At 40.1% G+C, this 72,089-nt stretch overlaps 2 long non-coding RNA genes across 2 annotated transcripts; one reads left to right on the top strand and one right to left on the bottom strand.

Moving 5' to 3' along the window:
- Nucleotides 1-20,096: 20,096 nt before the first annotated feature.
- Nucleotides 20,097-21,228, bottom strand: LOC131024523 (uncharacterized). The gene is made up of 2 exons (XR_009101888.1): nt 20,976-21,228; nt 20,097-20,374 (listed from the first exon to the last, which is right to left on the bottom strand). It is a non-coding gene; the product is annotated as an uncharacterized LOC131024523 (long non-coding RNA).
- Nucleotides 21,229-63,976: 42,748 nt separating this feature from the next.
- LOC131024524 (uncharacterized) lies at nt 63,977-65,511 on the top strand. Its single transcript, XR_009101889.1, has 2 exons — nt 63,977-64,987; nt 65,104-65,511. It is a non-coding gene; the product is annotated as an uncharacterized LOC131024524 (long non-coding RNA).
- Nucleotides 65,512-72,089: the final 6,578 nt, after the last annotated feature.

Raw genomic sequence — 72,089 nt, forward strand, 5'->3', positions numbered from 1 at the left:
CATGGTCTCGGGGTTTGGGAACCGACAATTTTGTGGAAGAAAGGCTCGACAGATGTATGGCAACTTCGAGTTGGAAGAACCTCTTTCCGAAGGTGGCTCTCACTCCTCTCACGGTTCCCATGTCCGATCACATTCCCATCCTTTAAGGTGTAAAGGTTCTCCACCCTCCTTCACTACTCGGCGCTTTAATTTTGAGAATAAATGGTGTCTTGAGCCGAATCTTCCAAAAGTGGTTCGTGATTGTTGGACGGACCTTTATGGGATTAATGTCACGGATCGACTCATGGCCAATTCTGAATCAATATCCATCTAGGCAGCCCACCTCCGAAGGCATGAGAGGACCACAAAATCAAAGCTTCAAAACTAGATTTCTTCTCTTCAAGGGCGGCATGACTCTCGCTCTATTCAGAAGTTGAAAAAGACCCAGCTGGACTTAGCGGATTGTTCTGTTAAAAGAGAAGGCCCATTGGCGTCAGAGAGCCAAGCAGCATTGGCTTCAAGAGGGCGATTGCAATACAAAATTTTTCCATGCAATGGCTTCCGCTCGGCGCAAAAAGAACACAATTATTCGTCTTCAGCGTGAGGATGGCAACTGGGCGGAGAATGATAATGAGATTAGAATTGTTGCCCGTGAGTACTTTGAAGGTATCTTTGATGAGTCTAATGGTGCTACTAACTATCTCCATGTGCTTGATAGGCTTAACCCTAGCATTTATAGTTCCATGAACGATGAACTTATCAAGCCTTTTCATGCGGAGGAGTTTAAAGTTGCCGTGTCCCAGATGCATCCGGATAAGTCGCCGGGACCGGATGGATTTACTCCAATTTTTTTTTCAGAATTTCTGGAACGTGGTTGGTAAAGATGTCTACCACAACTGCTATTCTTGGCTCGATTCCGTGAGCTTCCCTCCTGATCTTAACCATACCTTGGTCACCCTCATTCCAAAGCTAAACTCTTCATCGTCTATGAAGGAGCTCCACCCTATTGTTCTATGTAATGTCATAGATAAGATTCTTTCCAAAGTATTGTGTAATAGGCTTAAAAAGGTGCTACCCAACCTTATTGATCGTGCTCAGTCAGCCTTCGTGGAAGGTAGGCTGATCCAAGACAACATTTTGATCGCCTTTGAAGCTATCCACTCCATGAAGAGGAAGACGAGGGGAAAACACGACTCTCTTGCGCTTAATATTGACATAAGTGAAGCCTACGACCGGGTCGATTGGAGTTACCTCGATGCTATTCTCCAAAGGATGGGTTTCTGTGATAAATGGAGAGCTTGGATGAATCTTTGCATCCACTCGGTGTCTTATGAGGTACTTGTTAACGGGGAAGCAGTTGGCCCCATTATCCCGGGAAGAGGTCTTCGCCAGGGTGATCCTCTCTCACCCTATCTCTTCACCCTCTGTGCTGAGGGTTTATCAGCCATGGTTCATCATGAAACCAATAGGGGCAATCTCCACGGTCTCCAGATTGGTCGGGGCGGTCCTTCTATCTCCTACTTAATGTTTGTCGATGATTGCCTATTTTTCTGCCGAGCCTCACCGATTGAGTGTGCTGTTCTTAAGCGGGTTCTTGGGGCATATGAGTCCGCTTCCGGTCAAGCTATTAACTTCTAAAAATCTAGGATTTTTTCCAACTCAAACGTATCTGAGAAAGTTAGGGTGGAGATCTCTTCTTCCTTGGGCGTCTCTTCGGCACTCAACACGGGACGGTACCTGGGCCTCCCCTCTTTTGTGGGGCGGAAAAAGAAGGATATTTTCAAGTATCTTAGAGACAGACTATGGAGTCGCATTCAAGGTTGGAATGGAAAAAATCTTTTTAAAGCTGGCAAAGAGATTCTCATAAAAGAGGTTGCCCAAGCCATTCCCTCTTTTTGCATAGCTGTATTATCACTTCCTACTAGTTTGACGGATGAGATAGAACATATGTTGAACGCCTTTTGGTGGGGCAACAAGGGCGGTATGGAAAAAGGCATTAAATGGCTTAAATGGGAAAGGTTGTGCGTCGACAAGAAGCTTGGCGGTTTGGATTTTAGAAGTCTCCAGCTACTCAACATCGCTTTCCTTGGCAAAACAGACTGGAGACTTATTGACGAACCAGACTCTCTCATTTGCAAAGTCCTTAAGGCGAAGTACTTTTCCCGTGGTGATTTCCTTACTGCTAAAGTAGACCATATCCCGAGCTTTTCTTGGAGAAGCATTTGTTCGATGCAAGACATTGTTCGTAGAGGTGTTAGATGGCGGATAGGAGATGAGACTAAGTCCGTGCTTTCGAAGACCATTGGCTCCATAGTCATGACAGTATTTGGATCTTTTCTCCCTGCCCGCCGGAGTTTACTGGTATTAAAGTTCATGATATGCTGATACTGGGAACCAAAAGCTGGGACTTAGATTTTTTGCAGCTGCTCTTTAATGATGATGAAGTTAGTAATATCGCGAGCATTCCTATTCTCCCTAATCCCCGGCCTGATAATCTCGTTTGGCATTTCTCGGAGAATGGAAGGAATTCGGTGAAGACAACTTATAAACTCGCGAGCTTCCTTACGCTTGATGATTCTTACAAGACGGATGGCCAATGGGGGAGTCTCTGGAAGCTCAATGTCCTTCCCAAAGTCAGAAATTTCCTTTGGCGCGCTGCTAAGAACAATCTTCCTACAAAGAAAAGGCTCATTTCTCGGGGCGTTGCGGTTGGTGGGGAGTGTGCTACTTGCAATAGTGGCTTCGAGAACCTTTGGCATACTTTCTTCCATTGCCCATTTGCGGAGAAGTGTTGGAGGATCAGCAATTTGCAGAGTTTTGTGAAAGCTATTATTGAGAGCAGCGAGTCTTTTGAGCAAGCTCTTTTTAAGATAATTGAGAGCTTGAACGGGCAGACCAAGGTACGGACATGCATGGTGCTCTGGCAGATTTAGAGGGATCACAATGGGGTGATATGGAAGAACGTCTACCCTGTTCTATTTCGGTCTGTTTTGCAGGCGGCAGCTGCTCGTACCGAATGGCTGCTTGCGTGGGCTAAACGTCCCTAGCAAGGTCCTCACTCGACTCCCTTGGCGGTCTGTAAAGGTTGGCACCCCATTTACACGGGCTCTATTAAATGTGATGTTGATGCTGCATTTTTCAAAGACGATCAGGCCATGGGTATTGGTTTGGTCATTAGGGATCATGAGGTAAATTTCATCATCGCCAAATCCATGAAGCTGCCTAGTCTTCGAAGTGTGGAGGAGGGAGAGTTAATTGGAATTAAGGAAGCTCTCTCATTGTTAGGTCCGGAGGGTCTCGAATAGGTGTATGGGGGGAGGGGAATACACCTATAGGCTATTTTTGAGAAAATCTCAATACAGAGATCAAAAACGAAACTACAAACACAAACTCAGACACCTGTTTACTGAAAAAAGTTTTGACCAAAACAGGGTTGACGACTGATACTAAAAGACTCTTTAGTAAGGAGTTATCAGTTAAGTCACAGGAACTTAACTGATGCACGTAAGGCTTCAGTCGAGTTTGATAAACAGAGATATTATAAATCTCACTGACTGTCAGAGGATAGATCAGTCAGACTGATAACACACGCAGTGGAAAATTTTTGTTTCGCAATAGCCTTTTGGGTTGAGCACGTTGTTAGTATTAAGTTTTTCTTTGCTATTAATCAGTTTTCAGTTGAAGAGAGGAAGAGGCACAAGTAATAAATTAAATACTGAAAGCTGTAAATAACACAGAGATTTTTACGTGGTTCGGAAAATACTTCCTACATCCATGGTCAGTTGATCAGACCAACAACTTCACTCTACAAGTGCTTACGGGTGCACAGCAAACCGAAACGTGTGCTTGCGGGTACACACAACTGAAACAACTGAAGATCCAATCTTCAGTACCAACACACCTTGTTGGATTTCTCAATCCTAGCATGAACTGACACTAGGACCTCACGGAGTCAGAGTACCTTCCTGAACTCCTTTGCAACTCAAACACTCGATTCTATCGGTCGAAGGGAGGTTTGAAATATTGCCAACTAAACCTCAAAGAACAAGTTCTTTGGAGTTAGTTTGACCTAGGCTTTGGATAAACAAGGTTTGCCTAAGGTCTAAGAGAATTTATGTAATCAGCAGTGACTGATTTTTGGCTTTGGGATTCTCTTCTTCGATTCAAGCTTTGGGAATTTGAGCTTTGGCTGAGAAACAATTTTGGCAGAGCTTCAGCTTATGTTGTTGAATCGGTGAAGATTGAAGTGATCCTCGAGCGCTATTTATAGGAGAAGTTTTGAATAGATCTGTTGGCGGAGAATGTCTTCAAGATTTCTTCCGTTAGAGTGTAATTTGAACTTGGGCTGAGGCTTCAATCTTCGAGGTTCCTTGTTTGGTGAGAACGGCTATGTTGAAGAGCAGGAGATGCGACGTCTCTGATAAAGTAGTCACCAAATATGAATGACCTCTGCAGAGAAAGGACGATCCTGAGATCTCTGCATTTAATGCGGCTGTACTTCTGGAGTACGTGGCTTCCCTTGAACGTTGGAGATTCAGTCCGAGGAAAAATGTTTAACTGATACTTGACTTTAGTATCAGTCCGCTGATTCCACGTGGCACGCATTAAGTAATCAGTTCAAGACTGATTCTTCGACTGCTGCTTCAGTCGGCAACTTCAGTCTTCAGTCTTCAGAACAACAACTAAACTAGAAAAAGAACTCTAACACTTGAGTTCGAGCAGTTCTAGTCTATTACAAATGAAACTTATGGATTTTGGTATCATCAAAACAAGGATTAGGATATTCCATTAAGTTCCCAATAATTTTCCCCTTTTTGATGATGCCAAAACAACACAACAGTTCTAAGCAAGAAAAAGACTACACTCAGAGCACAAGTTCTAAAACAGGGTGAATACTATTCCCCCTTAACAATAGAAACTAAAACTTGTACTTAGAGAAATAACACAACAGTTCAAAAACAGAACAAGGACAAGACAGAAAAACATTAATCAGAGCCTAGACAAAAAGTCATTGTCTTCAGGTTGAGATCAAAAGAAGTTCTTTTCATTAAAAGTAAGACTGATGAGACATCAGTCGAGGTACAGGGCAAGACTTACAAAGGAGTAAAACAACAAAACAAAACACATCGGAAACCCATGGACTCCAGCAGTCTGCTTGTCTGCGCCTTGAACTTCTTGATCTTCATCTTCAGTCTTCATGTTCCTAAGCTTGTTCCACTCACACTTTTTTTCCGTTGACTTGAGGTATTTCTGGCTAATCTTCCTCATTTTGCTTAATCAGCTTCAGTTTTTTGAGAGGATAAGTCTCTAAGTTCTTTCCCCCTTTTTGGCAACATAAAAAATGAAGAATTGACTGAAGGATGAAGCTAGGATCACGCGAGGGGTGAAGGAGTCTCGCAAGAGGATCCAGAGAAAGGTGCTGAAGGTGTGATGGAGGTGGAGAATATGAGAGTTTAGAAGAAGAAAGTGAAAGATGAGGGTGAGGAGTAAGTGGGGGAGGAGACGAAGAAAGGGACAGAGGTTGGTTTGCATGGCTCTCAGAGATGGAAGAGAAAGAGCGGCAATCATGCAAACCGAAGGAGGGCGATGAAAGGGTTCTTGAAAGAGAGAGAGAGGAGAATAGGTTGGGAAGTGTGTGGTAGGGTTGTAATCGAATCGAATCAAAGAGAATATCAACATATTCGATTCGTATTCGTGAAATGAAACTATTATTCGATTCGTGATTCGATTCAAGTTCGAATATTAAATTTGATTCGTTATTCGATTCGTTGATATTTTCGAGTTATTCGATTCGATTCGAGTATTCGATTCGTTTTATAATAGTTCCTTAAATTGTTTTTCCGAATATTCGACTGGTATTCGATATGATTCGATTCAAAAATATTCGATTCGAAAATCTGAAGTGAAAAAAAATATTAAATAATATAATTGCGGCTTAAATTCAAAATATTGTAAAATAAACAATATACATGTAGAAACATACATCATGAAAAGTTTCAAATACATCAAAATAACATGATACTAGAACAAATGTCAAGCATTCAATCTTCCTCCAAGCTTGTAACTTAAGTGGTGTTCAAGCATTCAATCTTCCTCCAAGCTTGTAACTTAACTGGTGTTCAACATGACATAAAAAGGTTCTTCTTCCTCCTAACAAGATGAAGAAAATAAATATTAGAGCTCAATTTTATAAAAATATAAACATATATATGTGTGTGTGTGTGTGTGTGTTTGTGTGAGTGTATGTAAGATAGATAGAAAATTAACTTACATGTGACATAACGGGCTTCTTGATTCCGTGAAGTTGGCGAATCCAATCTGCTCCGCAAACTAAAATCTCTACCATATCAGAACCTAACCTCGAACGGTAAGGATCTAATACTCGTGTTCCGGCACTAAATGTGGCCTCTGATGCAGCCGTACTTATCGGAATAGCCAAAACATCACGAGCTAAAGTGGATAGAATTTTGAACTTCAATTCTTGAGATTTCCACCAAGCTAATGCATCAAACTCAGAAAATCATAAAACGCCACTAATCTACTTAAAGACACTGTTGTAGTTAGCCCTAACCAGCTCAATCAACGCTCAAAACTAAAAAAAATACCTGATTCACTTCGCTAATTTCTCACAGAAAATCAGAAAAAGTCCCAACACAAAAGCAAAGATAGGTTCAACTAAAGTGCACGATCAGATTCAGAAATCCAGCAACTAAAGGCAAATGCAGGAAAATAGAAGCAATACCTCGGCTGTGAGATACTCAAGCACGGCAGCCAAGTAAACAGGCGCGGTGACGCGGTGCAGGCTCTGGAGCAGGCGGCGAGCAGATCTGCGGCCGGCAGGTTGCAGGCGGTCCAGGCGCGGTGCAGGCGGTGCAGCGACGCTGTGCAAGCTCTGGAGCAGGCGGCGAGCAGATCTACGGCCGGAAGGGTGGGGCGGCGCGGTGCAGATGGCGGCGACCGGTGCAGATCAGCAGCAGCAGCGCGCAGAACAGCAGAGGCATCGCGGTGTTGGGGGAGACGGGTGGGGAAGCGGCGAGTCGGCGACGGGTGGATGCAGACTTGGAGATTGGGGGCTTCTTGGCTTCAAGCTGTGCGGCGCAGATTAGGAATGAGGAATTAGGAAATAGGAGGCGTTGATTAGGGTTTAGGTTTTACTTTTTAATATATTAAACAATTTAAATTATATATATATATAATATATATATATATATATATATATATATATATATATATATCGAATCGAATATCTACAAATATCGAATCGAATATCAATATTTCATTTAAGTATTTGAATAATAATCGAATCGAATCGAATATTTGTTATCGAATACGAATCGAATAATTTCAAATACGAATCAGGCAATTTCGAATCGAATCTCGAATCGAGCAAAATTATTCGATTCATTTACAACCCTAGTGTGTGGGAAATGAAGATCGAATCAGTGACAGTCGTGAGGACTAACACTGTCGATATTGCGCCGGCTGACAACGAGCTCCTGCTCATTGTTGTTGCACCATATGGAAGCTTCACAAAAACATGTGAGGCTTGCCTGAGAACCAGGTGAAGTCTGTCTTCTTGAGACAGGTATTTCAAACCGTATGGGCCGGGCATGAGGATGGAAAACACTCGCGTCGCTGGATACAAGTGAGAATGGAGCAAACTTTGATGTCGGAGAGACGTTGAGATCCAGTGGAAGGGTCCGGTGAAGACCAAGTATGTGAGCGTCATTCCCCCACTCCATGACTTTGCAGTCATTGATTTCTCCTTTGTCGGAACAAAATTTTCTCTGCACTTTTTGAAAGATTGAATATTTTTCTCACAGCGAATGCTGTGCAGAGTTGTTAGTTGATGCAGAAAACAAGCGAAGACATCAAGGTATAAATAGACAATTTTACCAAGAGGGAAGATGAAAAAGTTTTACGAAAACTGTGCCTAAAATATTTTTGAAGGAAAATTTTACGTCCGCCGTCACTGCAGAGGACGAGAGCTTCAAAAGGTCAGAAAGATCATTGCATTTTATCAAATCAATGAGATTCTCAAGATTTTCATTTCAGAGGCGAAAGGTTAGAAATGATCAGGACAAGTTAAATCAAATACAGATTTTCCCTTTTTTAAAAGTACTTGTCCTTCTCGGATATTCCATTTTCCAACAATCAGTTAAAGATTTTGAAACAAGCTGATCAGTTAGAGAAAACTTTTGAAAACAGACAAAAGACTCATAACTGATTTTTAAATAGTAATTTGAAGATACTTACTGATCGACTGATCATTGTAGTAAGTCGATACCACTGATCCTGGTTGACTTATCAGGATGAGTTCTCTTCAGATGAAGACTTGTCTTCATTGCTTTCCATGTCAGCAGTTGTGGAGCACCAGTTGGTTGACCACCAGTCATCGTGACTGTTTGAGGAGATCTTCAAACACAACATCACTCTTCTGGGTTGACGAGGCTGATCCTTCCATACAGATCGTTGAACCTTTCTTCAGGAAGAGCTTTGGTCAGCAAGTCTGCTCTCTGAACTGCGGTCGGAATCCATTCAATAGAGATATCCTTATTTTCGACATGATCACGATTGAAGTGATGTCGGATAGCAATATGCTTGACTCTGGTGTGATGAACCGGATTATGTAAGATTGCAATAGCACTGGAGCTGTCGCAATAGATTGGAACTTCCTTCTCTTCGATCCCATAGTCCTTCAGTTGTTGGACTAACCATAGGAGTTGTGAACAGCAGCTTTCCGCAGCAACATATTCAGCTTCAGTTGTGGAGGTGGCGACTGAAGTCTGCTTCTTTGAAAACCATGAGATGAGCTTGTTGCCTAGGAATTGACAAGTTCCCGAAGTTGATTTGCGATCAATTTTGCATCCTGCAAAATCTGAGTCTGAATATCCGGTGAGCTTGAAGTCATCGTCAGCTGGGTACCACAATCATAAGTTGGGTGTGCCTTTGAGATATCGCAAAATTCGTTTTGTAGCATCCATATGAGCTTCCTTTGGATCTGACTGATATTTTGCACGAACCCCGACTGCATACGCGATATCTGGTCTGCTAGCAGTCAAATACAGCAATGATCCAATGATTTCTCTGTATTTGGTTGACGATACAGATTTTCCTTCTGATCCTGGATCAACTTTCTAGTTTGTGTTCATTGGGATCTTGACTGATTTCATGTGCTGAATACCGAACTTGGCGATTAGTTCTCTGGCGTATTTTGACTGATTGATCAGTATTCCTTTGCTGGTCTGCTTGACTTGTAATCCAAGAAAGAAATTCATTTCTCCCATCATGGACATCTCAAACTTGTTAGTCATGATATCAGCAAACTTCTTGCACATACGATCGGATTTGGATCCGAAGATTATGTCATCGACATAAATCTGAACAAGTAGAAGATCTTCTCCTTCCTGGAGAGTGAACAAAGTTCTGTCCACTGATCCTTTCTTGAATCCTTGTTCAACAAGATACTCAGAAAGAGTATCATACCATGCTCTTGGTGCTTGTTCCAAACCATAGAGCGCTTTCTTCAGCTTGTACACCTTTTCTGGTCCTGTGGTGGACGTCGTTTTCCACCAAATAATTCTTGCAGAATTATCAAGAACTACTTAGTATAATGACAAGCAGGGTTGATCCCACAGAGAGCAGATTTTATTAAATACAATTTTATTAAAAGAAAAAGAAAAAACCTAAAAAACCCTTGAAAGCACAGAGAAGCAGACTAAGGGCCGAGCCTCATTAAAACCTTTTCACGGAAAACCCCGTGGGACAAACCGTGAGAAGGAAAAAGAGTACCCGTCTAGAGAGAAAACGAAAAAAGAGGGAAGGGCAGAAGGGAAAGTTTCCAGAACTCCGGCCTAACCATCGTCCCCAAACAATCCCGGCTCTTCCCTCAAGAAAAGCAGCAAGAAAAAGACATAAGGCCGGTAAGACGTCGTCGCCTAAATGCCATAACAAAAAAACCAAGCTATACGGCCGGTTATACGCCGTCGCCGTAAGCTCACTAAAAAACCACCCCCGTTTAAGCATGCTACCCGGCCGGTTATACGCTGTCGCCGAGAGCACGACTAAAAGAACGATCCAGCCTAAGAAAGCTTCCCGGCCGGTTATATGCCATCGCCGGGAGCTCTCGTCCGCGCTCCGAGCCATCAAACCTCTCCACCTGTGCCGCGTCGCTGAGAGCACAACTAAAAGAACAATCTAGCCTAAGAAAGCTTCCCGGCCGGTTATATGCCATCGCCGGGAGCTCTCGTCCGCACTCCGAGCCAGCAAACCTCTCCACCTGTGCCGCTTTACTATCGAGAAGACGCCACTTTCCGAGTCCAGCAACCGAACCCGATAAGTTCTTTCAACCGACCGCTTATTGGTGCCGACATTACCATTATGAACGTATCCCAAATTCCGCCAACTCCTCCGATTCCGGTCCCAATAAGCTGGGTTCAAACTCATCCAAATCGGGGAACCACAAGAATCCGTAGTGACAGCCATGTGTGAGACGACCACCATGCATTCGACCAAAGTCCCAAACCAACTTTTGAACAGACTTGTCCTCCAACAGTTCGACAAAATCATCAGACCACTCCATCTTTTCTGATTTCTCCTCCAACTCATCCAGCCGATTCCATCCAGCCAAATATCCCAAACACCAAAAACCCAACAAAAAACACGACCCACAACCAAGCTCAAACTACCTGCTAGCACGAACATAACTATGGGTAGACATGTCCCGCGACACCGCGAGCTTAATTTCCTCAATCGCGAACGGCCACCATCCCTCCCGACGATCATTATTTGCCATGATATCAGCCGGCTGATTGCCTTCCCTGTAGATGTGCGTAACCATCAGCGAAATATCTCGAAGATGGTGAAGAGCTTGTTTCCAGGAGGCAATAAATCGCCACGGGACAGCCATTGTCCTGGACTCCAGATGACGCACGACATAGGTCGAGTCGGATTCAATCCAAAGATGCAACCATTGCCTACTGTGAGCAATGTTGATGGCCGTGATAATTGCCAACAGCTCCGCTTCAAAAGCAAACCCAACGCCTCCTTTAATATGGAAGCATCCACGCACCACCGCCCAGTTATCCCTGAAAACTCCTCCAGCGGTGATAATTCCCGGCGAGCCAAGCGCAGAACCATCGGTATTAACTTTAATCCAATGGTGAACTGGAGGCCACCAGTGCACTTCAGTCATACGAGGAGGCGGCGCCACCTTGTTATTCACACCGAGGTTTCTTGAGACAATATAATCATTCCAGGAGCTATTAGTATTGCCCAGGTTCATCGACGTGTTGTCAATCTCTTTGAAAAAACTTTTCACAAAAGCCAAAATAGAGCGACCTTCAAAACTGGCGTTCTCGAAGAGGACCGTGTTCCTGCAATCCCAAATTTTCCACATGAGGGAGATAATCCCAGCTTTCCAGAAAGCCCTAAGGCGAGTGCTCAAAGGGACATTCCAAGCCGCAACGAGAAAATCATGAATATCAGTGCACTCCAAAAGATGATCCATCTGAAACCAAGAAAGGAGCTCCTTCCACAAAATCCTAATTTTAGAGCACTCCCACATTAAGTGAGAGATCGATTCAGCCCCCAAGAAGCAAATTAAGCAACCATTCGGAGTCGAAAAACCTTGTCGGATTAAAATATCCAATGTTGGAAGACGACCATGTATAACCCTCCAACAGAGAATGGACCGTCGAACAGGAATAAACGGCTCCCAAATCCATGTTCCCCACTTCACTTTGGGGAAACAGTGGCATATACTAGAGAAAGCAAGAGCAGCAGAGACGTCTCCCTTTATCGAGTTTTTCCAGTAACGGGAATCAGAATCACTACTCATCGGCATAAGCAGAATGTCCGCAACCACTTCGGGAAAACGGTTAACAAAGGAGGCAGAGAAATGCTACACCCCGTCATAGAAATAATCCTGCACCGAGAAGTTAAGGTACTCATGCATATAATGTGGGATTTTGAGCTTTTCAACCAACTTGTATCCAAGCCAATCATCACGCCAGAAAAAAGTATTATCACCGCCACTGACGCAAGAGTAAGTATTCTCCACCAGTTGATTCACCTCATGTTTTACCCCAACCCAAACCGACGAGTTAGCAACCGAAAGCTTAGCATATCCGAATTTCGTGAGATAACGGGTTCTAATAATTTGATGCGCCCAATCCACCCCTTTAATCATCTTCCATGCTAATTTCATCAGATAAGATTTATTCATGAGGGTGAAAGATCGAATTCCCAAACCCCCTTCCTCTTTAGGAGAGCAGGCACGCCCCCAACTAACCACACAAGTAGGTTTTTTATCCACACTTCCAGACCACACAAAGTTCCTGCACTTTCTATCCAGCGAGTGAAGAAGAGATTTCGGCCACTTGTAGACCATCATAGAGTGCACCAGCGAGCTTTGGATGACAGATTTAACCAAACAAAGTCTGCCAGCTATTGAAAGCTGGAGTCCTTTCCAACGAGCAAATTTTTGAACAATACGGTCATATATCGGCAAAAAGAAGGCCTTGCGTCTCCTACCAATAAAGATTGGTACCCCAAGGTAGGTTGTGGGCAGACAACCGATGGAGAAATGCAAAGCACACTGAATTGCACGTCGTCTATCCGTTGGTACTCTCCTGGCGAAGAAGATATTCGATTTCTCAGAGCTACAGATCTGACCCGAGATAGAACCATAATAGTTGATAATCTCTTGTATCTTGCGCGCATTCCGAACTGTAGCCTTGCAAAATAAAATGATATCATCAGCGTAAAATAAGTGAGTAGGGAAATTAGTAGTCCTGCTAAAACTCATTGGGATCAAATGCGAAGAATCCACACAACTCTGAAATATGTTGCTCAACACATCCTCGGCAATTCCAAATAAAATTGGAGATAAAGGGTCTCCTTGCCTGACTCCTCGCGAGCAAGCAAAATAACCACTAAGATTCCCATTATAGAGAATAGAAATCCTTGCCGAGGTAAAGATGATCTGAACCCACCGAATGAAGTCCTCATGATAGCCCGTCGCCCAAAGCACATGTATGATGAAACCCCATCGAATCGTGTCAAAAGCTTTTTTTATATCAATTTTACAAGCCATATTTAAGCCTCTGTTAGTGCGCTGCATACAGTTGAAACCCTCCGAGCTAAGCATAATGCAGTCATAGATGTTACGTCCACTAATAAAACCGAACTGATTCGGCGAAACATGAGCGGCGGCAACCACGTTAAGCCTAGAAGCCAGGATCTTCAATATAATCTTGAAAAAGAAGTTGGAGAGCACAATGGGACGAAGATCAGGTACTGAGTCAACCGTGTCTTTCTTAGGGATGAGAATCATGGTGTTTGAATTGCACCCATTAGGCAAATAGGAATGACGAAAAAACGTCTGAACTGCAATAATCACATCATTCTTAATAATACCCCAACATGTTTGAAAAAACATACCCGAGAACCCATCACGACCAGGAGCACTATTTGCATCCATGCCGAAAACAGTAGCCATAATTTCGCTCTCATCAGGAATACGGACTAAAAGATTATTCTGCTCCTCCGTCACCGCATGCGTCGAGTAAGCTTCAATTTCCACCGAATCCGCCAAAGGACTACCATCATCAGTGAAGAACGTAGCAAAATGATTAACAATGTGTTGCTCGATAGCCCTGGGCTCATAGACATCAACCCCATCAATGGCCAAACGCGCTTTAATTCCACAGAGAGCAGATAAAATCATTCAATTCCCTAAAATCTATAAATTTGGTGATGCCACCACGCTTTAATTTTGAGAAAATTAATTATAACTAAGAAAGCAAATTAAATCCAATAAAATACTCTATAAATAAATCAATAAAGAAGTAACTCGGCTCGAATAAATCCACACTAATTCAAAGCTCTGATCATCGATGCAAATATTAATTAATCCCTATCAACCAACCAGTTATAGGATACCGTGAACGCAACGGACGTACCCCAATTCCTACTTACTGTGTCAATAAACAGCTGGAGACGTCAGATCTGCTTATTTCCCTTATTAAAATATAACCTAGCTGGAGACGCCAGACCTAGATTCAATATTCTGATAGCATTAAGATAAAGGAACCCAGTTTAGACCAATTATCCTAGATACGCTAGTAATAATTAATCCACCAATTTATTCCTACTACGAACACGGTAGCTTTATCACTAATCAGCCCAATTCCAACAATTACGGATTGGAGGTGCTAATTAACTGTAATCCAATTTAATCTAAGTTGATCAGGCTTAAATAAAATCAGAATTATCTTTAAACACAAGGAATTAATCGAAATCTATAGGAACCAATTTTATGCTCAATTAGGTCTCACAGATTAATAAATTAGTGCTTCTTTATTCTCGCTGAATTAAAAGTTTAGCTAATTATAATTAAACTAAAAACAAGCAAATAAATTAAAGCGAACATGAAACAATAAAATAAATTGCAATAAAAATAAATTAATATAGTTGAAAACAAGAAAACTCGGCTGTCCCAATTTCTTGATGCTAGCCGCAAGTCTCAAAACTCCCAAAGCAAGAAAAGTACGTATTTAATTTCTCTAAACTAATAGAATTGTGGAAAACAAAAGTCAACTAATTAAAACTTGATCTCCAAGTGATGCAACGTAAAGAAAAGAAATAAAACCTAACTAACTCCTCAAACCTTGCTGCTATATTTTACTAAGCAAATATATATGTGGGATTCAATCCCTAAAGTGCCGATCACCCCTATGTAATGGGCTTTTTGGCCTTAACAAAAATTAAAGCAAAATACTAACAAGAGTTGTTGGGCTAAATAAATACTAAACAATTAATCTCAAGCTCAATCTCCAAACATCTTCAAAATCCACCAACTTCATCTCAAATTCATGCCTTTCTCGATCTTTCTATTTTCTTTCTCCACACAAGTTCTTTTTAATTTTCCGCTCAATTCCTACATCCAAAAGATCTCAAACCATGTAAAATCACATAAAACCATAGCAAACACACACTAAACTAGGTAACTAAAATATACACCTAGAGGTTGTTCCACGTAGACTTCATCGGTGAGCACTCCATTGAGAAATGCGCACTTCACATCTATTTGGTGTACCTTGAATCCTTTGTGAGCTGCAAAGACTAAGAAGAGCCTGACTGCTTCCAATCTGGCAACTGGGGAAAAAATCTCATCGTAGTCGATTTCTTCTTCTTGACTGTAACCTTTTGCTACTAGCCTTGCTTTGTTTCTCACAACATTTCCTTCTTCGTCTTTCTTGTTTTTGAAAATCCATTTCAAACCAATCACCTTTGCATCGTCTGGTTGATCCACAAGTTCCCAAACTGAATTCCGATTGAATTCATTTAGTTCTTCTTGCATTGCGATGACCCATTGAGTGGACTTCAGAACTTTTTCGACGTCCTTAGGCTCTGTGGATGATAAGAAACAGCTGAAGTTCTTATCTTCGTTGATGCAGTTCTGGTTGATATGAAAGACGAGGTTGCACATTGATCTTCGAGTCTTTACACCATCTGATGGTTCTCCAATGATGTTCTCCTTTGAATGGAGTTCAAACCATCTTCGATACTTCTTGATCTCTTCTGGTGATGGTGCAGGTATCAGAAGATCAGTCAAAGGTTCTTCAGTCAAAATGGTTCTGAATCGTTGAGCATTTTCTTGAGCAGGGGAGTGTTGAACTGGAGTTGCTTCAGCATGTTCAACTTGTTCTTCGGCTACTGGAGTTCCCCATTGACTGATGCCATCTGCAGTGGTTCCAGTCTGAGCTTCAGACCTTTGACTGATCTTCTGATACTGAAGCTTTTCAGTATATTCTTCTTTTCTTGGTCCCCACACCAAGACTGTAGAAGGTTCGGTGTTATTTATTTCTGTTCTGGAAACTTCAGTGTTCTCAACAATTCTTTCAGTTTCTTGTTTCCTGAAATCATCAGTAGACTCATAAAAAACAACATGTGGTGTTTCTTCAACACAAAGAGTTTGAGAATTAAACACTCGATAGGCTTTGCTGGATCGTTCCGTTCCAGAGTATCCAAGAAAGATTTCTGGATCACCCTTGCTATCAAATGTGTTTAATCTCCTCTTATCATTGTTGTGGATGAAACACCTAGAATCGAAAGCATGAAAATATGAGATTGAAGGCTTCCTGTTCTTCCATAGCTTGTATGGAGTTTTCCCATGTCTTTGAGTGAGAAAAGAGCGGTTCTGCGTGTAGCCTGCGTTGTTGACTGCTTCGGCCCAAAACTTCAAAGGGAGTTTTGATTCGGCTAGCATCGTCCTTGCCGCTTCCTTCAAAGACCTGTTTTTTCTTTCTGCTACTCTGTTTTGTTGAGGAGTTCTTGCTGCAAAAGTTTGATGACTGATTCCTTATTCTTCACAATAGTCATGAATGACAGCATTGAGGAATTCAGTCCCTCGATCTGATCTGATGCTAATGATGTTGACTTCCTTTTCAACGCTTAGTCTTCTCAACAGCTTTGGCAATTCCAACAGTGTCTCTCTCTTGGTGTAGAGAAAGATAACTCAAGTATATCGTGAATAATCATCCACGACAACTAAGGTGTACTTCCTACCGTTGTAACTTCTGGGAGAGATTGGGCCAAACAGATCCATGTGAAGTAGTTGAAGAATTCTTCCAGAGGAGTGTCCTGACTTTAACTTGAATGACGTCCTGGTCAGCTTTCCTCTTTGACATGCTTCGCATTCTTGCTTCTTCTAGAACACAATAGAAGGTAAACCTTCTACCAATTGATGCTTAGCAAGCTTGTTGATCGTTTTGAAGTTGAAGTGGTTGAGTCTCCTGTGCCACAGCCAGTTGAGCTCCGAGCTGCTTTTGCTAATGAGACATGTTTCTGGAGGGCTGTCTTCCCATGAGACGACGTAGAGACTTCCTTGTCTGATCCCTCTCATAACCATCTTTCTTTGACTGTTTCTGACAGTGAATTCATCATTTTTGATCTTCACTGCGAAACCGCTGTCACAAAATTGACTCACAGACAACAAATTATGTTTTAATCCAGAAACATAGCTAACATTACTGATACTGGCGTTACCCATGTAGAGCACACCATAGCCTTTTGTTTCTCCGATTGAGTTGTCTCCGAATGCAACTTTTGATCCAGCTTTCTCAACATATTGAGTTATGTTGTGGAATTGTTCGGGAAAACAATCAATGCAGCAAGAACATAAAAGAAAAGAACACTAAGTCGATTTACGTGGTTCGGATTTTTCAATCCTACATCCACGGTGCAGAAACAATCAATTCTATTTCACTATGAACACTCAAGAACTTTACAATTACAATTGAGAACACTCAACACTAGAAGAAGTGTATAGCCTACAAATCTATCAAGATTGCTATAATTGCTCACTCTCAACTAGTTACAGTAATAGAAATTCTTAAGCTTCAACTCAACAACTAATCTAGGTATTTAAACAAAAGAAATAGCAGTTGAGAAGATTTGAGCTACGCGCTGACTTCTGGAATGAAGGAACAGATCCTTTGGAACTGTTGTAACTAACCTAAAACTGAACTCCCTTAACTCTTGCATATTTACAAACTAATCCCTCAGCTATAAACTAAACACCCGTGCGTATTTTACCAGTCAGAGGAATCGAACGCTAGAGCAGAGAAATCAATACGCCAGAGGAATCAATATGCCAGAGCACCGAAATGCTTTACTAGAGAAATCAGGTTCAGAGGAATCAAAACCAGAGTCGTGAACAGCATTGCCAGAGAAATCAAATCCAGAGTAGCGAAATCATCATTCCGCTGGCGACCTATTTCTCTGGCGAGATCATAGAAATCGTATAGACTAATTGTATGTAGATACTTTACTCACAATTCTCCACCTTATCTAATACAATTAGAATACACCGAGCTACCTGCATAAATTAGACAAACACCTTGCTCTCCTCAAGAGAGCTCATACCAATCAACGAACAACACTTTTGGAACTTAACAGTTGGTAATGCTTTAGTAAGCACATCTGCCGCATTATCATCAGTTGAAACTTTCTTGACTACCACATCACCTTTTTCAACTAAATCTATAACAAAATGAAATTTAACATCTATATGCTTAGACCTCTCATGAAAAGATTGATGTTTAACAAGATGAATGGCACTTTGATTATCACAAAGAATAGAGACAACCTGTTGATTAATGCCTAACTCAGATAGCATACCTCTCAGCCATATACCTTCTTTCACTGCTTCTGTAACAGCTATAAATTCAGCTTCTGTAGTGGAAAGAGCTACCACAGATTGTAGTGTTGATTTCCAGCTCACTGCTGTTCCATAAAGTGTAAATACATATCCAGATTGGGACTTCCTTGTATCTGTACTTCCTGCATAACCCGAGTCAGTAAAGCCAACTAAAACTTGTTCTAAATTAGTGGCTCCACCTTGAAACATAATTCCTTTATTAACAGTTGCTTTCAAGTATCTTAATACTCCTTTTAAAGCATCCCAGTGTGCCTTACCAGGATTTGACATGTACCTGCTTACAAGACTTACAACATAAGCCAAATCAGGCCGAGTACAAAGCATAGAATACATAATGCTTCCTACCAAATTTGCATAAGGAATAACACTCATGTCTTTAATTTTTTCAATAGTAACAGGACATTGCTTATTAGACAATTGAATATGTTGAGCTATAGGGACCTGAGCAACTTTTGCTTCGTTCATATTGAATTTTAACAAAACTTTCTTCAAGTAATCAGATTGAACAAGCATAAGTTTCATATTTTTCCTATCTCTCTTGATATCCATACCAAGAATTCTTCTAGCAGTCCCTAGATCTTTCATATCAAACTCAGCACTCAGTGATTGCTTTACTTTATCAATCTCATTACTAGAACTACTAGCAATAAGCATATCATCAACATACAAGAGTAAGTAAACAACCACAGACTCAGCAACTTCTTTCAAGTATACACATCTATCATGTAATGTTCTCTTGAAACCTATACTTATCATGAATTCATCAAACCTTTTATTCCACTGTCTTGGACTTTGCTTCAGTCCATACAAAGACTTTTTCAAGAGACATACCTGACCTTCACAACCAGCTACTTCAAATCCCTCTGGTTGATTCATGTATATAGTTTCCTCTAACTCACCATTTAGAAAAGCTGTTTTAACATCCATCTGTTGCAATTCTAAATCTAGGTGTGTAGTTAGAGCAAGTATAAGTCTAATAGAATAGTGTTTAACAACAGGAGAAAAGATTTCATTAAAATCTATACCTTCTTGCTGAGAGAAACCTCTAGCAACTAACCTTGCTTTATACCTGATTACCTCAATGCCTTTGTGAACCTCCACCTTTTTCTTGTATAACCATCTACATGTTACACATTTCTGGTTCTTAGGTCTGTCCACCAAGATCCAAGTCTTATTTTTCAATAAAGACTCTATTTCCTCCATAGCTTTGATCCATTGCTTGCTTTCAGAACACTGAATTGCTTCTTTATAAGACTTAGGCTCTCTGTAATTTACCTCTTCAGCTGCTGAGAAAGCAAAGCTAACTTGATCTGTTTCAGAGTATCTGGCTGGAGGTTTGATTACTCTTCTAGCTCTGTCTCTGGCTAGATGATACTCACTGAGGTCCTCAGTATTAGCCTTTTGTTGATCATCTTCTTCCTGTTTTATACCTGTCACTTCTGATACTCTAGACACTACATCATTAATAGGATTGTTATCACTAGTTTTATCAGTGTTTACTTCAACTCCTCTACCAGTATACTCAGTAGTAGATTGCTCCTTAAGAGGCATTATGTTTTCTTTAAACACTACATCTCTATTGACTAGGAGTTTTCCCTTTCCAGATTCTATGCACCAGAGCCTATACCCTTTAACCCCTGTTGGATATCCCACCATAACACATGTCAATGCTCGGGGTTCCAACTTATCCTGCCTAACATGCATATATGCTAAGCATCCAAATTTCCTCAAGTTTGAGTAATTAGCAGCCCTACCAGTCCACAGTTCTTCAGGAGTTTTAAAATCAATAGCACTAGAAGGGCATCTTGTCACAGCCCACTATCCCAATGACGGGTTAACCGGGGTTATGACTTGGGGTGAACAATAAGAAATGGAAATGGACAATTACTTAACATTAAAGTATATGGAAATGTCACTCATAGATAAAATGCTAGGATCATATATGATTATTTGGATACTTATAAAACATACACTTAAATGAGAACTGATTATGGTGGGTTACCCAATAACATGTATCACAACTTCATAACATAGAGCTATCCTAATCAAAGTGTTTTGCAGCGGAAAACGTGTGAGATATACATATGAAGATGTATACTCAAGGTTACATTTCTTGAAATGTCAAAGGGACACCCGCTCAACATCATTCCATTCCATCAGTTGCTCAACCTGCACATTTAGAAATACATGCAGGGCTGAGTATAAAAATACTCAGTGGGCACGTATGCCTAGGTATAAAAATACATGCTCAAAGCTGTAAATTGTCATGCCATCATAAACAGTACAGCAAGGGAGTTTTTCGCTAAAAGGCCCAAGCTTACTAAGTTCATTTGTGATTTTTAAAGTTCGTCTGCAGACTAAGTTCTCTTGTAATCTATCATATCTGAAACTTTGTGCCGGAGAGGTGGCCACCTCTCACAGTCACTTGACCGGCCAACCCGCTAGATGACTCACGGTCACTGGTGTACACTAGCCCTGGCAGGATAGCTATCAACTGCTCAAGACCCGAATTCGATTACATAACTGGCAAAGCCACATCAGATAGATATCATACTAAAATTTAAACATTTTATGGCAAGACAACAGTTGTAATATTTTTCAGTTCAAAGATTTTGTAACGAAATAACTTGTTCAGAGGTAGCATTAAACTCGTTTGATAGATATATATAAAACTGAAATTAACAGTTAAATCATCTCATGCATTCATTCGTATAAGAGGCCTACGATACGCAGGGGATCTCTATATACGTATAGTAAAAATAATGCCCACCTGGATAGGCAAAGCCTGAAGATCATACACATAAAAACCTGTCTTGGGAAAGCAGCGCTAGTCCCCCTGGTCACAAAGCCTACAAGAAATTCTATTCTTAATAGGTCTCCTTGAATCTAATCTTAAGTCATGGTGTAGTGCTTAACATTCTATGATTCACTTAGCCGGGTTTTCAAAATTTAATGAATAAATAATTGAAAACATTTCTCTTGAGTTAAGAACACCAACAATATTCTTACTCGTCTTTCTTTAATAATTGGAATTATAAATAAAACCAATTAAATCATAAATACCTTTATTGCAAAAAAAAATGTAATGCAATTTCATGTCATGCTTGACATATAATAAGTAATTACTTAAAATATGCTCATAATAAAAATTTAATATTATTATAAAAATTTACTCTTTGAAAATAATTAATTAAACTTAATAAATCTAATTAATTATAATAGTGTAGCTACTTTAAATAAAATCTGCACAATTCCAATTAAATAAATACTTGGGCAGCCCATGATTTAAAATAATTAGAGGCCCAGCTTAATAAAAGAAAATCGGCCCAAAATATAAAAAAATAACCCAGCCCAACTCAAGCCCACTGAAAATTAAAGCAAATCTCGGCCCACTGAAACAAAGCCCAAATAAGGAGCCCAACATAATTAAATAAAATCAGGCCCAAAATAATGGCCCAACACCCAACCCTTCTCTTCAATTTACCTCAATACTCTCTCTCTCACCACTCTCATCGGCTCCCTCTCTCCTTCTCGCCACTCTCTCTCCCTTCAATTCGCCAAACCCCCAAACCCCCAAATCCACAAATCCTAAATCCCCAAAATCGTCAAAAGCCCTAAGCTCCTGCCTACCCATCCACCGCCTCCTTCCTCCGGCGAAGTCGTCGCCATCAGCGACTGTCGGCGACAACAGCAGCCGCGGCCGACGCCATCGCCACCTCCTCTGTCTCTCTTCCTCTCACTCTGTGTCGGACGGACGACAGCAACCAGCCATCGCCGACCGCCTCTAATCCTCACCTTCAGTCTACCCTCTGACTTCCGGCGACTGCACGGCTGGAAGACCGCCGCCGCCGATCCCCAGCCCTCAATCTCTCTCCTCAGGTCGACGGCAGCAAGGCCGCCGGCCGTCGCCCTTCAGCCCCCTGTTCTCGCAACCCTCTCATCTCTCTGCATACACCGGCGACAGACGACGAGGTCGCCGCCGACAACAACAACCAGTCGCACCGTCGTCACCCTTATCTCCCTGACTCGACTCAGACGCACCGGCATCAACCGGCTCGACACAGCAAGTTCAAAGGCAGGGAAGAAATCAAAGCTTCAAATTCTATTTCTTCTTTCATAAAGATCTTTTCTTTTCTTTTCCTTTCAATGAATCATGCTTTCATTTATAATTATATGCACAGACTATGAATAAACATGTGTACAGATTGTATGCATTTATGTAAATAATTTGTCATGCTTGTGATTTGTTATGAAAATATTGAAATCTTGGTTGGTGTTCTGTACAAACGAGATAGCTGTGTGTGCTTGAAACAGAGGCAAAGAAAATTGAGGTAAACACCTTGTGATGTCTGTGTAGGGGAAGAGTTCTTTGAATGGTGGTCTCTTGTTGTATACTTGAAACTTCATGGATAGGCTGGAACGAGAGAGTAATTTAAAGGATATTTGAGTTGCTAGTGAAAGTGCAAGGGATGGGTTTCCTTCAATTATGCAGAGATATTTGAAGCTGAAATTAGGGGAGTTGGTGGCCGCCAAGCATGGCTAAAGCTTGACTTTTGGAGTTGATTAGATTGACAAGGGATGGTGTAGGTTGAAAAGAGGAAGGTGAGGCGTGAGAGATGTTTGAAAATATTAACCAAAATCCCTATGATTAAGGGATTTCGTATGACTTTGTAGGAGTGGGCGCATGAGGGTGAATAATGTAGCAATTGTAGAGGCATGGTGAAACACAAGCAGCAGCTGCGTGCTGTACTTGGCTGTGGTGCAAAGGAGGAGGTTGGTTTGGGCTTTTGGGCTTTGGTATTTATGGAAAATCATTGCAATAAACAAAAACTAATGCCCAAATAAATATTTGTCAAAGCTCAACACATTTAAATAATTAAAGTCTAACATAAACTTTAATTAAATCGTATACAAATAAATATTAATCATATAGAATAATCACCTATTCATATAATTCAATTTATGCAATGCACAAAAATCAAAAGACTAAATTTTCTAAAAGTTTTTGAAATAAAAATTGTTGGAATTACAATAAATCATTTTTTTTTTTCATTTTTCCGGCGTAAATCATCCTATTCTAAATTAAAAATGAATTCTAAACTTAATATAAATGGACGGGGTGTTACATCCCTCCCACCTTATAAAAATTCCGTCCTCGGAATTGCATATCTGGTATTCTAGCTTGTGATACTAGTCATTCGTTTGCGAACTCCTTCACGCGTTTCTCATACGTGTCCACCATATTTGGAGCACGTCCCGACATTTTGTTGAAAACTCTATCATACTAGTTATCTGCTCTGGTTCTCCACTTGGGATTCCAGAAGTTGCTTTGTTTCTATCGACTGACAGTTAAGAGACAGGTTGGTGCTTAGTGTATCTTTCTAATTGTGAGAATATCACATTCTAGTACTTGAAAACTAATGACAACTAAGAAATTCTAAATTATCACTATACTTATCATGATAAAAGGAATTTTTATTGTGACAACTACATAGTGCGAGTCCATACATTGGGATGACGTTCTATTTAAACATTAAAAAAAAAATCTAAATTGACAATCACCGAGATCATAGTCATGTGGGCTGGCCAGACCCAACAAAACGAATCACTCAGTCAAATGGGAGCTTCGCCCCCAATCATGTCAACTTCTTATTCATGTAAGGCTCTGGTCAAACTTCTAACTTAAAACACTTACTAACATGTACTTCATCATAAGTTACTGATACCCTGAAAGTCCATTCTAATGTCGTTCTAGCAAAGCTATCACGGCTAACATTCTCAAGGCATTCTTAGGTGGTACTCAAACAGTTTGAAAGAGGACCCATCATTCTAATCTTATAGGCATGAACTTAAAACGATAACATAAAACTTTCACATTCATTCATTCATTCATACATACATACATACATTGATTTGTTAAGGGCTCGGGTAGTCCCAAACACGACATTGAGCTTAGTTATATGAGTCAGAGACCCAAAATAACAACATGAAGAATAATTTGCATTCACATAACATCATAAACATAAGGCGCACATTTTCTTGAAAATTTTTCATAACTTTGAATATATATATATATATATATATTCGAAATTATTATCGTACCCTAGTTGCGGCAGTGTGACGGTGAGCTGAGGGCTATTGACATTCTTAGAAGTCTAGAGATACTATTCTAGACTCAACATCAAAAAACTTATGGTTATCAGAAACATGAAAGAAAACTCATGCTCTATCTCATATTCTATCTCTTTACTCAACTCTATATAAACTCTCCACTCATCTCAAATCCTTAAGTTCAAGGATAGGTTTCAAGAAAATCATGGTACTAAGTCTCGATTTATCTCTCATATAAGGCTCGTCTAATCTCATTCAACACATAGACAACACAATCACATAAGGCACATAAGAAAACATAATCAAACATTATCAAAACATGCTCTGTTTTTACACTGACTCAACTTCAAAATCTAACCTGTTCTTACTCCGACACCTCCTGGACTCGAGACTCATACCAAAAGAAAGGTCTTTGAGTCTATTTTCATATAAAAAAAAAATAGAGTAAAAAAAAACTCCAAGTATTGTAGGAGATATGACTGTTTTACTACAGTCTACCATAATCGGCAGTTTTGAGCAATCGAAAACTTGGATTTAAAAAAAAAAAATAGTAAATGTTGTCAAACTGGGCTCAAATTTTGTGGATATCTAGCTAACACAATAAGGTTAATACCATAAAATTTTGGAAAGCTAGATCACACAGGAAGCTACTGAAATGAATGACTCTTTCCCCTGCTCTCTGAAACTCTCAGTAGTAATGTGCAGTTCCGGTTTTGTATTTTATAAAAATAGTAAACGAAGTCCAAATGACTTGAAATTTTACCGATGTTCTCAAGGCTCATGTAGAGACTTGGTATACAATTTTCAAAGCTTTTTGACATTGAAAAACCGTCGATCACAGTAGGTCAGTAGGCCTACGAGATTCACCAAAATCTCATCTCAAACTCTTAAAATACTCAACTCAACATTCCTTCAAGAAAACTCATCAAAGCTCATTTTAAACACATATAACACTCACAAACATTCAAGCACATTAAAATGCTCATCATATTCAAATCTTGACTCTCTTCTTACATCATAACCTCAAATTTCTAGTAAAACGTTTCAATGAACGCATCATTAAAATTCTCTTCTCATTTTCATGCTCAAAATTACTCAAATACTCAAACACGATCTCATTCATCATATAAATCATTATACACATATGGATTCCCTTTTATCATGTACTAAACTCTAATGAAACTTCATGTATCATCATAAAACTCTTAATAAAACATGACAAACTTTCACATAATGATCATAAAGCAATTAGACTTCATTTTATCAATCATCGACTTCTCAAAATATGAAAACTCAAAAACTCATACAAACTAAACTAAGTCAAAAATTTTCTTAGCCAACAAAAGACTTACTCAAACATAATTATACACTAATATCATGCTCAAATACATATATCTTAAGCCAAAATTACTTAAATAACACATAGGCAAAAAGTCCTAATTTTTATTAAACTAAATTCTTTTGAAAATATCACTAATCATGTATAACCTATTGATCAAATCATAGATCTAACATCCGAGGTTACCAATTAGCACAAATCAACATCATAAAACAAGATCACATATAGATACACATGTATGTCATCTTCTTCCTCAAACTAACACTTTTCATTTTTTTTCACCTCTCAACCTCAAGCTTCAATCTCATCCATCATTAATCATCTAGATCATCTCATAAACTCAAATCCATCATCAATACATCAATTGATCCATAGGATCTCAACATCCCAATTTTAGGTAAACTAACCTAATAGAAAAATCTATATCTCATGGCTAATCATCAAGATATTCATATATATTAACTCAATAATCATCAATCATCATATAACTCAAGCCAATTCAAGAAAACAAACAACAAAATTTCGTAGGGTTTCAAGCCCCTAATTTTCGAAAATTTCATAGAAATAAGTTGGGTGATTTTCTTGCTCAATCATAATCATATACTCACATATAACATCATACAATCTAGATCTATAAAAATAAGAATCACTTACCCAAGATTAAACAAAGATCAAAGTTTTCCTTTCTCACTCTTCAAACCAAACCCCACGGTCCTCTTGAAATCTTCAAGAATTGAAAGGTGTTTATTTTGATTTGGTGAAGGATTTGATCTTGATGTGAACTTGGAAGCTTTGTTGATTCATCTATGGTGATCTTTTGGAGCAAAAATCGGAAGAGAGGGATAGAAATTGAGAATGGCCGAATGGTGAAGAAAATGAGGGAAATGAAGTGAATTTATTTTGCTTAGGAAGGATGATTGGAGACCAAACACTATTCACCATTTAATACTTGTCCCCCCCTAAACCTACACATTAATCCCTTCCCTTCATCTTCATACCACACGTCCACTTCAAGTAAGGCTAAGGAAATTAATCACATGCTTATTAGATTAAATTAATCATGTGTGTGTAAGGTTGTGTAGTCTAGAATAAATCATGTGTTAAGCTACATAAAATCATAAAAGACTAATTACTAATTAATGCAATGCTATAACACAAAACTCTTGTGACCAATATTTAAAATAAATATGGCACTAATATTAGTGCACTCACTCAATTATAATATTCCTCATCATAGGAAAAATAATTTGAAAATATTTTGTTTGGAAAAATTTTCATAAACCGGCATTCTTTGATTTCTCGGTAAAAATAAACTGCACTTGCTTTGAAAACTTTAATTAAAATTCCAAGTGCTAAAGTCATCAAATAAAAATCATAATAACTTGCTCACAATGACATACGTAACAAAACTCACATAATCAATCAGTCACGTAATTTCACATAATATCACGTCAAAGCAGTCGGCAAACACAGACAAACTAGACGTCTCTCCGACCGACTTTTTTTTTTTTTTTTTTTTTTTTTTAAAAAAAAAAAAAAGTTTTTCACTCTTTCTTTCTCGACTCTATTTCCAACTCATTATTTCTATTTTCTTAATAGGACAGTCAATCTCTCTGACATCTCAGTATTCTCAATAGTGTTAAGACACTATCTCACAACATAGGGAAAAGTACGGGGTGTTACATGTACTATCAAATTTAGATAAAATTCATGACTTCATGCATAATTTAAAATTCATGTGGCTCATATAAATACACTTAACTCACCAATTAAAACTTATGCACCACATTTATAAAAATTTTCCTTTAACTAAGCACATTAAAACACATATATAACGATTAAATCACATCAGATAAATCAAACCAATTTTTATTATAAATGGATGCCGAATCCTAATTATTAATAATTAAGCCCTTAATCAGGGATTAAAAGTCGGGGTATGACATACTATCCACTTTAAAAGAAGTTTCGTCACGAAATTTGTACCACAGAAAATAATTCTGGTACTTCTCCTTCATGCTAGAATCGAGTTCTCACATCGCCTTTTCTTGATCATAGTGCTTCCAAAGAACTATTACTAAGGGTATCGACTTATTCCTTAGTACTAGAATAGATTCGGGTCTCTCCTCATATCAATTGGATTCCTAATTCCAATTTATATACACGAGATTTACTTGAGAATAAGTTCCCTCGTCCTTTTTCGGTGGTTCATTTTGCTCCTACCTCATTCCTAGGGCTCATCTACGGGGTATTTTTTTTTTCCAAAGACTAAAATAGTCATCAACCCATTTCTTGTTACCTATCACATGAATAACACTTTCCTATGAATTTATCTTAAAACTATCATAGACCAATTAACTTAAGTCCTCGTACTCGAACACTATATTACGGTCTTAGCTTGGACTCTGAATTTCTATCATAATGAGTGGTCGATATCATTTATAGGACAAAAACTAATCTCAACCAATCACAATGAGACACAATAATATGAAGTCATAGTTTGGGTAGTATACTACATCGGTAGACTAACATTTCTTGGTCTTATCAAACAAGGGGATCTATTATGACAACTCACGAGTTGCAAGGCTCAAACTCAACACAATATCAAAGCAAGGTGTTGTAGAAATTGTTCAAGAGAATCAAAAGAATGACCAGAGGGTATGAAATTATTAACTACAAGGTCGAACAAAATGACCTCGAGTAAGAGCCCATCTGGCTTTTCAGCCGAAAGTTGAAACACATGGGTTTTCAACCCAAAAGACGTCTACTGAGATTTGGATCATGTGGACTGGCCAGGTCCAACATCATCACCTCCCCGTCACACGGGAAACATCGTCCCGAACTTGGAGAGCCATGAACATACTATACATAACAAAACATAAGCTCATCATGACAACTAAACTTATCTTAAGGTTACCTATCCTATTGATCTCAAACCCCAAACCTCTCTTAAGACATATACACACAGACATATGTACACAGGCAAAACACACTATTCTTAAAATCTATCATGTAGCAAAAGTCGATTCGATGTTCCGTCGCACGTGAACATTCGAACGTAGAGACTATGCTTCAACCTTTGATGCAACATTTACCTTGAATTCGTCTCGTATTTTCATTCTGTGCTTTTTCTTTATCTCGTACATATCTTTCCATTCCTCTTTGTAGTTCAAAAGAACCATTGTTTTCTTGTGGAAGCTAGAATGCTCTAAGTTCTCTTTCATTCTTCTCAATTATCACTTTGAGAATCTAGATTGTAGAGATATCCTACTAATCTAGTAGTCTATGTTCTTTTAGAATCGTGATCATGCCACTTATAGCAATCTATGTTTTCTGGGGAAGCATGTGTCAATTTTCTATCATTCCTCTTATCATAACGTTATAACTTGCAAAGATATGCCATGCAAGGCAAAACATTCGACATTTCATCATAGTATGCTCTTTACATACAACATATTCATGAAGCATTTTAGAACATTAACATCTTTAAAACGTTGAAACTGCAGTTACCTTCTTTCCTTGATTGAGCACGATGCAATGGAGTGTTGAGCGGTGCCATATGAACCCATGTAAGTCTAAAGAATCAAACTAGACTCGACTCTTTAGAATAAGGTTTCTAGGGCCAGAGCGAACGAACCGCTCTGATACCATTCTGTCACAGCCCACTATCCCAATGACGGGTTAACCGGGGTTATGACTTGGGGTGAACAATAAGAAATGGAAATGGACAATTACTTAACATTAAAGTATATGGAAATGTCACTCATAGATAAAATGCTAGGATCATATGATTATTTGGATACTTATAAAACATACACTTAAATGAGAACTGATTATGGTGGGTTACCCAATAACATGTATCACAACTTCATAACATAGAGCTATCCTAATCAAAGTGTTTTGCAGCGGAAAACGTGTGAGATATACATATGAAGATGTATACTCAAGGTTACATTTCTTGAAATGTCAAAGGGACACCCGCTCAACATCATTCCATTCCATCAGTTGCTCAACCTGCACATTTAGAAATACATGCAGGGCTGAGTATAAAAATACTCAGTGGGCACGTATGCCTAGGTATAAAAATACATGCTCAAAGCTGTAAATTGTCATGCCATCATAAACAGTACAGCAAGGGAGTTTTTCGCTAAAAGGCCCAAGCTTACTAAGTTCATTTGTGATTTTTAAAGTTCGTCTGCAGACTAAGTTCTCTTGTAATCTATCATATCTGAAACTTTGTGCCGGAGAGGTGGCCACCTCTCACAGTCACTTGACCGGCCAACCCGCTAGATGACTCACGGTCACTGGTGTACACTAGCCCTGGCAGGATAGCTATCAACTGCTCAAGACCCGAATTCGATTACATAACTGGCAAAGCCACATCAGATAGATATCATACTAAAATTTAAACATTTTATGGCAAGACAACAGTTGTAATATTTTTCAGTTCAAAGATTTTGTAACGAAATAACTTGTTCAGAGGTAGCATTAAACTCGTTTGATAGATATATATAAAACTGAAATTAACAGTTAAATCATCTCATGCATTCATTCGTATAAGAGGCCTACGATACGCAGGGGATCTCTATATACGTATAGTAAAAATAATGCCCACCTGGATAGGCAAAGCCTGAAGATCATACACATAAAAACCTGTCTTGGGAAAGCAGCGCTAGTCCCCCTGGTCACAAAGCCTACAAGAAATTCTATTCTTAATAGGTCTCCTTGAATCTAATCTTAAGTCATGGTGTAGTGCTTAACATTCTATGATTCACTTAGCCGGGTTTTCAAAATTTAATGAATAAATAATTGAAAACATTTCTCTTGAGTTAAGAACACCAACAATATTCTTACTCGTCTTTCTTTAATAATTGGAATTATAAATAAAACCAATTAAATCATAAATACCTTTATTGCAAAAAAAAATGTAATGCAATTTCATGTCATGCTTGACATATAATAAGTAATTACTTAAAATATGCTCATAATAAAAATTTAATATTATTATAAAAATTTACTCTTTGAAAATAATTAATTAAACTTAATAAATCTAATTAATTATAATAGTGTAGCTACTTTAAATAAAATCTGCACAATTCCAATTAAATAAATACTTGGGCAGCCCATGATTTAAAATAATTAGAGGCCCAGCTTAATAAAAGAAAATCGGCCCAAAATATAAAAAAATAACCCAGCCCAACTCAAGCCCACTGAAAATTAAAGCAAATCTCGGCCCACTGAAACAAAGCCCAAATAAGGAGCCCAACATAATTAAATAAAATCAGGCCCAAAATAATGGCCCAACACCCAACCCTTCTCTTCAATTTACCTCAATACTCTCTCTCTCACCACTCTCATCGGCTCCCTCTCTCCTTCTCGCCACTCTCTCTCCCTTCAATTCGCCAAACCCCCAAACCCCCAAATCCACAAATCCTAAATCCCCAAAATCGTCAAAAGCCCTAAGCTCCTGCCTACCCATCCACCGCCTCCTTCCTCCGGCGAAGTCGTCGCCATCAGCGACTGTCGGCGACAACAGCAGCCGCGGCCGACGCCATCGCCACCTCCTCTGTCTCTCTTCCTCTCACTCTGTGTCGGACGGACGACAGCAACCAGCCATCGCCGACCGCCTCTAATCCTCACCTTCAGTCTACCCTCTGACTTCCGGCGACTGCACGGCTGGAAGACCGCCGCCGCCGATCCCCAGCCCTCAATCTCTCTCCTCAGGTCGACGGCAGCAAGGCCGCCGGCCGTCGCCCTTCAGCCCCCTGTTCTCGCAACCCTCTCATCTCTCTGCATACACCGGCGACAGACGACGAGGTCGCCGCCGACAACAACAACCAGTCGCACCGTCGTCACCCTTATCTCCCTGACTCGACTCAGACGCACCGGCATCAACCGGCTCGACACAGCAAGTTCAAAGGCAGGGAAGAAATCAAAGCTTCAAATTCTATTTCTTCTTTCATAAAGATCTTTTCTTTTCTTTTCCTTTCAATGAATCATGCTTTCATTTATAATTATATGCACAGACTATGAATAAACATGTGTACAGATTGTATGCATTTATGTAAATAATTTGTCATGCTTGTGATTTGTTATGAAAATATTGAAATCTTGGTTGGTGTTCTGTACAAACGAGATAGCTGTGTGTGCTTGAAACAGAGGCAAAGAAAATTGAGGTAAACACCTTGTGATGTCTGTGTAGGGGAAGAGTTCTTTGAATGGTGGTCTCTTGTTGTATACTTGAAACTTCATGGATAGGCTGGAACGAGAGAGTAATTTAAAGGATATTTGAGTTGCTAGTGAAAGTGCAAGGGATGGGTTTCCTTCAATTATGCAGAGATATTTGAAGCTGAAATTAGGGGAGTTGGTGGCCGCCAAGCATGGCTAAAGCTTGACTTTTGGAGTTGATTAGATTGACAAGGGATGGTGTAGGTTGAAAAGAGGAAGGTGAGGCGTGAGAGATGTTTGAAAATATTAACCAAAATCCCTATGATTAAGGGATTTCGTATGACTTTGTAGGAGTGGGCGCATGAGGGTGAATAATGTAGCAATTGTAGAGGCATGGTGAAACACAAGCAGCAGCTGCGTGCTGTACTTGGCTGTGGTGCAAAGGAGGAGGTTGGTTTGGGCTTTTGGGCTTTGGTATTTATGGAAAATCATTGCAATAAACAAAAACTAATGCCCAAATAAATATTTGTCAAAGCTCAACACATTTAAATAATTAAAGTCTAACATAAACTTTAATTAAATCGTATACAAATAAATATTAATCATATAGAATAATCACCTATTCATATAATTCAATTTATGCAATGCACAAAAATCAAAAGACTAAATTTTCTAAAAGTTTTTGAAATAAAAATTGTTGGAATTACAATAAATCATTTTTTTTTTTCATTTTTCCGGCGTAAATCATCCTATTCTAAATTAAAAATGAATTCTAAACTTAATATAAATGGACGGGGTGTTACACATCTATTTATAAGGTAAGCAGCAGTGGTGACTGCTTCTCCCCAAAATTTAGGTGGCAAACCTGAGCTAGCGAGCATACACCTAACTCTCTCAAGGAGAGTTCTATTCATTCTCTCTACAACCCCATTCTGTTGAGGATTTCCAGGTACTGATTTATGTTTTTTTATTCCCCTTTCTTTACAAAATTCTTCAAATTTTCCAGAGGTGAATTCTAAGCCATTATCAGTCCTTAAACATTTCAACTTACATCCCTTTTCATTCTCAACAGCACTACACCACTCAACAAATTTATCAAAGGCATCAGACTTGTGTTTTAAACTGTAAACCCAGACTTTCCTAGAAAAATCATCTATTAGAGACATGAAATATACACCTCCACCTATAGTGGTGGTTTTGGATGGACCCCACAGATCACAATGAACATATTGAAGAGGTGCAGATGAGACATGTTTGCCAACAGGATATGGGAGTTTCTTGTTTTTACTTAATTGACATGCATCACAAGTGTTCAGTTTTTCATCAGCAGATAAACTCAGTATACCCTGTTTCTTTAGTTCAATTAACCCTTTTTCACTAACATGCCCCAGTCTCTCATGCCACAATTCAATATCACAAGTAGAGGCAATTTCAGACTCACCAACAATAGTTTCAGCAACTAAATGATACAAAGTCTGTTTTCTGGTTCCTTTCAACACAACTTTATCTTTCTTTAAAACATATATATCATTAACACATGATTTAAACTCATAGCCTTTCATTTGTAGTGATCCAAGGGATATCAAATTCCTTTTTAGACTAGGAATATATCTAACTTCAGTTAGGAGCCTTACAGAATTATCATGTAGCTTTAACTTGATTGCACCAATGCCTCTGACAGGGCAGACTTGGTTGTTCCCCAAAACTACAGATCCCGGGTCCTTCATCTGCAAATCAACAAACCAATTCAAGTTAGGACACATATGGAAAGAACACCCTGAATCTAATATCCAACTATTCTCAGTTTTAGAAGATGTGATGTTTAAAGCTTCAGCTTCTTGTATATTTTCAGCAAGGTCGGCAATGTCTGATGAGCCTTTTTGAGCTTGTTTTCTTTTCCAGCTGTAGCAGTCTTTCTTGATATGCCCTGGCTTCTTGCAGAAGTGGCACTTCTTGTTTTCCTTCTCATCATCCTCCTTCTTCCCTGATCCTCCCTTCCTTTCTTTGAAAGGCTTCTTGAATTTTCCTTTGTTGGACTTTGCTTTGACATTGAGGCTTTCACTTGCGGTTTCTTGCCTGACATCAGATGCCTTTTGCAACTCCCTAGATTTCAAGGCATTCATGACTTCATCCAGGGAGATAGCAGTCTCCCTCCCATACAGCATGGCATCCCTCATGTTGTCATAGGATTTGGGCAGGGCACTCAGGAGCTGGATTGCCTTGTCTTCATCTTCTAGCTTTACATCAATATCAGCCAAATCATCAATGGCTTTATTGAATTCATCCAGTTGATCAGATAGATTCTTATCCTCTGAAACTCTAAAGGAATACAGCCTCTTCTTCAAGAAGAGCCGATTTGCCAGAGACTTGGTCATGTAAAGACTCTCCAGTTTAGCCCATACTGCAGCTGCAGTGTCTTCTTTTGACACTTCTCTCAGCACTTTATCTCCCAGATGTAGGATGATAGTGCTATGAGCCTTCTTTTGCATTTCAGCGAACTTCGCCTTCCCATCTCCTTCTTTAGGTGCCTTTTCTTGGGTCAGAACATCATCAAGGCCCTGTTGAATGAGAACAGCCCTCATCTTCATTCTCCACAGGGAGAAATCATTCTTCCTTGTGAATTTCTCGGTGTCAAATTTAGCAATCGACATTTGGTAGTGGAAAGAATGGTGATTCCTCCATCGATCAAGAACTCCTCCGATTCAGATTTCCTCCGATTCAAATCTCGAACAGTTGGTGTGCGTCGATTTTCCGTTTCCCACAGACGGCGCCACTTGTTGTGGAATTGTTCGGGAAAACAATCAACGCAGCAAGAACATAAAAGAAAAGAACACGAAGTCGATTTACGTGGTTCGGATTTTTCAATCCTACATCCACGGTGCAGAAACAATCAATTCTATTTCACTATGAACACTCAAGAACTTTACAATTACAATTGAGAACACTCAACACTAGAAGAAGTGTATAGCCTACAAATCTATCAAGATTGCTATAATTGCTTACTCTCAACTAGTTACAGTAATAGAAATTCTTAAGCTTCAACTCAACAACTAATCTAGGTATTTAAACAAAAGAAATAGCAGTTGAGAAGATTTGAGCTACGCGCTGACTTCTGGAATGAAGGAACAGATCCTTTGGAACTGTTGTAACTAACCTAAAACTGAACTCCCTTAACTCTTGCATATTTACAAACTAATCCCTCAGCTATAAACTAAACACTCGTGCGTATTTTACCAGTCAGAGGAATCGAACGCTAGAGCAGAGAAATCAATACGCCAGAGGAATCAATATGCCAGAGCAACGAAATGCTTTACCAGAGAAATCAGGTTCAGAGGAATCAAAACCAGAGTCGTGAACAGCATTGCCAGAGAAATCAAATCCAGAGCAGCGAAATCATCATTCCGCTGGCGAGATCATAGAAATCGTATAGACTAATTGTATGTAGATACTTTACTCACAAGTTAGATATTCTTTGTAGCCCGTCATGTGCTTCGAACAGCCGCTATCCAGGTACCATGTTCTGATTGAGGCTTTAACTTCTTCCTTCTTTTTGTGTTTCTTGTTTTTGACCTGCAAGGAAGAGTTAATTTAGGTACCCAATCAATGTTTGGGTCCTTCATTGTTAGCTCGTGTTCCTTTTGGAACCCATATCTGCTTCAGAACTGGTCTTGGTGCTGATCTCTTGCGCTTTGTCGATTGTCTGACTGAAGTAGTCGGTGCTTCAGTTGGCACATGAGCAATCTTCTGTTGAGCTTTCTTTCTGAGAGCCTCACTCTTGTAGAAGCTTTGTCTAGTGAGTTGTTGAGGTCTTCTTTGCTCTGCAGAGTATCTTGACTGATGTTGTGGAACATGAGTCATATGATGTCCAGTTGCTTGTTGTCGTGATTGGCGTTTGACTCGTCTGGAGTTATCATAGCTTTGTCTCCATGAATGTTGTTCTCTTCGGAACTGAACTGATTTTAGTTTCTGACTGATGTTGTTGTTCTTCCCCCTGGACTGGTGAGGAAGATTCTTCTTGAGTCCTGATGTTCCTTGCCCAATCTTCGACTGAAATCTGCTTTCCAGTCTTCTCAGTAGGATGATCGAGTTGGGGGCCTCCTTTACTCGTCTGTAGCTTTGTGGAGGAGGGACATTCGTTCTTGCCATCAACTTGCGTTTCCAAATTTCATCCATATCATGATCTCTTGATTCTTCTGAGGTGTTATTTTCAGAAGCATCATCCACTTCGTTGACCATGATATTATTTCCTTTATCAGTTGGAGCAACCTTTCCTCCGATGCTTTCAACGAGGCCTTTTGAAGGAAAGTTGGTCATCATGGGAAACTTCATCATGCAGTCCTTAACTGTTTCTTCCAATTTGTGATTGAGCCTCTTGATTTCATGAGAGGCTCTGTCACATTCTGAAGTAGAAACTCTGAGCTTCTCTTTGAAGGAATATTAAACTGAATTAATGCTACGTTTGCCCGATGATCGTTTCTTGGAATATTATTAATTTATCATACAACGATTAATCCCTAACATGCTCCTATGAATTTAACAACTGCACGTTGGAGTTAGAAAATACCTGAAGAATTCCTAAGAATTCGTCAATCCGTCGCTGAACAGGTTAGCCAACTTCAACGCTCTGTTTGACCATTCAAACGACCTCCAATCGTATTTTGTGCAGAAATACGACTTCTTCGTCTTTGAAAGAGCTTTCCCTGGCCGCCTGTTTCACCTCAATCGGACTTCTGTAGAGGAAGTTATGGCTGTTCTTCCGAAACTGCCAGAACTTGATTTCCTGCGAAAATCTAACTCCAGCTCAGACCTTCTGAACTGTATCCCGCTCAGCTTTCACCGTTGGATGGACAACGTTCTATGAAAGTCCCAAGAGAGAATGCTCCACACGATTTCCTGCTCCCCACACAGCTCTCAAAACCCTAATTTTATCAGTATGTTTTCCTGAGAGCTGACAGTTGTATTTATAATAAAATAAATACGTGTAGGCACAGAATTAGTGTAGGAGGCATTTTTCTCTTCTTCTAGGGCTAGGAAACTTTGTGCCAGTCCAGGGGCCAGATACAAGGAATAAAGATGGGCCTCAAATAAATTAATTTATCTATGGTCAGCCCAGACCATAATTAATTTATAAATATCAGTTCATTCCACTAGAGAACCGATATTGACTTACCCCTTTATTGCCGGTGATGAGTCGGGGCTTGTATTTAGACTTATTAAATCCTCGTATTTAAAATATCCGACATCCATTAATTAATTAGAGCTCTGACAGCTTAAACTAATTAATCTCTTTGTAATCCTTAAGCAGTACCACTCAAACCTTATTATTGCGCCTGAACTTAATCAACCTGCAGGGTTTAGCGCAATAAACATTATTGAGCTCCTTAAGGGGATGTCATTATCCTATACCAGATACGAGTACTAATACAGATAATCAGATATCATATATTAACCGCTATCACCCAAGATACAGAGTACTCAAGTTACTATATAACTCTCGCTCATAGTAAGTCAAAGTGATAAACGAATCAACATATATATCTGAAATCTTATTAGTATTAAGATCTTATAAGTTACCGAGATCTTTAATTCTTCACTTAAGTCAGATAGAAGAATATATCTCACTGTGGTCCTATCAATACGTAATGACGTACCAGTATAGATAAGTAGTCAAGACAAACTACTTCCATCTATACCGCAGCCTAAACTAATAACTTGTCCTAGAGTTATTTCGGCTGTGATTATATTATATCTCTTAAGGTTATTCCAATTATATGGTCTTCTGTGATCTACAACACACCATATAATCTACTTATATAGAGATAAAGAACATACATATGCAATCATGAACACAATCAGATAGGAGATTAAAATAGTGAACTTAGGAAACATTGTATACAAGCATAAAACGTTCTTGCTTTCAGTATACAAATCCAACAATCTCCCACTTATACTAAAGCAAACTTTTAGTATACAATGCGTCTATTTACCAATCACCTAACACTTCTCCCACTTATACTTAAAGTTTCCTAAGTGGGTGGCATCAATCGCATTCCCATCTTTCAATGACCATTTGCGATAAGCCTTTTGTGAAAAGATTAGTAGGCTTCTCCAATATGTGAGAATTTATTCTATGAGCACAAAAACCTCGATTTACGAATAATCGTATAACTTGGTACTTACTCTCCATGTGTTTGACCCCTTGTGGTTCTTGGATTCCTTAGAGTTTGCAACTGCACTTGAGGTATCACGAAGTTGATGCTCTCACGCAAACTAGGAACCACCCTTAGTTCCTGGAGGTAGTGGTCAAACCAAAAGGTTTTACCTCCCAAGGAAAACACATAGCTCGAGGTAATTATTCTTTGTTCCGGTCAGCCTGGAAATCCGAAATCGTATAATCCAAAAAGGAACTAAACTGTCTAACTGGTAAACTATCCTTATTCTCTAGTCATGGACTTGAGAATATAATTTACCACAGTTCAGTGTCCTTAGCTAGGACTATACTGATATCTTACAACCATGCTAACTGCATAGCAAATATAAGATCTCGTACATAGCAATCCATACATGAAGCTATCTACTGCGGAAACGTAGAATACTGCCTTCATTTCCTCAACCTTAATAGGCATCTTAAGACATATGTCTTTAGATAAAGGAACGCCATAACTCAAAGGTTGCAATCATTTCTTGGCGGTATGCATACTAAAACGAGTATTCTCAGTATCAATGTAAGACACTCGAGATAAGCCCAACATCATTTTTCTAGTGATCCCTTATAACCTTGATCACAAATATGTATACTGTACCTCCTTAGTCTTTCATCTGAGACTGTTCGGATAACCATTACTTTATGTCTAGACAATAGCTCCATATTGTCGCCAATTAGGAGGATATTATCTACATAAAATGCAAGATAAACCACATCACCGATGACACGAGAGCGATTGACATGAGATGCTTCTCTCCCTCCCTCACGTAAACTTCAGGTTGTTGCACATGGATGTCCTTACCTTTTCCAAGGTAATATATATGACATCCATTTGCCAGACCTCGATGGTTTAAGTGAGCTACTATGGGTAAAATGATCCGAATGTTCTGAGCATGGCACTAGCGAAAATATCATCATAACCTATACCCTTACACTGGGCATAACCTTTCGCCACCAGTCTAGCTTCGAAAGCTACGACCTTGCTCATTCGGGCCTGTCATTATCTTGTATACTCACTTACAACCTAAGGCTTTACTGCCACCTGGTAGCAAGATTTTCTAGTATACACCCATATTTTTAATGGATTGCTCCATTGAGGCGTGCCAGGAATCTACATTCTCGCCTTCCACTAATTCCAATATCTGGGTCGATTCTCTTATATTCACTACCAGGGACTGAATCCAAAGATCTTCCCAAGAACATAAATCGATCGGGTTGTCCCACAACCCTCCCACTACAATGGATCTGTGGTGGCACATGTGTGTCAACAGTGCGTGCAGTGTCTTGTGGTACAAAACTCTTGCACACTTGGCTTGGGTGATGGAATCGCCTGTCTAATGTCTTTAATTTCTTAAAGCACACTATCTGACTTGGATTAGTGATTATTCTCATAGTCCACTTCTAAGAATCGTGTGTCATTGCTAATAACCACCTTCTGATTCTTTAGGACTAATTGCAAAGATACATAACTCATCATCGAACATATTTTTCCAAGAGTGACCTATTTCTTCTCTCCACCACACCATCTTATATAGGGATTACACGGTGTAGTAAACTGGGTTGGAATCCCAAACACTGACAATGAATCAGAAAAGATCATTCCTAACACATTATTGGCCCTTTATCCCCCTTGTCATGAATGACCTGGTCTCCATCTTTTCCTCTATACAGGATTCGTAGGTTCGAAATAGTACAACCTGGATTGAATCCAATGTACTTATTTAGACACGAGCCTTTGGATCCTGTTAAGATAGATGTGACCTAATCTAGGGTATCAATATATGTGTAAGATCCTCATGAGAGATTAGCCTTAACTTTTCTCTTTCTTTTGTTCGATGATGTAAATGTAATATAAAGGTATTTTGGAGACAAGTTATAGTATGAAGAGAGATGTTCAAAAATACCAGAATAGACAACTTTGTCATTTTTTATGATAGAAATACTACTATCAAAAATGACATGTGATCCATCTATTCAAAATTTTGAAACATGATAAGGAACTCTCAAAAACTAAACTATGTCTTTAGAACATAAAGACAAGTCTTCAATTGCAACATCTGCGACTCCAGTCACGTTGCCTACGAAGACAATCATCTCATCACTTCTTAGCTTCCTTGTCAGCCTAAAAGCCATGCAAGGTGCAACAATCATTATCAGTTTCTCTCGTTATCCACTACTCACAACTGAGTAGAAAATGAGCTGACATGTCTCAGTTAATATAGCAAGTGAAGTACCTTAACCCTTTGCCTTGAGTATTGAAAGAAAAAATCTCCAATACTCAATCTTATCACACCACTACTCCCACTATTTCCCTTGTCTTTCTTGCCCCTTGGACCCTTCTTCTTCCCATCATTCGACGAAGAAGATGGCTCTCTTTTGGCAATAACAAGTGCTTGCACATCTCTTTCCCACAACTTTCTTAGCCGTAACTAGAGCATTCAACAACTCAAAAGAAGTATTATCTTTCTTGCTCATAACAGCATTGAGGTGGAAGTTCTTAATTAAAGACTTGGGAAGAGAGTTCAGGATAATATCGACTTTTGCCTCACCGTCGATACTCCTACTGAGCAAGTCAAGTCCGTCAAAATTTGCATGACATGCTCGTGCACTGAGCTGTGCTCACTCATAAAAAATAACAAGATTACTCTTATCAAATTTAAATGAGTAGCTCAGTCCGACTCTCCGAACACTTTCTTGAGATTCAGCATGATGCCAATAGCATCGTCCATGCCCTGATGTTGAAGCTACAAGGTTTGTGACATTATACTCATAATATAGCATATAGCCACATTATTCGTCTTATGCCACCTTTTATGTAATTCCTTTTTCTCATCAGTCAATTCATTGTTCGGACCATAAGAACGTGGAGTAGTAGGCAACACAAAAATTGTGTTTAGTTTGTGATAAAGATAAAAATCCAAAACTGCGTTTCCATTTTATGTATGTGGACCGGTTAAAAGACTTTGTGCAAGAATAAATAAACAGTAGGAGACATAGACATATCTGAAAGTAAACAAAATAAACATGTACGAACATGAAGCACATAATTCGTAACAATAATATTGTAACCTTTTGATAAAACAATATTAGTGAAACCTCCAACTGCCCAAGAAATTTCACGAGTAAGCCACGTTAGGGTGGTCGTTTACACATGAATTCCTCAACCAGACTATTTACCTAGTCGTTTAATTTCCATCCATGTCAACTTGACCTTTTAACAAAGGAAATTAATTGTTGGACTTTAACTAGACCATATCATATTCAAGAAGGGACTCCGTTGGGGAGTTGTACATTGTACTTGAAATGATATCTAACCAGTGACCACAATTTAACCTTGAGTATTAAATTCTTGAAATTGGCATACTCACTAGGACCATACCGCTTGCTTTCAATTTAACCTCTTGGTTATCTTATTTAAAATCCATCCTCTAAAGTACTTATGAAAATCATACGAGTAAGCCACGTTAGGGTGGTCGTTTACCGCATAACTCTCACCACTTAAATGGATTTAAATATTTTTTAATAGAAATCTCAACTTAACAAACTTGTGAAATCAAATATGAAGTAAGCCATGTTAGGGTGGTCGTTTACTCATATTCTCAAACACTTTGTCTTGAGACCGCATGTGGAGGTCTACATAATTTTAAGAATAAAAATTATTTGGTAATAACCACAATCTGACTTTGAAATTAAATTCTCGAATTTGACATACTCACTAGGACCATGCCGCATTCAATTTAATTTCTTAGTTATCTTATTTAAAATCCATCCTCTAAAGTACTTATGAAAATCATACGAGTAAGCCATGTTAGGGTGGTCGTTTACCGCATAACTCCCACTACTTAAATGGATTTAAATATTTTTAATAGAAATCTCAACTTAACAAACTTGTGAAATCAAATATGAAGTAAGCCACGTTAGGGTGGTCGTTTACTCATATTCTCAAACACTTTGTCTTGAGACCGTTTGTGGAAATTTAAATAATTTTTAATCATCTATAAAATTATTAATACAGCTTAGTCTTTTTACTTTCAAAAGGTTTGATCATGCTCAAACACATAATCCTAAACATGCTTCTAGAACGCAACATGTAAAACATGCTCGCAGAATTCTAAAACATGCTTAAGAAAATGATAAACCTACTATCATGCTTGTCTAAGCGCAGTTAATAAAGCATATTAACAAGCAGAGACGAACAAAAGCAGGTAAAGAGCATAAGAGATTAACACCACGGCATGCAAAGAACAGAAATAAATAATAAAGTTCTTCGTGACCCATTCGTGGAATTCAACATTTCTAATCTATTACAAAGAACAGAAAAGAAATAAAAATCAAAAACGTAAACCCGGCCCGAAAAGCTTCAAACAGGCCCGTCTTTGAAACTAGGGTTTGGGCCTCCTAGGGTTTGAAACACGCAGCTAGGGTTTCGAAACCCTAGCTGCCGCCGCCACCTCCCTTGACACCCGCTGCACAGCGCCGCCGCAGCAGCCCGGCGTGCGCCGCATCAGCAGCCCGGTGTGCGGGCAGCTCAGCGGCAGCAGCTTCGGCGCGGCATCCGGCGCACAGCAGCAGCAGCCTCGGCGTCCAGCAACAGCACGGCAGCAACAGCGGCAGTCCCCGGTGCAGGCAGCAGTTTGGCGCGGCAGCAGCAGCCTCGGCTCGGCAGCCTCGGTAGTCCTCGCGCACAGGCAGCAGGTCGGCAGCAGCGGCCGCACAGTGCCTGACCGGGCGCGCAGCGCGCAGCGCACGATGCGCACGCACGCAGCCCTCGGCGCGCGTAGCCCCTGCACACCGCCTCGTCCTACCTCGCCCCGCCTCACCTAGCTTCGTCCCGCCTCGGCAGCAGCACACGGCACGCACCAAGGACGACAACAGCGGCGCCCAAGCATCGCCCGACCGGGTGCGCAGCGCACAGCGCGCAAGCGCGCGCGCGCGCGACCCTCGGCGTGCACAGCCCCCGCCTCGCCCTGGTCTGTCCCGCCTCTCACACGGCACCTGGTGAGTTTCAGCAGCCCTAGGCGCGAGCGCAGCAGCGCACGGGGACGCGCGACAGCGCCGCCCGGAGCGCCTGCGGCGCACGCCGCCTCCTGGCGCAAACTTACCTCCGTGGATCTTAACTCCAATCCGTCCTCCGTTATTCCGGTCTGATCGTCTTCGTCTTTGTCTCATTTTCCACAATTACAGATTACAACCGAAAAACAAAACAATTGAAATTCTAATCTAACCACAGATTTTCTCGTGGTGAAAAACGATTACAACGTCAAAACGACGTATCCCACGAATCAACAGACCATGAAGAACAGCAGCAGTAAAAACAACGCATATTATTAATCGTACATAAATTAATAATAGAGCCAAGAAATTAATCCTGGGCTCTGATACCAATTGAAGGAATATTAAACTGAATTAATGCTCCGTTTGCTTGATGATCGTTTCTTGGATTTCAGCTTCTTGCGCTCAGACTGCGTCAGTTCAGGGCATTCAGTTCGAAAGTGCCCTTTCTTTTTGCATCCAAAGCATTTCACATCTTTCAAGTCGAAAGCGGTTGATTTTCTTTCTCCGCTTCTGTCAGTGGAATATCTGGATTTGCTTTCTCTTTCCTTTCCTTTGTAGTGCTGCTTGTGGAATCTCCTGTACTTGCGGAATTTAGACTCGATTTTGTTGAATCTTTCAGTCAACAAAGCATATTGACTGAAGAAGTCTTCGGGCTTAAGTTCCGCCGGTTCCTTTGTGTACTTCTTGCTTTCTTTTGTTGAAGTTTTCAGTGCTGCTCCTTTTGAGGTTGATGGACCATCTTCGTCTGATCCTCCAGCCCTCTTGATTCCAAGATTTCTCTGGATGTCGAACTCATTTTCCAAGAGGTCAGAGAAGAGCTTGTTTGTTGGGAGCTGGCTGAATCCAGGCTTGTTCTGATGAGCAACTGAATAGATTTGTGAATCTCCTCGCAAAAGTTCTCGAAGAATCTTCAGGTTAATTTCTCGTTGAGTGTACTTGTCCTTCGAGATGTATTGAACTTCGTTCAGGATCTGGTTGAATCTGAGTTCCATCTCGTCGACATATTCGTTCTTGAGCATGAGGAAGGAGTCGAATTTCTGACAAGCTATGGACAACTTGTTCTCCTTTATTTCCTCGGATCCGATACACATTCTTTCAAGAATGTACCACATCTCCTTTGCAGTTTTGCACTTGATGATCTTAGTGACATCTTGTCTGGGACTGTGCCGGAGATGATGCTTTTGGCGAGGTTGTCAAGCTCATCTTGCTTCCTTCCTTCTGTGGTGAAGTATGCTTTCTGCTTGATCTGGACCTCATCGAATGGATCCCGAGCTGGGTCAATAGGAACTCTTTTGACAATCTCGGTGATGATGATTGGTCCGTTGGTGATGACTTCCCACATTTGGCAATGCTGAGCGGTGAGAAAGCTTTCAAGCCGAAACTTCCATATGTCGTATTTTTCAATACTAATCATAGGTAGAGAGGATATTCTGTTGTGGTTAGTCTCCATAAAAAAGAGAGAACGGGTAACAACAGATCAGACAAATATCAAACACTTTTTCGAAAGAGAAAAGTTTTTTGAGACCTTCGAGAAGAAGAATCTAGTTCAATTAGAACCTAATCAGAAACAGAATTGTTCTTGCGAACAACCTGCTCTGATACCAATTGTTAGGTCCAGAGGGTCTCGAATAGGTGTATAGGGGGGGAATACACCTATAGGCTATTTTTGAGAAAATCTCAATACAGAGATAAAAAATGAAACTACAAACACAAACTCAGACACCTGTTTACTGAAAAGAGTTTTGACCAAAACAGGGTTGACGACTGATACTGAAAGACTCTTCAGTAAGGAGTTATCAGTTAAGTCACAGGAACTTAACTGATGCACATAAGGCTTCAGTCGAGTTTGATAAACAAAGATGTTATAAATCTCACTTACTGTTAGAGGATAGATCAGTCAGACTGATAACACACGCAGCAGAAAACTTTTGTTTCGCAATAGCCTTTTGGGTTGAGCACGTTGTTAGTCTTAAGTTTCTCTTTGCTATTAATCAGTTTTCAGTTGAAGAGAGCAAGAGCACAAGTAAGAAATTAAATATTGAAAGCTGTAAATAACACAGAGATTTTTACATGGTTCGGAAAATACTTCCTACATCTACGGTCGGTTGATCAGACCAACAACTTCACTCTGCAAGTGCTTACAGGTGCACTGCAAACCGATGCTCGTGCTTACGGGTGCACAGCAAACCGAAACGTGTGCTTGCGGGTGCACACAACCGAAACAACTGAAGATCCAATCTTCAGTACCAACACACCTTGTTGGATTTCTCACTCCTAGCACGAACTGGCACTAGGACCTCACGGAGTCAGAGTACCTTCATAAACTGCTTTGCAACTCAAACACTCGATTCTATCGGTCGAAGGGAGGTTTGAAATATTGCCAACTAAACCTCAAAGAACAAGTTCTTTGGAGTTAGTTTGACCTAGGCTTTGGATAAACAAGGTTTGCCTAAGGTCTAAGAAAATTTATGTAATCAGCAGTGACTAATTTTTGGCTTTGGGATTCTCTTCTTCGATTTAAGCTTTGGGAATTTGAGCTTTGGCTGAGAAACAATTTTGGCAGAGCTTCAGCTTATGTTGTTGAATCGGTGAAGATTGAAGTGATCCTCGAGCGCTATTTATAGAAGAAGTTTTGAATAGATCCGTTGGCGGAGAAGGTCTTCAAGATTTCTTCCGTTAGAGTGTAGTTTGAACTTGGGCTGAGGCTTCAATCTTCGAGGTTCCTTGTTTGGTGAGAACGGCTATGTTGAAGAGCAGGAGATGCGATGTCTCTGATAAAGTAGTCACCAAATAGGAATGACCTCTGCAAAGAAAGGACGATCCTGAGATCTCTGCATTTAATGCGGCTGTACTTCTGGAGTACGTGACTTCCCTTGAACGTTGGAGATTCAGTCCGATGAAGAATGTTTAACTGATACTTGACTTTAGTATCAGTCCGCTGATTCCACATGGCACCCATTAAGTAATCAGTTCAAGACTGATTCTTCGACTGCTGTTTCAGTTGGCAACTTCAGTCTTCAGTCTTCAGAACAGCAACTAAACTAGAAAAAGAACTCTAACACTTGAGTTCGAGCAGTTCTAGTCTATTACAAATGAAACCTATGGATTTTGGTATCATCAAAACAAGGATTAGAATATTCCATTAAGTTCCCAACACTCATGGCTTAAAGATCTCGGCTTTACGGATGGCTGGGTAGACTCGGATTGCAAGCGAGTGTGTGATGCTCTAAGTTCAGGCAAGAGAAATATTCTGGAGCTCAGTGCCATTGCTGCCTTCTGTCGCGACGAACTCTTACATCTTCCGAATATCTGCATCCTGCATGTTAGAAGAGAACGAAATGCTATCGCTCATGGTTTAGCGAAAGCTGCGAGGGATTTTTCGTCACATCATGTTTAGAATGAACCTCCGTTGTTTGTGGTGGGTCATCTCCATGTACCATGTTCATGTGCTTAATAATATAATCCTCTCGTTTCCTCAAAAAAAAAAAAATCTTCCACATACACAACCTATAATTCAACAATCTTTATGTTTATCAATAACCACTTTCAACCTAAAATATATATACTTATACTTTTATTTAGTATTAGATATATATTTTTTTAATTTGGTGGCACGAAGGGTTGTTGAAGTTGTCCTGCAACTCTTTTGATAATCGGTTGTTAGTTTTCACCAAATTTAACAATTTTCTTTTATTTTACTTTTTGTCTTCTAGCTATGATCTCTTACAACCGATTATGAATAAAGGTAGCCTTATGGCTTGAGAGAAAATTTATAACGATTGAAAGTTAATGCGAATAGTCGGAGTCTCATGAGATGGACTTTTGCCCAATAAATATGAAAATATGTAAAAGTTATATTTTAGAATAATTATACTTTATGATCTGAATATTGACATGTTGGTGACTTTGTAGTACAAATTTTGGGTTATTTGGTGATTTTATGGCATGAACTTAACGAAAAAAAGAAAAAAAAAATCGAAATGTTTTCAAAATTCAGGTCATTAAGTCACCAATATAGCAAAGTTTGAGTCACAAAGTATAATTCTCCCAAAATATATATTTTGTGTATTTTCATATTTATTGGGCAAAAATCTACCTTAGACTCCGACAATTCACATCAATTTTCTCGAACAATAAAGTAAACAATAAAGCTCATGCTATTTTTGTTATCTTAATTTGGGACATGAAATTACTATGACACTACAGTGCAAAAATTACTAAGGGCTAAGTTGGCCAATCCAATATCAAATATAAAGAATAAAGATAATCTAATTTTTAATTAAATTGATTCATTTAGCTCATGATCTAAATGTCACGACCGGTCTTAGCTAAGAATAGCTAATCCAGGAAATCATGACTAGGGAAGGAATTTAAGAAGCGGGGTTAAAAAGGGGGCGTATGTGACTCGTTCAGTACTCGACTATGGACACATATATCTATTATTAATTACTAAAATGAAATAAAGACATTGATGGATCGACGCAAAGAAATAGAAAGGATACTCAAAGAACCAGAGTTAATCGTCAACTAATGCATAAATGGTATTTGGCATAGTTATAATTCTAACTAAAACATAAGCAGTGTTTGCAGCGGAAGGCATAACTGAGATACATGTATGAAGATATATATTTTCTCTAAGCCTATTCTAAGTTCGACAAAAGCTCCACTCAACAACACTTCATTGTCCATCATAGCTCAACCTGCACATTTAGAAATATATGCAGGGCTAAGTACAAAAGTACTTAGTGGGCAGTTGCCAAAAACTTATATATAAGCTTAACATTTTATTGACAAACCATAGTATTTGTAAGACACAGGAGCTTTCTTTCAAAATCTTGTGCTTACCAAACATTTCCATAATTATAGATAGCGTGCATGCGTTTCATCATTGATAGTCATATAAGCAAACATCGTGTCGTGAGGAAGGCCTTCCTCAATGAACACATGCATCGCACCGTGAGAGAGACCTCCCTCAGCGGACACGGCATCGTATTGTAGAGAGAGGCCTCCCTCAACAGACGCTAGCATCATACCGTCGAGGGAGGCCTCCCTCAACGGATGTTTGACCGGCCAACCCTCTCATTGACTCACGACCACTTTGTGTACACAATCCTGGCAGGATATCTATCTGCTCAGGGGATATCTATCTGCTCAGGATTCGAACTTGTTAGCATCATATAAGCATTAATAACAAAGCATAAAGCATTCAAGTGTAATGAAGCGTAAATCACTTTAGCGTAACAAGCATAAATCACTTAGGGCATAAGAAAGCGTAAATGACTTAAGTGTAATAAAACACAACTCATTCAAGTGTAAATCACTTAAGCGTAATAAAGAGTAAATCACATAAGCGTTACAGAGCGTAAATAGCGTAGCATAAATCATTTGAGAATCTAATTTGCATTTTGGAGCTTAAAAACTTTCATAATGTTTCAATAGCATTTTATTTTATGCGTAAGAAAATACCCACCTGATAGCAAAGTTTTTCTAAGGTAATGTGACACCTTGAGTAGTTCTTATCTTGCGTTTGACCTTGTGTTTTGTTTTAGGTGGCTGCTGTGATGGTATTGATTTTAGTGGAGACGAACTCTTGAATTTGGCAGCAGCTATGACAAACTTCCTTAAGTTGTTGGTGCGTAAAGAAGATGAGGTTTGTTGGCTGATATTGTAAGAGGGGAATTGGTACGCGGCTGTTACTCATGGGTTTGAAAGATGGTGCAGGCATAGGGTATGGTGGAATGACCACCTATTTGTACCATGGCATGGCCTTAATTTGGATGAAAAGATGACAGTAGAGGAGGAAAAAGGGGCATGGTAGGTGCAGCATTAAGGAGAAGGAACTGTTGTTACTCTGCATATTTTCTTCTTGATTCGGTGTATTTTGTAGCATAGGAAGTTGTGATTGAAGTCTTGTAAAAGTTGAGGTGACTAATGAAGATCCTTCTTTCTCTGGTAGTTGTGTATCTGAAATCTATTTCCTGTCTTGCTAATATCGTGAGACTCATAAAATAACTCTACAAGTCGGAATAAATTCACGACTCAAGTAACAATAATAATAAATAGAAAAGATATTTCTATTGCAATTAATGAATAACATGACTTTGCTAAGTCAGTTATAAATATGAAAATATAAATTATTGACTGGCTCAATAATTCATATCGCATTTATCCCACACGAAGCTAATTTGCATAATTCGAATCAAAAACTTTGTATCTTGCATAGACATCTAATTCAGAATCATTGGCTGAATTATCAGATAAATAACTTCTCAATTATCATAGTTGAAAGATGCAATAATTAATTATTAATTGCATTACTTGTCTTAAGTCATGATTAAAAGAGCGGGTTATTACACTAAATTATTAAATGAAATCCTACATATATTATAACAAAATAAATCTTATCCTACGTGGCATCGTATAATCACTCCATTCTAATTTTCCTCAATTCTCATTCATTCTTATTTATTTATATATTTCTAATCAATTTTTACATTATAGCCAAATAAATCTTATCCTACATGGCATCGTATAATCACTTCATTCTAATTTTCCTCAATTCTCATCCATTCTTATTTATTTATACATTTCTAATCAATTTTTACATTTAAAAATTATATTAAATAATCATATAAATTTACAGATAAATTCTATACTATTAAATAATCGTATAAAACTATTAGATAAAGTTTGTACTATTAAATAATTGTATAAAACTATTAGATAAATCCTACACATATTGTAGCAAAATAAATCTTATCCTACGTGGCATCGTATAATCACTCCATTATAATTTTCCTCAATTCTCATTCATTCTTATTTATTTATATATTTCTAATCAATTTTTACATTATAGCAAAATATATCCTATCCTACGTGGTATCATATAATCACTCCATTCTAATTTTCCTCAATTCTCATTCATTCTTATTTATTTATTTATACATTTCTAATCAATTTTTATAGATAAATTCTATACTATTAAATAATCGTTAAAACTATTAGATAAAGTCTGTACTATTAAATAATTGTATAAAACAATTAGAGAAATCCAACATATCCATTTAATTATAAATCCTACATATCCATTTGATTATCGAAACCCAGCCAAATTAAAACACATTAGCACTTCGGGGGTTCATTCGTCAGTTTTCAAACGCCTGAAATCCCTCCCAACCTCATACCAACTTTTCTTATATGTATAAACTCAATGACCAACAAGAACTCATCATGCCTCACAATCCACCCTTTTTTCACCCGAAAAATCTAACTTAATAAAATGATGGCATCCAGAATAGGAATCCTTATACCCACTTAATTGAGATTGTTCCAAGTGTGACTAAAATTTAAATAAAGTAAAATATCGATCCAAATATGGAAACATTGACATTAATTACTTAATATTGGCAACTCCAAAACACCACAAGTCACCGTACAGAATTCTTCATGATACAGAAACAGGTTCTTTGATGTCACAACATAAACACAACATGAAATTTTCAAAAATAAAGTTGTTCTACAAATGGACAGACAAAATAACTACTTCGGAAGTTTCATTTTTTCACTGTGGCTGGCCTGATCCCCCTTCATTCATACTTTTCTGGGTTGTTGCAACTTCAGTGACAACACTTTTCTCAATTGCCTTGCTTGTGCTACTCTCTCCCGTTCTTGGTTTCTTAAACTTTGTCATTTGCATCGCTTTCTTTGACTGGCTAGAACCCTGCATACAAGAATGATGATGAATATGTTATTCGATGAAGAAAGAGCTTACAAACATGAATTAGAGTTAAATTACTTACATGGTAGAATGTATTCCCAGTGCTCTCATTGATGTAAACCCCAATGCCTTTCAAAGTTGCTCCTCTACCCTTGAACTGCGTAGAGCTGCCCTTATTTGTTGACTTTGCTTGATTCCCAAAACCGCCTTCTTTTTTGGATTAACTTGTAGAACTTGCTTCTTGTTTCGAGTGTTGCTTGTCTTTGCTTCCTTTTCCAGTTGATTCCCCCTTTGAGGGTCTTCCCCTCCTCCGCTTTTGGACATGTAAACACAAGAAATTCTTAGAATTACTGAATAACTTTTAGATACTAAACTGATACAAACGTGTTAAGTTTCAGATACTAACCTTCTCACCCTTGGGTTTTTCAACTGCTGCATTTAGGCATTTTCTCATGTTATGGCTTGTTGCTTGCATTTGCTGCATGAAATCACTACTCCATGCTTGGACATTCTCCCCTCTTTTTCCTGGGGTGCTCTAACCCTCTTTTTCTTTGGTCGTCCAGGCATCTTGATCTTGGGTGGTGGTTTCACAACATCACCCGCAACTTCGGGCCACATTTTCGTGCCAACAATAGGTTTGATCCCAAATTGATAGCCAGACAGATATATCTTTCCACAGTATAGTAATCTGACACAAAGTCCACCGGGTCAAGATCCATGTATCTAATTGCTGCGATTGCATGTTTACATGGGATTCCACTTAAATCACATTCCCTGCACGAACAATTATTTTGTCCATTTGCACCTGTCTTCACATGGAGCACGAAGGTGTCACCCTCGTAATGGACCTGGAAACTATCATGCATGGCCGGAAGTGCAATGCAGTATGCACTAGCCATCAAATTTTTCTCCAACAGCTTACAAACATAAGGTGTTAGTTTAGTGGTGACAACAGACATAGCCTTAAATTTCTAAACTTTCCTAACCATCAATGAAGCCCTTATTTCCTCTAACATGTGGATAACATGCTTACCCTTAGCATTCACTATATATCCATTAAAACACTCACTTATATTGTTATCCACACTGTCACTTTTGGGGAAAGTAGAGATAAAAGCCTTACAGAACTTGTTTGTATCTCTAGCCATGAAATCCTCAAACGCGGCTACACTCTCTTTCTTTAATTCTTGTACTGCAAGCTTGAACTCCCCTTCATGCGTTGCATAGACTGCCCTGAAGAAGAGGTTCTTAAGGGTTTGGCCGTTATGATCCTTCTTCCAATTCATATATATATGACGAGCGCAGTTACGATGCTCAGCTTGAGGAGCCAAGTTTGCAACCCCTGCCAAAAAAAAATGCGTTAGGAAAAGTCATATAGTTCAGTGTAAAAAAAAAAATCCTTAAGTTCAGCATATTACCTTCTGTTGATCACTCACAAAGGTATAGCCACTGCCATCTCCAACCTCTAACTCCTCTAGAAGTAATTTCCAGAACCAAGTCCAGCATGTTTCATTCTTTGCCTCAACAACAGTCCAAGCAATGGGAAACATACCATTGTTTCCATCCTTGACTTGTGCACACAACAGATGCCCCCCCAATGTATGTTTTTAAGAAGCAGACGTCAATGCCTATCACAGGCCTACAACTCATTTTGAAACCTTTCCTCAAGGCACTTAAACCAACATATAGTGCTTTAAAAACACTATCGGCTCCTATAACAAGCTCATACCTACCCTCATCATCAACCCTACGCAATTCAGCCACATAGTTCTTGACAGAGGCATAGTGCTCCTCAATTGACCCTCTGACCATTTCCTGTGCCATATCCTTCTAGCCTTGTATAGCTGTCACGACCGGCCCTTAATTAAGGATAATTAAGCCGGGGAAACCGTGACTAAGGGGGGGAGATTAGAAGCGGGGTAGAAAGGGGAATAATTAACCAAGGAATGATAGTATTTAATCGCTGTTAACAAAAGGAATATTTATAATATAACGAAGGTTTAGTCATATTGACTCAAATAAACTAGTAAGTTCGGATAATTCCAACTTAGCCAAAATATCATAATACTTGTGAGTACGCAGCGGAATAAGGTTCTGATTACATGTATGAAGACATGTATCCCCAGAGTTCATTAATACATAACGATAAGACAAAAGACTCCGCTCGTCACTTCATCACCACCAGCAGCTGCTCAACCTGCACATTTAGAAATATATGCAGGGCTGAGTACAAAAGTACTCAGTGGGCACGTATGCCTAAGTACAAAAATACATGCTTCAAAACTGTAAATTGTCATGCCATCATAAACAGTACAGCAAGGGAGTTTTCGTGAAATAGGCCCAAGCTTACTAAATTCTTTTGTGATTCTTAAAGTTCGACTGATCAGTCTAAGTTCTCTTATAATCTATCATATCTGAAGCTGTGTGCCGGAGAGGTGGCCACCTCTCACGGTCACTTGACCGGCCAACCCGCTAGATGACTCACGGCCCTGGGTGTACACTAGCCCTGGCAGGATAGCTATCAACTGCTCAGGACCCGAATTCGATTACATAACTTGGCAAAGCCACATCAGATAGATATCATACTGAAATTGAAACATTTATGGCAAGACAATACTTGAAATAACTTTCAGTTCAAGGATTTTGCAATGAAATAACTGTTCAACTGTAATTTGAAACTTATTTGATATATATGAAAGTAATGCCCACCTGATAGCAACTCTTGTTGTGGTGTAGTGGCTCTTAATCTAGTTATTGCTCTCCCGCTTGACCTTTATTGCGAGAACTTTAAATAAGAAATTTGCTCGAGCAGAATTCTCAAATAATGAGAATGCGAAAATAAATATGCATGACGCTCTTATGCATGATTTATTATTCTTGATAGTTCTTTTATTAATCCCAACTATCGGATTGATTAAGCAAAATAACTAGTTGAAGCTCATCTCGTACGATCGGATAAATAATTATGACTAGCCCGTTCGTCTTAGGGTGTTCTAACTTAAATGGGATTAAAAGATCTCGCTCTATTTAATCGATTAAAAGAAAATAACTAAGTCGGCTCATTCGCTTAGTAATCTCGTAAGAATTAATCGTAATTGGGCAGCTGCGTCTAATTAACCGGGCCAAACAAATATGACTTGAAGTAATAATATAAGTCAAATAATTAAAAGGCTCAACATAATACAGCCTAATAATTAATTAAGAAAAGTGGGCTTGAATTAAATATTACAATCAACCCAAATAATTAAGTGAGGAGGTCTTAGTAGTATAATAAATAAATTTGGGTCAAGGGATTTTTATACAACCCAATGAATGAATTGTTAGCTGGGCTTAATCATTTAATTAAAATCGGCCCAATAAAATAGAGGTGGCCCAACTGAATTAATACACAAGGCAATCAAAAATAAAGGCTTAAAAGATGTGGATCAGCCCACGAGATACAAATCAACTGGGCTCGATTTAAATAAAAAAGTTCAGCCCAAAGGAAAACATATGAGCCCCAAATAAAATAAAATTTAAGGCCCAAAACAAATTAAACACAGCCCAAGCTTCCTTCTCTTCTCACAATCGGTCTCTCTCTCTAATCTCAAAATCGGCCCTCTCTCTCTCCCTTCTCACTCGATCTGCCTCCGGCCGATCCGCCGTCGCCGCTCCGCAATTCGGCGAACGGCCGTCGTCTGCGAACGGCCGCAATCCTGAGTCTGACGCTCGCCACCCCATTCTCTCTCTCAATTTCCCACTTCCAACATTCTTCGTGTAAAATCGAGCCCTAATTCCACCCCCTTCCAAAATCGAGTCCTAGCTCTTCTCCTGCCGTCGAAAACCCGCCGCCGCTGCAACTGAAAGACCGGTGAGCGGTCGCTGCCTTCCTCCGCGACGCCGCTGCTTCTGTAATCCGACGAGAGTCGATCTCTCCTTCTCTCTGAATGCACGTGCGCGAGGTCAAAGGGCGGCCCCCAAAATTCTCTAAGTCTCGAATCGCCTTCGCCGTGGACTCTGTAAATCCGGCGACTGCTAGTCATCGTTCTTCCTCCCAAATCGGCGACGCCAGTGTAGAGCCTGAGCCCGGCGCCATTCCTCATCTCTTCTCCCTTCTGGAAGCTCCGGGAACACGCACACACACACCCGAGGCAGAGGTCGAGCTCTGGTCCTCTCAGCGCACTCTCAATCTCGCCGTTGCTGCTGCATTCCTCCCGGCGGCAGGTGAAGGCCCGTCGCCTCCGTCGTCCTCCGAGCTCCGTCGCACCGTCCTTCTTGGTTTCAGAGCAGAGCAGGGCAGTGGCCCCTTTCCTCTTCTAAAGCTAAGTTTTTGTTCTATCCCCTGTTATTGTATTTCGATTCATGTCGCTACATGATGGGAGTTCTCATGGCTTTGGTTCTATGTACAGTGGTAATATCTCAATGTATGAATCATACTATTTCTGTTGAAGGCCATAAATTATGTACGCATATGTGATTTGCTGCCCCTCTGTAATATACTTCAACCTATATTTCTGAACTTCTAATACATGATGCGTGGGGTGAAATGTATATGAAGATAGTGAACTGAGATAGCATAAAATACCTTGAGGTATAGGTGTTGGTTGGCTGCTGTGGGTGGATTGTGTTGGTTGGGTGCTGTGGGTGGATTAAATGGGAGGATTCTGAAATAAATGATATAAATCATACTTGTTTCTTTCAATAAATGCAGGTTGCAAATGGACGAAGATGAGGGATAAATGCCAAGGTTTACCTTAGAGCTTATGGCAGTGAATCAATGTTCTTTCTTACTCTTGGATCTTTGGGTATTATCTGCACTGGAATGGCTGGAACAAATTTGCGTTGCTGCTTTTGTAATTGTAGGTGAATAATGGAGGAATGTGGATGAATGAAAGCCAAATCTCACCTTGGAGTTTCTGGCAGCAGCTTAGACTAATTACTTCCCTTGGTTTGCTGGTGATTAAGGGAGTGTTTTGGCTGAACTTGTAGGCTAGGAAGGCAAAGGGGCGATGGAGTGCACTTGAGTGTGCTAAGGAGATGGTAGTAGGGTGTAGGGGAGGGGATTGGGAGCTGCTGCCAGCAGCTGCTCTATTGCATCTGCACACACGTCTCATTTTTCCCTTCCCAATACTTTTGCTTGACTAGCTAGGTAATAGAAGTAGGAATTGTAATAGGTAGGTTGTAATGAAATAGGGATGTACTGAACAGGAAGTTGTAACGTTTGGAAAGATTGTGGTGTGACTAAATAAAATCCCTCTATCTTGGTAATTCACTAATTCTAAATCTGTAATATTGTACACGTGTTTGTGTATCTGCTCGATATCTATTTCCTGCTTTGCTAGAATTGACAGGTTGTAAAATGTATCCAAATTAAATCCGTGGATTTAATTAACTCACGAGTCGGAAATAATCCACGACTTAAGTAATTATAAAAAATAAAATCTAGTTCCATCTCGCTTAAATAAATAACGTGACTTTGCTAAGTCAGTTATAATTCTGAAATAATATCATTGACTGCTTTAACAATATAAATTCAGGATCATAAGCTGAATTCATATCAGGATAATAACCGGTTTCATTCACTGATGAAAAAAATAAAAACACGCATTACTGGATATAATATATATATATATAAAAGAGCGGGTCACTACATACTACCCCTCTTAACAAAAATTTCGTCCCGAAATTTGCATATCTCTTCTAAAATAGTTCGGGGTATTTCTCTTTCATCTTATCTTCAAGCTCCCACGTGGCTTCCTCTTGTCCGTGGTGTCTCCATAAGACTTTCACTGATGTGATTGCCTTATTCCTGAGTTGTTGCACTTTTCGATCTAGAATGGCCTCTGGTCTCTCTTCATAACTCAAGTCTGGGCTAAGGATCATCTCTTCTTGGTGGATCACATGTTTCGGATCGAAAACGTATTTCCTAAGTTGTGACACATGGAAGACATTGTGAACATTTCCAAAACTTGGCGGTAACGCCAACTTATAGGCTACTGGACCTATCCTCTCTAGAATCTCATAAGGTCCTACGAATCGGGGCCTAAGTTTTCCCTTGACACCAAACCTAGTTATCCCCTTGGTAGGAGATACCTTTAGGAAGACCTTGTCTCCTATTTCAAAACGTAACTCAGTTCGGCGTGCATTAGCGTAAGATTTCTGTCTATGCTGTGCCTCCTTTATTCGTCCTCTGATCTGGCGGACTATCTCAATCATCTCATTGACCATGTCCGGTCCTAAAACTTTTCTCTCACCCACTTCATTCCAGTAAAGTGGAGACCTGCATTTTCTTCCATACAACGCCTCGTAAGGTGCCATATCAATGGTCGCCTGATAACTATTATTGTAAGCAAACTCAACCAATGGCAGCACCGATTCCCAGTTTCCACCTCTGTCCAACACCACTGTTCTTAACATGTCTTCAAGGGTCTGAATTGTCCTTTCAGATTGTCCATCTGTCTGTGGATGGAAGGCGGTGCTGAAATTTAGCCTCGTGCCTAACTCTTTTTGTAAGCTCATCCAAAATCTAGAAGTAAACTTCGAGTCTCGGTCCGAAGTGATCGACACGGGCACGCCGTGTAAGCGCACAATCTCCCAAACATACAACTGAGCCAACTTGTCTGACCCGTATGTGATCGGTATTGGTATAAAATGAGCACACTTCGTGAGTCGATCCACTATTACCCAAATGGCAGTGTTTCCTTTCCTTGTCTTGGGCAAACTGGTCACAAAGTCCATTGCTATGTGCTCCCACTTCCATTCCGGGATTTCCAATGGTTGTAGCTTTCCATATGGCCTTTGGTGTAGGGCCTTAACTTGTTGGCAAGCTAGGCATCTCTCTACAAAGGATGCTATGTCTCTTTTCATGCCTTCCCACCAAAAATGCTTCTTTAGATCTTGATACATCTTAGTGCTCCCCGGGTGGGCAGTATAAGGGGTATCGTGGGCTTCGCTCATGATTTTATCCTTAAGTTCATCATCGTGGGGGATGCATATCCTTCCCTCAAAAAGGATAACATTATCTGATGCTTCTTGATAATTCCTGACGCCTCCTTTCCTTACTGCTTCCCGTAGCTTTTCCATCTTCTCGTCTTTTCTTTGTGCTTCTACGATCATCTTCCTCAAGTTAGGTACCGTTGCCACAACGCTTGCTATCGTTCCTGGTGGTTTGACCACTTCTATGCTCATTTTACCAAATTCTCTTATGAGCTCCATCTCTCGAGTGATGAGAGATCCCAATTTAGATTGAGTCTTACGACTCAATGCATCAGCCACTACGTTGGCCTTGCCTGGGTGGTAGTTAATACCGCAGTCATAATCTTTCACTAGTTCGAGCCATCTCCTTTGCCTCATGTTAATGTCTTTTTGCTCGAAAAAGTATTTCAGGCTTTTGTGGTCCGTGAATATCTCGCACCTAACTCCATATAGGTGATGTCTCCAAATCTTCAGTGCGTGCACCACCGCGGCTAACTCCAAATCATGAGTCGGGTAGTTAAGTTCGTGTGGTCTAAGTTGTCGCGATACGTATGCTATCACTCTTCCTTCTTGCATCAGTACGCAGCCAAGTCCATTTTTGGACGCGTCTGTGTAGATCACGTATTCCTTGTCAGCTGTTGGGACGGCTAACACTGGTGCCGTAGTTAACTTTTCCTTGAGTTCTTGGAAGCTCTTCTCGCACTCATCTGTCCAAGAAAATTTTATTCCCTTCCTGAGTAGTTGCGTCATTGGCCTTGCGATTTTGGAAAATCCTTTTATGAACCTCCGATAGTAACCTGCCAATCCTAAGAAACTTCTTATCTCATTAGGGTTAGTAGGTGATCTCCATTCGCGCACCGCTTGCACTTTCTCAGGGTCCACTTTAATCCCTTCTGATGTCACAATATGCCCTAAAAACATGACTTCGCTGAGCCAAAACTCGCACTTGCTGAATTTGGCATAAAAGCGCTCCGTCCTCAATGTTTCTAGGACAATTCTCAGGTGTTCCTCATGATCTTTCTTGTTATTCGAGTATATCAAGACATCATCGATGAATACTAAGACAAATTTATCTAAGTACGGATGAAACACTCGATTCATGAGGTCCATGAACACGGCTGGCGCGTTGGTTAGCCCGAATGGCACAACTAAAAATTCGTAGTGGCCATACCTAGTTCGAAACGCCGTCTTAGGTACGTCTTCTGGTCGAATCTTCAGCTGATGATAACCAGACCGCAGATCGATCTTCGAGAACACGCTTGCTCCCTTGAGCTGGTCGAAGAGGTCGTCTATCCTTGGTAAAGGATATTTGTTCTTGAGTGTCACTTTATTCAGTTCCCTATAGTCTATGCACATTCGCAATGTGCCATCCTTCTTTTTCACGACAAGTACGGGTGCACCCCAAGGCAATACACTTGGCCTAATGAATCCAAGATCCAAAAGTTCTTGAAGTTGTATCTTGAGTTCTTCCAACTCTTTAGGAGCCATCCGGTACGGTGCCTTTGAAATGGGAGCTGCCCCGGGCTCCAAATCAATGGTAAACTCGATCTGTCTATCTGGCAGTGGCCCTGGCAAAATCTCTGGGAACACATCTGAAAAGTCTCGTAAAATTGCCACGTCTTCTATGCTCTTTTCGGGTCCTAGCTCTTCGTGCAAGTACACGAGGTAGGCTGGGTGTCCTTTCTTCATCATTCTCGTTGCTTGCAGAGCGGAGATGATCATCTTTCTTCTCCCCATGCTAATTCCGTGGAAATGTGACGTTTCCCTTCATGGGGGTCGAAACGAGATTCGTCTTTCGTTGCAAAGGATGGTGGCGTAGTTTTCAGCTAGCCAGTCCATTCCTATAATTATGTCCACGTCTCCCATCGGTATAACACATGAGTTGTGCACCACCATCTTGAGTGATCCTATGTTCAATTCTAAGTTCAAGCACACATGTTTGACTATCGTCATCCCTCCTATAGGTGATGATATACTCAACTCCTGGTCAGCTCTTTTCGTTTTAAGTCTTAAGGTGTCGACACATGTACTTGAAATGAAAGTATATGAAGCGCCCGTATCAAATAGGAGTACAATAGGAGTATTGAGTAGCATGCCCATACCTGCCAGGTTTCCCTGGTTGTTCTCGGGCTGCTTCTGCCTCATAGCATAAGCTCTAGCATGACGAGGCCCTTCATGTTGTTTCTGTTGTCGCTGTTGTTGCTGGCGAGCCTGTTGCTGAAGCGGTTGTTGAGGTTGTGGTTGATACGGTAACTGTTGGTGCTGTTGTGGCTGCTGATACTGTGGTTGCTGCCCTGGGTATGGCTGGGGCAGAGCTTGGATCGCTCGCAGATGCGGAGCCTGAATATGTGGGTTCGGCCTTGGCCCCGTCCCGTGTTGTTTATTCGGGCACCAGTTGGCATAGTGCCCTTTCTGGTTGCAGATATAGCAACTATCACTGCCGGCCTTACAGATTCCCACATGACTTTTGTTACATCTGGGGCAAGGTGGAGTCCTTTGCTTGCTGTTTCCCATCTGTCTCGATGCGCTCTGGCCCCCATAGCCCTGTGACTGGAAAGTTTGCCCCTGCCATGGCCTCTTCTCGGCTTGGCCCGAGTTACCATTGTCCCATTTTCTCTTTCCTTTGAAATTCTGATCATGATTCTGATTAGGTGGAGGTGCCGGCGTAGGTATAGGTGCTGGTCTTTCTCCCGGCATTGCTGCCTCAATGTCCAATGCTCGGCTGAGCGACTCAGTATAGGACAATCCTCCATGGCTTGCCAAAGCCATCCTGATCTCGTGCCTCAGACCGGCACAGAACTTCTCAGCCATTTTCTCATCCGTGTCAACCTGTCCTGGCGCATACCTAGACATATCGCAGAACATCCTGTCGTATTGAGTTACCGACATCTTTCCTTGCTTCAGATTATAAAATTCGACCTCCTTCTTCTTGCGATAGCTCTTGGGTATATACTTGTCATATAAGTCTGCTTTGAATTGTTCCCAGGTCAGATTTTCCAATTGCTCGACTGTCATTGTTTTCATCCTCGCTTCCCACCAGAAATCAGCTGACCCAGTCAGTTGAAAGGACACGTAATTCAGGCGTTCTTGATCAGTGCAGCGCAGAAAGTTGAAAATGCGCTCTATAGCGCGTATCCAGGTTTCGACCTCTGCCGGATCCCCTATTCCGTTAAAGGTAGGTGGGTTCTGTCGTAGGAATAATTTTTCGATTCGTCGTTCCGGCTGCACAGGTGGTAGAACAATTTCTGGTTCTGGCTCAGCTTCCGGACCTCTTTCCTCATTTCGGGGACCCCTTCCCCTTCCTCTCGGACGTCCTCGTCTTGGTGGCATTCTAATGAGTCAAAACACAAGTTGTCAGCGCATTAAAACGCAATAAGGACATACTACCATTTCTATAGTTACTCCTTAACTCATCGAGTTCTGCTCCTGCTAAAACTTAAGCGAACATATAAATAAAACATAGCGGGACAACTTGCCGCGAAAGACCAATAGGTCACTGTATGCCCTCATAAGAAAATTGCCTCAATGAGGACTTCACATTGATATGAGAGCCTGGATCTAAAGTTCTATCTAAGTGCTACTCCTGACGTACTGGCTGTTTGACGAAATCATTACAAAAGCATTTAGTCACGGAACCCCTCTGTGGTTCGGGTAATCACAATTCGAACTACCGCACCTCAACATCGTAAGATCTTAATACTATACTCGGTCATAAATCGTGTAGTCACTATCCTGCTGTAAGTAGTACTGACTGGGGTTCGAAGGAGGTATTCTATTATGTCGCGACTAGCTAGCCACGTATATATAACACACTCGTCGTTATGAGAAATGCTCATGATACTCGTTTGGTTAAGGCCATAGTTGATTCGGTGTTCCGCCTTGCGTGAACAGTTCGAATGAAGAACTATGCCCGTGTCATTAACTAGCATGACACATTTCTTTACACCTCATTGTATCCTGGTTGCCAGCTTCTTGTGTCCCCTTGTGTGACGTTTGACTTCCACCTCTGGTGGCTCAGTCTTCACCTTAACCAGTGGTGAAAAGTAATTGTGTTTCAGCTAGTTGCTTCTACTGTCTTTCTCACAATAGTGATCATGCATTCTTAACGCATCTATGTTCATTGAGTCATCTTCTCAATAAAAACATAAATATGATATAAAACACTTGCACATTCGTGCGAAATATAAAGCTTTCGACTTTTGAAAACCTTTTGCTGTTCTTCCTCCTGGTTGAGCATGGCGATGTGATGAAGTGTTGAGCTTTGGTTGACTGACTCATATATACTAGTGATCATACTAGAAAAATGGGTTAACTCTAGAGTTCAGAGCAAACGAACTGCTCTGATACCACTCTGTCACGACCGGCCCTTAATTAAGGATAATTAAGCCAGGGAAACCGTGACTAAGGGGGGGAGATTAGAAGCGGGGTAGAAAGGGGAATAATTAACCAAGGAATGATAGTATTTAATCGCTGTTAACAAAAGGAATATTTATAATATAACGAAGGTTTAGTCATATTGACTCAAATAAACTAGTAAGTTCGGATAATTCCAACTTAGCCAAAATATCATAATACTTGTGAGTACGCAGCGGAATAAGGTTCTGATTACATGTATGAAGACATGTATCCCCAGAGTTCATTAATACATAACGATAAGACAAAAGACTCCGCTCGTCACTTCATCACCACCAGCAGCTGCTCAACCTGCACATTTAGAAATATATGCAGGGCTGAGTACAAAAGTACTCAGTGGGCACGTATGCCTAAGTACAAAAATACATGCTTCAAAACTGTAAATTGTCATGCCATCATAAACAGTACAGCAAGGGAGTTTTCGTGAAATAGGCCCAAGCTTACTAAATTATTTTGTGATTCTTAAAGTTCGACTGATCAGTCTAAGTTCTCTTATAATCTATCATATCTGAAGCTGTGTGCCGGAGAGGTGGCCACCTCTCACGGTCACTTGACCGGCCAACCCGCTAGATGACTCACGGCCCTGGGTGTACACTAGCCCTGGCAGGATAGCTATCAACTGCTCAGGACCCGAATTCGATTACATAACTTGGCAAAGCCACATCAGATAGATATCATACTGAAATTGAAACATTTATGGCAAGACAATACTTGAAATAACTTTCAGTTCAAGGATTTTGCAATGAAATAACTGTTCAACTGTAATTTGAAACTTATTTGATATATATGAAAGTAATGCCCACCTGATAGCAACTCTTGTTGTGGTGTAGTGGCTCTTAATCTAGTTATTGCTCTCCCGCTTGACCTTTATTGCGAGAACTTTAAATAAGAAATTTGCTCGAGCAGAATTCTCAAATAATGAGAATGCGAAAATAAATATGCATGACGCTCTTATGCATGATTTATTATTCTTGATAGTTCTTTTATTAATCCCAACTATCGGATTGATTAAGCAAAATAACTAGTTGAAGCTCATCTCGTACGATCGGATAAATAATTATGACTAGCCCGTTCGTCTTAGGGTGTTCTAACTTAAATGGGATTAAAAGATCTCGCTCTATTTAATCGATTAAAAGAAAATAACTAAGTCGGCTCATTCGCTTAGTAATCTCGTAAGAATTAATCGTAATTGGGCAGCTGCGTCTAATTAACCGGGCCAAACAAATATGACTTGAAGTAATAATATAAGTCAAATAATTAAAAGGCTCAACATAATACAGCCTAATAATTAATTAAGAAAAGTGGGCTTGAATTAAATATTACAATCAACCCAAATAATTAAGTGAGGAGGTCTTAGTAGTATAATAAATAAATTTGGGTCAAGGGATTTTTATACAACCCAATGAATGAATTGTTAGCTGGGCTTAATCATTTAATTAAAATCGGCCCAATAAAATAGAGGTGGCCCAACTGAATTAATACACAAGGCAATCAAAAATAAAGGCTTAAAAGATGTGGATCAGCCCACGAGATACAAATCAACTGGGCTCGATTTAAATAAAAAAGTTCAGCCCAAAGGAAAACATATGAGCCCCAAATAAAATAAAATTTAAGGCCCAAAACAAATTAAACACAGCCCAAGCTTCCTTCTCTTCTCACAATCGGTCTCTCTCTCTAATCTCAAAATCGGCCCTCTCTCTCTCCCTTCTCACTCGATCTGCCTCCGGCCGATCCGCCGTCGCCGCTCCGCAATTCGGCGAACGGCCGTCGTCTGCGAACGGCCGCAATCCTGAGTCTGACGCTCGCCACCCCATTCTCTCTCTCAATTTTCCACTTCCAACATTCTTCGTGTAAAATCGAGCCCTAATTCCACCCCCTTCCAAAATCGAGTCCTAGCTCTTCTCCTGCCGTCGAAAACCCGCCGCCGCTGCAACTGAAAGACCGGTGAGCGGCCGCTGCCTTCCTCCGCGACGCCGCTGCTTCTGTAATCCGACGAGAGTCGATCTCTCCTTCTCTCTGAATGCACGTGCGCGAGGTCAAAGGGCGGCCCCCAAAATTCTCTAAGTCTCGAATCGCCTTCGCCGTGGACTCTGTAAATCCGGCGACTGCTAGTCATCGTTCTTCCTCCCAAATCGGCGACGCCGGTGTAGAGCCTGAGCCCGGCGCCATTCCTCATCTCTTCTCCCATCTGGAAGCTCCGGGAACACGCACACACACACCCGAGGCAGAGGTCGAGCTCTGGTCCTCTCAGCGCACTCTCAATCTCGCCGTTGCTGCTGCATTCCTCCCGGCGGCAGGTGAAGGCCCGTCGCCTCCGTCGTCCTCCGAGCTCCGTCGCACCGTCCTTCTTGGTTTCAGAGCAGAGCAGGGCAGTGGCCCCTTTCCTCTTCTAAAGCTAAGTTTTTGTTCTATCCCCTGTTATTGTATTTCGATTCATGTCGCTACATGATGGGAGTTCTCATGGCTTTGGTTCTATGTACAGTGGTAATATCTCAATGTATGAATCATACTATTTCTGTTGAAGGCCATAAATTATGTACGCATATGTGATTTGCTGCCCCTCTGTAATATACTTCAACCTATATTTCTGAACTTCTAATACATGATGCGTGGGGTGAAATGTATATGAAGATAGTGAACTGAGATAGCATAAAATACCTTGAGGTATAGGTGTTGGTTGGCTGCTGTGGGTGGATTGTGTTGGTTGGGTGCTGTGGGTGGATTAAATGGGAGGATTCTGAAATAAATGATATAAATCATACTTGTTTCTTTTAATAAATGCAGGTTGCAAATGGAAGAAGATGAGGGATAAATGCCAAGGTTTACCTTAGAGCTTATGGCAGTGAATCAATGTTCTTTCTTACTCTTGGATCTTTGGGTATTATCTGCACTGGAATGGCTGGAACAAATTTGCGTTGCTGCTTTTGTAATTGCAGGTGAATAATGGAGGAATGTGGATGAATGAAAGCCAAATCTCACCTTGGAGTTTCTGGCAGCAGCTTAGACTAATTACTTCCCTTGGTTTGCTGGTGATTAAGGGAGTGTTTTGGCTGAACTTGTAGGCTAGGAAGGCAAAGGGGCGATGGAGTGCACTTGAGTGTGCTAAGGAGATGGTAGTAGGGTGTAGGGGAGGGGATTGGGAGCTGCTGCCAGCAGCTGCTCTATTGCATCTGCACACACGTCTCCTTTTTCCCTTCCCAATACTTTTGCTTGACTAGCTAGGTAATAGAAGTAGGAATTGTAATAGGTAGGTTGTAATGAAATAGGGATGTACTGAACAGGAAGTTGTAACGTTTGGAAAGATTGTGGTGTGACTAAATAAAATCCCTCTATCTTGGTAATTCACTAATTCTAAATCTGTAATATTGTACACGTGTTTGTGTATCTGCTCGATATCTATTTCCTGCTTTGCTAGAATTGACAGGTTGTAAAATGTATCCAAATTAAATCCGTGGATTTAATTAACTCACGAGTCGGAAATAATCCACGACTTAAGTAATTATAAAAAATAAAATCTAGTTCCATCTCGCTTAAATAAATAACGTGACTTTGCTAAGTCAGTTATAATTCTGAAATAATATCATTGACTGCTTTAACAATATAAATTCAGGATCATAAGCTGAATTCATATCAGGATAATAACCGGTTTCATTCACTGATGAAAAAAATAAAAACACGCATTACTGGATATAATATATATATATATATATATATATATATAAAAGAGCGGGTCACTACAATAGCCTATCCTTAGGTACCCTGACCTTAAACCTCTCTAAAATGTCAGCACCCAACTCTTTAACACATAAACTGTATCTAACCCTATAAACATTGAGATATCTTGGCTATCCACTGTGAACTCAACAACTTGTTGGTCATTGCCTTAGGACATGTATGCTTTGCAGTATAGGATTTGATCATAAAGATACCATTGGACCCAACTACGCTCGCATACAGTGCCCAAGGGCAAGGTGAAGTGCATTTTGCCAACAATTTTTTTTTTTTGAAACTGCCCTAAACTTAATGTACCTACCATTTTCAATCGCCCATGTTGTTAAAGCCTCCTTACACTGAAACCCATCCTGAAAGTACATGCCTATTACAACTTCCATTTTGCTATGGTCACACTTTGGGTCATACACAACTCTTTTTTTTCCTCAATTTAGGTTGAAAATCATAATCACTGTCTGAAGACACATATTCTTGGTTTTCATCCTCATAATCAGAAGCATAAGTGTGCTCAAAGTCAGCCTCAAAGCCATCATTCTCATTCATAAGCTTAAACACATTATCCACATTTTAAAGTTTTTTCCGCATTTCAAAATTCTCTTCATCGGATATATAGTCTAAATCACCAAGACTCACATCTGACAAGTCAGTGTCACTAGGGATGTAGTCTTCGTCACTGCTCTCACCCCAACATTCATTATTTATTACATCTTCAATTTCAGAAAAAGTAGCATTTTCTAAGGGACCCCAGTCGTCTCCCTCAATTGGACTACCAGCCACATTTTGGTCATCCCCTTGCAAACTCTCATTCCCTTCTAGAATTTCAGTTTCATGTAACACCCCATCAGACTCCCAACCATCTTCACCATAGCCACTAACACCCTCACTACCCTCACAATCACCATCATTGCCCTCACCCTCTCCATCACTACCCTCAATAACACCCTCACCCTCTGTACAACCCTCAATGCCCTCACCATGTTTACGAACTGTCTCTTTACTCCCACCCTCAACACACAGAGTAACAATCATGTGTTTACCCATTTCATTCAACATATTCATTACCCCTTTGTCGTCTTTTATTAGTTTATGTGTTTGAGTTGTAGGGACACGATAGTACAGGTTATCCCATGATACATAACCTAGTTCTTTCACATAATCAACTAGGTCAAAGTAACCAAATCTATCAGGGTCTAACCCACCTTTAGTCACAAACCCCCCCTCCCAAATATAGTGTTGCTTTGCTTCTTTGTTGATGAATCTACCACCATAACATATGTGCACACCAAAATCACCACTGCAAACAAATTAAACAACTAAAAAAACCCAAACTTACAAACAGCAACATGCGAACACAAATAAAAGAGACAAAACATATGAAAGCAAATAGTAAACCCTAACAACCAAAATTAAAGTCGAAGGCGACAAGAATGAACTTTTCCATAAATTATTAAACCAAGAATGGCGACAACTCAGTGATTATTAAACAAAGAAATGCGACAACTCAGTGAGATGGCCAAAATAAAATTGTATTCACCCTAGGCGTCAACCAACAACACAGAACTATTAAACAAAGTAGGAATCTTTACCTTTTCCCCATTTTTAAATCTCTGGGACCACTTCCAAGAGATGAAACCATCCACAATTTCTGAAGGATTATAGCCCCGATAGGATCGATTCTCGGATATCTTAATTCACCATACAACGATTAATTCCTAACATGCTCCTATGAATTTAAGTGCTGCACATAGGAGTTAGAATTACTTACTTGAGAATTGTATGCAGAGGCTGTCGATGATTGAATTGAAAGACTCCAGTTCTGATCTTCTGAACTGTATCCCGCTCAGCTTTCACCGTTGGATGGACAACGAGCTGTGAAAGTTCACAAGGAAGAATCGACCTTCTCAAGTTGCGCCCCTCTGCTGCTCTCTCGAAAAACCTAAATAGTGTGTATATTTTTCTGAGAGCAGACAGCTATATTTAAAGACAAAATACAGTCCTAGGGCACCAGAACTGTGATAGGCGAAAATTCTCCTACTAGGGCACATGAGACTTTGGGCCAGTCCAGGGACCAGATACAAGGAATAAAGATGGGCCTCTAATGAATTAATTTCTATGATCAGCCCAGATCATAATTAATCCATAAGTATTAATTCATTCCACTAGAGAATCAATACTGACTTACCCCTTTATTGCCGGTGATGAGTCGGGGCTTGTATTTAGACTTATTAAATCTTCGTATTTAAAATATCCGACATCCATTAATTAATTAGAGCTCTGACAGCTTAAATTAATTAATCTCTTTGTAATCCTTAAGTAGTACCACTCAAACTTTATTATTGCGTCTGAACTTAATCAACCTGCAGGGTTTAACGCAATAAACCTTGTTGAGCTCCTTAAGGGAATGTCATTATTCTATACCGGATACGGGTACTAATACAGATAATCAAATATCATATATTGACCGCTATCACCCAAGATACAGAGTACTCAAGTTACTATATAACTCTCACCCATAGTAAGTCAAAGTGATATACGAAACAACATATATATTTGAAATCTTATTAGTATTAAGATTCTATTAAGTCACCGAGATCTTGATTATTCACTTATGTCAGATAGAAGAATACATCTCACTGTGATCCTATCAATACGTTATGACGTACCAGTATAGACAAGTAGTCAAGACAAACTCTTTCCATCTATACTGCAGCCTAAACCAACGACTCGTCCTAGAGTCATTTCGGCTGTCATCATTTTTATATCTCTTAAGGTTATTCCAATTATATGGTCTTCTGTGATCTATAACACACCATATAATCTACTTATATAGAGATAAAGAACATACATATGCAATCATGAACACAATCAGATAGGAGATTAAATATTGAACACATGAATCATTGTATACAAGCATAAAACGTTCTTGCTTTCAGTATACAAATCCAACAATTTCGACAACAGCAATGAAGGCTTCCACCGCTCCAAAATTTCGACAACAACACTTTACATTTTTGAAGACATTCCTCTCCAAAATTTCGACAACACGAAACCCTTTGTAGTGCGAAATGAATAATGTAGTGAGAAATGAAGAAATAAAGATGATGAACTCAAGTTAATCTATTAGGTTTGGCGCCTTTTTGTGAATCAGAAATGACGACGTTTCAAGTAAGGGCCACTTGGCCGCCAACTCCACGCCAGCTATCAAAGAACCTGGCATCAATTATGCCACGTATGCATTTAGACAAAAATACCCTCGCCGGAAAATTACCGGAGTTGCTAATTAAGACAAATTGAAAGATTTGTATTATATTTTATAGACCTGGAAATTCGATTGCCAAACCAGAAATGGCATATAGTTGGGTAATTTACAAGCCATTAACCCTTATTATTATTAAATATAGGTTGTATATAAAAAAGAAAAAACAGGAGAACCTAGAACCCTTGAGAGCACAAACAGCAAACTAAGGGTCGAGCCTCGTTAAAACCTATATAAGAAAACCCTCATGGGAAAACCTTATATTGGAAAAAGAGTACTCGTCTAAGAGACGAACAAAGGACCAACGAAAAAAGAGAGCGGAAAGTGGCTTCGGGAGCTCCGGCCTAACCATTGCCCCCAAACCACCGGGCTCGAAGCAGAACACGAACGAGAAGAAAGCCCAAGAACCAATCCAGAGCAGCTGCCAACCTAACGCCAAGAGCAGCCCAAACCAACACCAACAGACGCCCACCAATTGTTCGAACAAAAACCCGAATCAGGAAACTTCCAACACCGAACACCCTAAGCAAGCTATATGCGACGGGTAAAACTATGAGTCGCCATATGCATCTTAACAGCTTCTTTAATCTCATCAATCACGCACGGCCACCAACCTTCAATACATGACGGATTCGCCATAATGTCCGCAACGGCATTGCCTTCTCTATAAATATGTGATACCCGTAGAGAGATATCAGCTAACCGCCTCAACGTGTCCCGCCAATAATTCCAAAAACGCCACGGAACCCCCATATTCTTCTGTCGAATTAGCTCAACCACATAAGTGGAGTCGGCTTCTAGCCAGAGATAACGCCACCCACGGGAATGCGCAATGGCAATAGCTGTAATCACCGCAAGAAGTTCCACCTCAAAGGTAGAAACCGGATCCTCCCTTAATATGAAAACATCCACAGACCTCCGCCTTGTGATTTCGGAACACCCCTCCAGCAGAAATTGCGCCCGGTGTGCCTGTAGTTGACCCATCAGTGTTGGCTTTGATCCAATTGATGTCGGGAGGCCACCAGTGAACGGATATGTACTCAGGCGGCAGTGTGGGATGAGACTTCACCCCAAGATTTCAAAGAGTAATAAACTCTCCCCAAGTATTCGACATATGTCCAAGTTTCGTGAGATTATCCGATTCTTTATACATCACTCTAATGAAATTATCCACACGAACAAGATTGAACGGTTGGTCATCATAAATCGCGCTATTACGACTCGTCCAAATGATCCAAATCACACTAATAATGCCCATCTTCCAGAGGTTATTCAAAAGCGAGCTGAACTCCATATTCCAAGCCGTGGCCAAGAAGCTAAAGATGCCCGGTTGGTCAAGTAGGTAATCTTTGTCAAACCAGCTGAAAAACATTTTCCAAATTTGAGTAACAATCCTACAATGCCAAAACAAATGATCCAACGATTCTTCCTCACTCAAGCAAAGCAGACAAGCATTCGGGGTGATCAGCCTTTGACGAATCAGACGGTCCAGCGTTGGCAGCCTGCCATGAATCAGTCTCTAGCAAATCAGAGAACGACGGACCGGGATAGCAGGATCCCACAACCAAGTGCCCCACGAGACCTTAGGGTAACGATGAAAAATGCTGGCGAAGGCCAAAGCCGAAGTAACCTCTCCCTTAAGAGAGGGTTTCCAAAAATGAGCATCCTTTGCCTCCTCCATTGGAATAATCAAAATATCGCAAACAATGTCAGGGTGCTCAGTCACAAAATTTTCAGAAAAATGCCAACAGCCCTCAAAGTAATAATCCGAAACCGATTGAGTAAGGAAGCTATGCATAAAGTGAGGAATTCCCAGCTTATCACACAAACGATAACCAAGCCAATTATCAGTCCAAAAAAGAGTGGAATGCCCGTCTCCAATAGCTGAGTAAGAGTTGATCACCAGCTCATCAACCTCATTATTCAAGCCAATCCAAATAGACGACTTAGCCACATTTTTCTTCGCGTAACAGTGTGTATTGAGGTATCTCGAACACAGCAGCTTATGTGCCAACAAATCTCCCTTAATGACCTGCCAAGCCATCTTCATCAAATAACTTTTGTTCATAAGAGAGAACGAGCGAATACCTAAACCCCCCTCCTCCTTTATAGCACAACAACGATCCCAATTTACCGCGCAAGAAGATTTTTTCTCCGTATTCCCAGTCCATATGCAATTTCTACATTTTCGATCAAGCTCATGTAGAAGGGACTTGGGTCATCGGAAAACCATTATGGTATGAATAATGGAACTCTGAATCACAGATTTAACCAGGCAGAGACGCCCGGCCATAGATAAATTGAGCCCAGCCCATCTCGAGAACTTCTACAGAATTTTATCTTTTATGCTCATGAAATGTGACACCCGCGGACGACCAACAAAAAGCGGAGCACCTAAGTAAGTCACATTATCACCCCCTTGAATAAACCCTAAAGTGCGGTTGATGCCATGCTTGACCGAAGTGGCCACACCCTTAGCAAAATAAATGCGAGATTTTTCAATGCTACACTCTTGACCAGAAAGAGCACCATAGAAATCCAAGATGTGCTTAATCTTTTTAGCATTCCGAACCGAGGCTCTACAAAATAACAAAATATCATCCGCGTAGAACAGATGAGTAGGGAAATCCATGCCACGACTGTAGCTCATTGGTATCAGATGTCGGGAGGCCACACAATTAATAAAAAGATGACTTAGAAAGTCCTCCGCGATACCAAAAAGAATGGGAGAAAGCGGATCTCCTTGGTGCACCCCTCTAGAACAAGCGAAGTAACCACTAAGATGACCGTTGTAGAGAATAGAGATCCTGGCCGAGCTGAAAATAACCGAGACCCAATTAATGAAGCTCTCATGATATCCCATAACCCGAAGAATTTTGACAATGAAATCCCAACTCATGGTGTCAAAAGCTTTTTTAATGTCAATTTTGCACG

This window comes from Salvia miltiorrhiza, chromosome 5 (assembly GCF_028751815.1).
Source record: "Salvia miltiorrhiza cultivar Shanhuang (shh) chromosome 5, IMPLAD_Smil_shh, whole genome shotgun sequence".
Classification (NCBI taxonomy): domain Eukaryota; kingdom Viridiplantae; phylum Streptophyta; class Magnoliopsida; order Lamiales; family Lamiaceae; genus Salvia; species Salvia miltiorrhiza.